Source organism: Neltuma alba, unplaced genomic scaffold, assembly GCF_004799145.2.
Source record: "Neltuma alba isolate B1F8T4 unplaced genomic scaffold, ASM479914v2 tig00010230_pilon, whole genome shotgun sequence".
NCBI lineage: Eukaryota > Viridiplantae > Streptophyta > Magnoliopsida > Fabales > Fabaceae > Neltuma > Neltuma alba.
In genome coordinates this window covers 1-63,061 of record NW_021635162.1, presented here as the reverse complement: position 1 = coordinate 63,061, position 63,061 = coordinate 1, and the positions used below count along the sequence as shown (strand labels likewise).

Below are 63,061 nucleotides of genomic sequence, written 5' to 3'. Positions count from 1 at the left end.
CAAGTTTGATTTCTCTTATTATCTTATGCTGACAGGGGCCAGCCCCCTAATTTTAAAATTATTATTCATATTCAAATTTTATATAATGTATGGATTTTTTTTAAAAAAAATCACGCTAAATCTCAAAGAAAATCAAATTTAAAGAGAAAATAATAATAATAGTAGTATAATTCCAATATTTATTAAATTGGAAGAAACAAAAGACTTAGCTAACTACTCAGGAAGCATATTCAATGGAACTAGATTTGTGGGTTCATTAAATAGCAAGCAGACTTGTGTGTGATCCTAGATTCCTAGTCTAAGCATAAAGTTCCCAGTTCATGATAATTGAAATTGAAATTTTGGCAAAAGCTGTTTTGCTCTTTTTCTTTTCTTTTTCCCTCCCACCGTGGGCCCTAATAAAATACAAGTTGCACATGGGTATACATGAGCTGAGAATCGTATTTGTTTATATACAGAGACACACATACATATATTACCTGACAGAATTGTATTTGTTTTAGTGGCTTCACATGCAAAATTTAGCCCTTCGGATAGTAACTACAATGAACCCAAATTCCATAGAGAGCTTCTAGGAACCTTCTTGTGATAAATGATAATACGAGCTCACATGCAGTGCCTCACAGGTCATCAGTCATCACTTATTCCTCTTTCTTCTTTCCATTTTTAGGTAAGTTCCTCTTCCTTGGTTGCATTAACCAATCCACAAATCTGGGCGCTATTAAATGTCTCTGTAGGCGCCTCTCTATATAGATATCAATAAATTAGGCCAACTCATTTGCTTGAATATATTGCTGCCATGGCCACACGTGAATCTTCTCTGCAGTATAGGGTTTAGACGCCTCCCTCTATAAAATACAATGAAACATTTTAGAGTTGCTTTTTTTAACCTTGTGTTAATCCTGAATCAGAGGAATCTAGTCACATCTTGGCCCCAGGCTGATCAGTTTGTGATAAACATAAATTGCATCTCATGTATTGCCATGAGAAGTCAGCAATCTCTCATTTTAACTGTAAGATTTTCGGGCTTGGTTCCATTCTTGATGGGTCAAACTATTTGATTAGATATTAAGAGAATATTTCAATCAAATATCCAAATAAGATTATGATATTTTGACTCGGTCAAACATCTTGAATCAAATCCAGTCAGTTACAATATAAGTTAAATTAATTTATATTGTACAGATTAAATATATATTAGAGATATATATATTGAGAATTAATTAAGGTTGATTTTGGATTTAAATTTAAATTCATAATTGTATCAGTTAAGAAATATTTGAATATTCGAATTCAAATTTAAACTAATGGACTTAGTGGATATTTTGCCTTCTCAAAATACCCCTAGCTAAAGCTATAAATAGAGGCCTCCATCCATCAGTGCAACTCACCCCAATAGTTGAGTTTTCTCTCTTGTGTGGTGCTCTGGCATCTAATATTCTCTCTTGTGTGTTGCTCTGCTGTGCCACTCAAGTTTAGATTCCTGTAGTTTAAACTCTGCATACGCATCGGTAGATCAACTTGTGGAGTTTTGGAGGAATAACCCGGATCCGAACATGGATCCAACCTGGTATGCGTTTTGTTTTCGTTTATATTTAACATTTCTAACATCATCTAGTAACATGAAAAATCTCCTAAGAATGAAAAGTCATGGGTTCAATCCACTTATAATTTCGAACCTTTAGATGAAGTTCATCATTAGCCCATCCAAACGCATAAACATGCCACGGGACACAGATGACTGCAAAAAGGGAAGGAAACCTTCGAAATATTCAAAACAGAATAGTAATTTATATTCAACTTGTTGATTATAGGGAAAACAATAGGAATGTTGAATACACTGCATCTGTAATTGGAAGTGAAACTATTCCTACATGGATCCAACCCAACCAAATATGTGATTTAGAAATAATATTTGAAAAGAAAAGAAGAAGCCAAAATTGAGCAAAAGGAATTACTATCTACTCTAGCATGTCGATCAATTCAATCCTCTTCATCAATCACCTTAGTGCCCAAACCTTTCCATTCTTCTCGAGGAACATCTGCAACAGTGACTAATGAATAAAACTCCTCCTTTGCATCTTCTTCATGGTTTCTTTTGCGAGCTATGCGAACACGCATTCTTCTTCGGACACTTCGAATTCCTTGGCTCCACACAAGTTTGTTAAGCTTGACATCCACCCTCACATCACTTGTTTCCATTGCTTTCTGGGCAAACTTCCTAATTTCCTTGATTGCCTTTGGAGCCTTCTTTTGAATGTGCTGCATAAAGTTTAGCCATAATAAAATCCATTAAGATGACACAGAGGTACATAAGATCCACAGGCAAAGTAACCAGACAAAATCCTCATCCCGAAGCATATCAAATACTGTTACTAAAAACTTATAGCAGAAACTTGACAATCAATAAATTTTCCAGAGCTGATGCCCTTGCTTCTAGTGCAACATAACCAACAAAAGGCATGTCTTTACTCATAATTTGATTAGAAAATAACCGCAGAATGCAAATACCGGAATACTGCAACAGCATTCTCATACACAACCAGCTTGAAATCTCGTACTGAAGTCCATTATGCTATATTTTTCCAATCTCCCATAGTAACAAAGTAAACTGATCACTGAAATCAATACAACAGCGATACCAAAAACTGAAACAGAGATGAAAGCTGTCAAATGCACTCGAATGGAACAATAAGGATAAAGTGTAGATGTCAATATTAGCTCTGAATATGTCACCATCAAACAAGTCGCTGAATCCTTCCTGCCAATGCTTTCTACAAGGTATAAATTGGCTCATTTTCTAATTTTAAGTCAGAAAGCAATACAGATATCAGCCATGTCAAATAATGGATCACTTATGAAGCCGAAAAGTGACCTAGGAACGTCCTTGTTTGAGTTTCAGTTTAACATCTCAGAATTGCTAGAAACAGGGCACCCTGCAGGTGAACACACCCAACTTCATCCCGCATTGCCAATTATTAAGGTCGATCACATAACCAGACAAACGTTGTCTATGACTACCATGATCAGGGCGGCTCATTAAATGTGTAATGAAAATTGTTGCTTAAGAAGATTTTGATGCCAAACCTTGGGAAATGGGAATCTAAAACCAGCAAAGCTATAAGCAACATCGAACAATTGAAATGGAAAATTGAAAATTCTATCTCAAACCTATTCACCAAATTTCTGAGTCACAACTCACAGACTCCAGATAACTATTCACAAGCAAAAACTCATACAGACAAATCGAATTGGATAACAAGAAAGATAGAAATGGCCAAGTCAACTAACCATCCATGCAAGCGCTTGTGAAGGTTGACCGTGTACTCTCTAGTTAGCGCCTCCTCCTTTCTTCTGTTGGCCACCTTCTCCACCATTTTTAGTAGCTTCACTAATCCCAGGCCTCACTGTCTGTGGTGGCGGCAACACCCGCAGAAAACTGTTAGTCCGAGTCACGTCCTACAAACGCTGTCCTTAAGAACTATTCGGCAACCACTGACAAGTGAGGAAGCGGCACTTCCTAGGATTACACGGACTCCTCCTGCAAGAACAAGGTGAACAGAACAACAGAAGGAAAACATAAACTCAGGCAGGCAGAGGAAATTTCAGAGGAGGAGAGAGGTGCACGAAAACTCAAGTGCGAGATGCCTAAGCTTCCGCCCTGAAGCACCTTATATAGGCCTCAACCCATTGTTTCGTTAAACACAGATTAATCACGTTTAAATGTGATTAATATCACCGTTTCAGACGTTGCAGCAATGAAGGTGCTTAATGCAGCGGTTTCTGAATGTTGGATGATTAAGGCATGTTAAGATCAGTTTAAACAAAACCGTTTCTGCAATTAAAGGATAATCCGTTCAGATGGAGACCTTTACGTTTTTGAAGATTTCAAAAATTCAAAAGGCAATAAATCATGTTTTCATGTAAGCTTCAAAATTATTAAAATTAATTTTAGATTTTGTAAAAATGTCTAATTAAAAAGGTGCCTTATCCTTCTTTAACTTGTGCGCAGGGTGGAATCGTCAGATTTTCACTGCGTTTGCCTCCGGTGGCCCATGCTTATGGGCATGAGATTCTCCTTCTCCTCTAGGCCCATTCACTAGCCCAAGAACACAAGCTTGTATTTATGGACTTGTGTCTTCACTCTCTTAAGCAATGTGGGACTTTTCCTTTTGACACACCGAAGAATTCCTAGAACTCGATGTGGTATCAACGTATCGCTATATTGGGCTTGGGCAACCGCTCAAAAACTCTCATGTTTTCTTCGTATCCTTTCTCCTTCTCTTTTTTATTTAATCATTACATTAATATTTTAATGGTTTATATTTAAATCTTTTTAAAATTGTTACTAAGACATTAAATTCTAAAAATAAATAAATAATAAATTAAAAACTATATTAAAATATAATTCTGATGGTTGGCAAATGTACTGCATGTTTTTAAAATTTTTTATAAATAGTTTATAAAATATTAAAATCTGAACCGTTAAAATATGTTAATCTAATTATTAGAAAAAGAAGAGGAGCGAAGATGATGGGAAGAGAAATTGAGAGGTTCCAAATTGATTTTGCAAACCCCTCAACATTTGGAAGAATTACTGAAATGCCATTCCTCAGAATTGGCAATGGGTCGAATTGGCCCAGTATAAATTTCTTGTTAGGCCAGGCCCATTAGTAACTAACTTGGCTTAAATAATTTTTTTTAAATAAAAAAAAAAAGCATGTTGAAGATTAGCTTGAGTTGAGTGTAGCAAAAGAGGTTAATCTCTCAAAAGTTAATGTATCAATAAAAAATGGTATTACCTTCGGTTTTTAAGATAAAAACTAGTTGACTAATTTGAGTAGATTAAGAAAATTAGTTAAGTTAGTTATTTGTAATAAATATGTGTCATTTTTCTTAAAATATCTTTACTAATTAAGTATATTGGCTAAAACTACCATTATTCTAAGGACCACTTTGAGAAAAAAATTAGAGATCAAGTAAATTGAATTCTTATACTTATGACTAAAATAAAAATCAAATAAACTCTTATATTAAGGACTATTAATAACTAAGGACCTTGTAAGAAATTTAATGTAAAATAAGGATATGTTTACATTCAAAATTTCAAAATTGATGACTCAAATTTTTATATTCATGGCTTGAAAATCCTTATTTTATATTGATATTTTTACAAGGTTTTTAATTATCTTTTTTTAAAAAAAATATACATTCCGTCATGAGAATCAGCACCCAAAAATAATTGTATACAGACGATTTAGTTTAGAAAATCCGTCTCCTATTTCTACCCACTAATAAGATATTTGTGTATATCTATGACTTTTTTCAAGGATTAAGGGAAATTCAAAGGGGGAAAAAATGAAAGAGTAATTTGATAGTTCAACAAGATCCAATGGAATCGTGGTACCCTTTTTCCTCCACCCACTCCACCTCCAGAATAACTAATAATTAAAGAATGCCAACTTGACCTTGTAATAGCACAATCATTATGTAAAGAATCTTAAAAAGTGGCAAAGCTTCTTTTGCCAAAAGAGGCAAGCTCTATGATTAGGGCTTATGAATTGTGATACTATAAAGAATGCTTGCTAATACTTTGTTAGATAGTTAATATAAGAGTTAAATAATTAATTTATGAATATTAAAAACATTATTTTTTACCAAATTATGAAAATTATTTAAGCTACTCACTGTAACAAATATGTATTGACTTATTTAGAATGATTTTTTTAATCATGTACGTTAGAACTATTTTTTAACATAAACTTACCATGCACAATCAATACTGATGTTTTGAAAAATAAATATGAATTTGTAGGACAAGTTGAAGTTTTTTTATTTAAAACTAAAATCAATCTCATGTCTAACTCAAATATCTAAGATTAGAAATAGCAACGCCATTGTATCAAACTTAGAGCTGGTAATATGGGCCAACTCACTAGTTATGGGTTGGCCCATGGCGGGCTCAAGAACCGATGGGCCGGTTTTAAAAAGACTGACTTTTGGCGGGTTGATATTTTTCTAACCCAGATTTTTTTTGTGCCTTTTGTTTTCTTTTAACAAAATTTATTTTAGTTCTTAAACACATAAAATAAAATATTCATATAGAAATTATAATAAATAAAATATGAAATCTAAAGTTCCAAACATTCCAAAATAGTACTATAAACATACATGATACATAATCCTAAATGATTAAATATACATCCCAAATTAAAACATAACAAATCTAAATTAATAATAACATAAATACAATGTTACAAATCACTATTAAGTGTTCAACCACGAGCCACCATTTAATGTTGATATAGCTCAAAGAATGGTATGAAGATGTGAAATTATTTGGTTAAGTTTTATAAGTAGAATCACCTTTTTTTTTACTCAACTAAATTTGCCACAAGTAAAATTCATAATACAAAATAAAAGATATATTATATTTTGATAATTTTAAATAATAAGAATGAAATAAAGGACAAAAGGAGTAAAACGTAATTATATTTGAAAGAGGAAAAAATTTTAAAAAATAAAATAAAATAAAACGGGCCAAGCCTGACTGAGCTGCCAACCCTGTGGATTAGCCCACCATGGATTTAGTCTTGACTGTTACGAATTCAAAAGATTTGTTTTAAAATGTACCTAATTTTCATCAACCTAACCTCCACTTCTTGGCGAGTTGAGCTTATATTATCGGCTCTAGTACTAATAATAGTGGTGTGGAATGACTAACTATAAAATATTAAATATTTGTCGGGAGAGTTTAGTAACAGAAGCTAGCTATTCAAAATGTGACAAATAATGTTCAATTTTTATTAAAAGATGTGCTAGTATTTCTTATATGAAAGCAACGTTAATTTCGGACTAATTGGAACGGAATTGAAAAGAGCTATAAAGTCGATAAACGCTCCAAACAAATATTTAATATTACTTTCAGTTTTAATTATAATCTGTAAATAAAATCTTATAAGCAGGATAAAGGTAATATTTTATAGTTAGTCATTCCGCCATCGTGTACCGCAATCATGCATGGTTTTTTTCATATAGAAATACATTAATGCTGATGTCCTAATAACTTGACATTTTAATAATCATCACTAGCAAACATATAAAAAATTATGAAATTTACAATTTTTTTATTGAGGATAACAACCAACTAACCGAAGACTTTATTTTTCCTATAACTTACTTTTAGTTATCTCATAAAGATTAAGAAAAATAAATGAAAATGATTTTTTGGTGCAAAATAAAAATGACTTATATCTTACATGTTTTTCAAAAAAAAAAAATCATTGCCTTTAGTTTTTTTTATGAGAGAGAATCTAATTGTTAGTGGGGTTGGTGAAATTACGATTATTATTGAGACTGAAACACCCCACAATTAGCTGCATCTCGGCATGTCTTGTCACTAATTACTGTAATTAACGATGCTTTTATTAACCAAATCCTGTGATTAATTAAAATACTAAAAGCAAACCCCCCCCCCCAAAAAAAGGTTGAAATCAAGAGACAAGAGAATCATAAATCAATTAATCAGCACCTAATTGTTCGATCTATGTTTTTTTATGTTCCAGAATCCTATGGTTATTTTAATTAATTCTCAATGTGTTTTTTTTTTCTGGTTATTCAAAATGTCACGTCTTTATTCTAGAAGCAGAGGATTTATGATGATAAATATTACTCCTCCGGTCCTTAATATAAGACCCATTTAACTAATTTGATTATATTAAAGAAGTTAGGTAAGTTAGTTAATTATGAGAAAAGTGACACATTTTTCCTAAAACACCATAATCATCTTTCTTAATACCCCATTTCTCTCTTCCACTTGATTATGGTTGAGATAGTATTTATAGGGGTAATTTAGAAAAAATTAATAAATATGAAAAATGGGTATTATATTAAGGACCAAAATCAACTCAAAAATTGGGTCCTATATTAAGAACTGGAGGAGTAGCATTTAATTCTTTTTGATGTTTCATTATTTGGTCTAATTAGTAATTAAATTACGGTTTGTCGCCTTTCCTTTGGCTCAAGAGTAATTAGCATTCCTTAATTTATAGTTGGCAGATTTGGCTAATTCTAATTTTTTTTATCACAGAAAAAAGTAAGTCAAGAATTGTTTTGCCTATTGACCAGCAACCAATATATAAATTAATACACAATAAAATAAAAGCATTTATCTATTTTGTATGTTCTTCATGAAACAGTAATACGTTCATAATGATATATGACTTTTTAAGCAAAAATAATTATATATGAAATCAAAAATTAATTATATATGACGGAGAAAATATTTTTAGAAAAGTTATTTTCAATTAGATAAAATAATATTACCTCTAGTTCTAAATATAAAACTTTGTTTGACTTTGATTTCGATTCTAAATATAAGATCCCAATCCACTTTGTCTCTCATATTTACATATTTTTTTAAAATAATCCTTTTAATAATAGTAGTTCTAACAAATACATTTCATTAGTAAGGATATTTTAGACAATACAATATCTATTTATTACAAATAACTAACTTAACTTAATTTTTTTTAATCTCCTCAAATTAGTCAACTAGCTCTTATAATTAAGACCAGAGGTAGTACTTAAATACTATCTCTGGTTCTTTATATAAGACTTCTTTTGAATTTTATTTTGATATTAAATATAAGATCCCAATACACTTTGTCTATAATATTTGTACTTTTTTTTTCAAGATAGTCCGTCTAACAATAGTAGTTCTAGCCAACATACTTGATTAACAAGGATGTTTTAGAAAGGACAATATTTATTTATTACAAATAACTAACTTAATTTATTTTTTTAATATCCTCAAATTAATTAATTAGTTTTTATAATTAGAAAAGAAAGTAGTATTAAATATAACAGTTTTTTTTCTCAAAGAATTAAAAAAGATGGAACACTGAGCGTGCGATTGACGCATGAGCTGGGCAGAGAGGCGACAAACGACACAAGCTCGCAGCCTTCTTTTACTTCTTTCCGGCTCTGTGCCTTGCGGGTTGCGCCTTTGACGTGGAAAGACGACATTAAAGAATATCACAAAAAATATCTTAAAAATAAAAAAATGAAAATAAGTTATAATATTAATATTGATTTTAACAACAATTAATAAACAGGTGGTAATAATTTTACAAATAGGTCCTTATATGTAATTTATTAATTTTGAAGATTTTTGTTTGCAATTTTATCTTTTCCTTTTTTTAAAAAAAAAGATCCAATTCGCATGTTTTGTTTTTTTTTATTTCTGTTATATATTATTTTCATTACGGGGGTGTTTGGATAACCTCAAATCATGGTTTGGAGAATAGCTTCTGGAGAATAGATTTTGGAGAGAATAGATTTTGAAAAAATAGCTTTTCTGAAGAAGTGATTCTGATAAAGTGATAGTGTTTGGATAGTTGTTGTCAGAAGTGCTTTTTTATATGTAGAAATTAGTAAGAAGGACGTAAGTTTAAATGATAATTACATATAAGATATATTTCATAATATATGTTTATTTGAAGTAAATAAAAAATATTAATAAAAAAATTAATACGTATATATATTAATAAAATAAATAAATATGTTTTTTTTGCAAAATAATTTAAGAAATCATGATAAATATTTCGAGTGAGTTTTAACACAAGATGTTTTTGAGCTTTTCAACTTTTCTCTTTCCTTTTTGTCCACTCTCCTACTTTTTTTAGTTATCTTTTTATATTTCTATAGAAAAAAAAAGGAAAAATTACATTCAGATTTCAAAAAGAGATTTAATTATTATAAATTCCATCAATGAATGAAGAGTAAGTAATGACAAATTTTAAAATAAAAAATAATAATATATTCAGGCTGATCACTTGTCATTGAGATTTTTTTATAATTAAATTTTTTTTGAGACTTCTGAAAAATTCTCCTTAAAAAAATTCGTTTAATTTTGAGAAGCTGTTGCATTCATTTTTATTGTGTCGCGGAATAACTTTAAAGAATTGTATCCTCGTAGCCGGACTTGAGCCAAATATTTTTGGGTAACTCCAGCAAATTTTAATTGTACAAACAGATAGATCTATTTTTAAATTAAACATATTGTTAATGGCGTGCCGGAGAAATCATTAGAGCCCCTGCTAAAATCCCAGACCATAAAACCTCGAACCTAAATTAAGAAATAGGGAAATGTGAAGAAGTGAGAAAATATAAGAAGATCAAGGGAGAAAGATCAAGTAATTAATTTCTTATTCACTTGAGATTAAAATGTGAAGCTTGGGTCATAGGCCTCCAACCACTCCTCCAACTACAGACCAATAACATTGTAAGACACTGAAAGCATATTCCCCCAAGAATTGACTTTAATTTTTTCAAATACTAATAGGATATTTGAATGGAAACCAAACTATAATTTTAAAAATATTTTTATAATTTATGAAGTAAATATATGAAGATAGTAGAAAAGTTTATCTCATTTTATAAAAAAATATTTTTGAGAAATACTTTTTAAAGTTACCAAACATTTTTTTAAAATAACTTATTAAGCTGTTATATCATATGCATAAAAAGTTAGAATTCCAGCATCCGTACGTCTCTGGTCCCATCAAGGTAAGGAAAAAAAAGTTTTTTTAATCTTATTTAAAAGTCAAGTTATTAAATTTTTAACATGTAATATAATAATTAGGAATAAAATTATATATTAAATTTATTTAGAAGTTAACAAGATTTTAATTTTTTTTATTTCAATAGAACATGTTAAAAATAACTTATGAATAGACTGGGAGAAATCTTCAATGTTTGCAAATTATCATAATGTTCACAATGTTTCTCAACGCAAAAAAAACCAATATTAATTTATTTATTCAGTTCTTAGTATAAGATCTATTTATTTAATTAATTTTAATCCTAAATGTAAAATATATTTATAATATTTATTAATTTTTTTAAATTATCTCTGTGGATATTTTATCAATCATAATTAAATAGGAGAGAGAAAAATGATATTAAAAAAATGAATATAGTGTTTAAGAAAAATGTCATATTTTTTTATAATTAATTAATTAATTTAATAATTTTTTTAAAAAAATCACAATTAAAAACCCTAGAATTTGGAAGAGAAAAAAAACCCTTGACACAAATAGTAAAATTAAAGTAGTTTTTTTATCTGTGTTTTCCAAATTTCAGGATTTTTTTTGGATTTCTCCTTTTTTTAATGTAATTAAAGTAGTTAAATAAATATTATATTAATAGGAATTAGATGAGCATTAAATTATTGTCCATTGGGAGGCCATGGGCTCATGCGCCCAACGGAGAAACCTCACCCAACTACAGTCGTTGGATAGCGATATCCCTTGAGATTCCCACTAACGATAATTTTATTTAATAATTTTTTATCTAATAATTTATTCAATAAAAAAAGAAAAGAAAGAACCCAAAGGCCAATCCACGTACGTTTCCCACTTGTGGGAACTTCCACTCTCAAGTTTTACGTCATTTTGGCTTCATGTTGCCCACACCTGGCGCAACATCATTGGTCCCCGAAAGCGACCACAAAACGATATATCGCAGACCAACTCGCCATATCGTGAATATATCGGGATATCATCGTCGCATGTCATTATCCGTGGGCCCACCCAACTTTCTATCATCACCATTATCGAAAATTCCATTTTCAAAGTACAAGCCGAATGACAATTGTGCCCTCACACCCTCATCGAATTTACTCGTCGATGCCCCTCCATCCGGCGTCGAATTTCCCAGAAGCAGCATCAGAAATTATGGGGGAAAATATAATTTAAAAAAAAGCCAGAACGGAGACAAAGAATATCGTAAATAGCAATAATTTATCATTTCCAAACCATGGAGGAAAAAAATAAAAACATTTAGAAAAAAAAATCGAAGTTTCATCGGAAACAGGATCACAGAATTAATTCATCTTGGTTACAATTCCTCCGTCCCACACACGTACAAACTTTTTTTTTTCTGCTAACAATTTTCTAAATCTCTGAGCAAGAGAGATTGGAGGACCAGAACTCGATCGCTTAGAAACGGATCTTGGTTGTGTTCGTTCAATATTCCCTTGGAGATACTTAATTTCCTTTACCGGTTTTCAAACTTTCACGATCTTTGCGGCTTTGACCACCGGATTCTCCCTTGCGATCGCCTCACGTCCGGCGGCTTTGTAGTCGTAGCTGCAATCATGACGATCGGAGTACCTATGCTCAGCACAGAACAACTCCCCGCACCGGCACCGGAACCCCGTCAACCCGACCTTCCTCCGGCATCCGGAGCACCGATTCACCACCCGCTTCGCTTCAGACGGCGCCACCTCGTCCGTCTTCACCCGATCTGTTGTTTGCGTAGGCTCATCGGAAGGATAGGATCTCTTAGGAGACCGAGACAAGGTAGATCTAGAAGCCTTGTCATCGGCAAATTTAGAAGGCGCTGAAACGCCGGCGGCAGAGGAAGAGGAAGACGAGGAGGAGGACGCAGCGGCGGAGGTGGTGGCGTTGAAGCACTTCTGACACATGTTATTGGTGGCCGGATTGCCGGTAACACCGCAGTTGTTGACGCAAGGGATTATGGTTTCAGGGACCTTAAAATCGGTTTCTTCCTTTTCAGTTCTCTGAGCCATAATAACAAAAATAGTAATTCAATGCTCCGACGAAGGGAATCAAGGACGTGGAATCAGAGGGAGGGGGGGGAGGCAGAGGGGCTTCAGAGGATGAGAGAATGGCGGATTGGTGGCGTTGGTGGGGGGGATATGAAGAGATTGTAAGGTGGGTAATGGCGATGGAATATGAGCCTCATAGAGACGCGTATCCAACAACTTAACATCTTTATGGCGGCTGTAATGACCAATTTGTCCAACTGGTTTTGTTGATATTGTCAGACTTTTTTCTCCTTTTCTTTTCACGTCCCTGTCGCCCAACCCCTTTCCTCTCTCTCTCTCTCTGCCCTTTTTTTTCCCCAAAAAAAATATTCCTCCAATCATTTCCCTCCTCTGTTCTGCGCATAAATTTATGGGCCCTACGATGCGACGACGTTTTGTTTAACTAATGCCTTTTACAGAATAAAAAAACCGGACCGGATGGCTGGTTCAACCAGAAAACCGATAAACCGGTCAGTAATCCAATTTGGTTCATGGATTAAACCGGAGATTAGTGCGAACAGGATTGAACGGGTAAAAATTGGTGTGAATTGGTAATGAAACGGTTTAAATGATTATATTACTATTTGTCATGTTTCTCTTATTCAACTCCTAATATTTTAGTTATTATAAATTTAAATAAATTTTAATAATAATTTTGGTATCAATAACTATTAATTTTAGTTATTGAGGAATCATAAAGATCAAAATTCTCAATATTGTTGAACTTTATTATTATTACAATCAAACTATTATTGTATTTTCTTATATTTTGTTATTAGTGATTATTAGTATTGTTATATTTTATTATTTTCAATCAAATTATATTATTTTAATAAGATTGGTTTGATCCCGGGATAGTCCCGATCTGACTCATTGACTCTTAAACTATTATTTCAACCGGTTTAATGTTCGGATTGATTTTTTGTTCCTTGGCCTTTTACAGTTTTTTTTTGTTTGGATGAAGCAGTAACTAATCATTTTGTACCATAAATTTTTTGAAAGAACTTTAGTACTGGCTACGAGACTTTCTACATGCACATCCTCAGTGACTGAACCCCTAATTATATGCTTAAGAAACCCAACAAAATGTTTTCTACTTTAAAATAAGCTAGATTTGTCAATAAAATAGTGGGCAAATTGTCTAGTGTTCTGTGGCTAGTGCAGTTTTATTATTATATTCTATGATTACTTCGTTAATTGTTTGTATAATCGCTTCCTATCATATCCAAGTTGTGACAAAATCAGCGTTTTCTGACCACATGTGATCCTCATTTGTTAATTTGCTTGCCCATAATTTTTTATTAATATATTTGTTAAGAATCTCTTGCCCTGTTGGTGCTTTTTTTAAGGAGAAAATATCTACCATTAATATAAAAACACAATATAAAGTCTGATAACAAACATAATTCAACTTGAAAAATAGACAAAAGCAACCAAAAAAGAAAAGAAGAAAATGGGTTAACTATTGGTGCTTGTTTTGAGCTGCATAATTTTCGAAGGCAGGTTGACAATTAACATCAAGTACATTACATTTTTCAATAATAGTGTCGAGTGTCCCCAGAGAGAGCAGGTATTATTAGTATGGCCTGGCACCTAACTTCATAAATGAAAAAGGCTGTCTCATTAATTTCAAAACTTAAAAACATTATATTTTCATTTTGAAAGTAAAATACTTACATATAGTGGACTTGTGCCGATCTGAATATGAAAATACAAAATTTACAACAGATAAAAAGTATGCTGTTGTTAACAAATGAATACTTGAATGGGAATAGCACAATTTACCCTAAACTTTGTATAATAGGCACCATCTATAGTACTTGCTTTGGCTTAAAAAAAAAAAAAGAATTAGTTGAGTAACTTGTTTTTATTTTAAAGAACAATACTTAGGTTAGTTTATTATTTTTAGTATGGAACGTTTTTTAATCATATATGACTATGTGTCTTATTTTGTACGTGTGTGTTTATAGTTAAATCATAATATTTCAAAAAACAAGACATGTAACTATGTGTGACTAAAGAATTTGACATAATAAATATAAACAACTTGATATAAGTATAATTTGATTCTAAATATAAGATTTCAATTCACTTCATATTATAAATTTATATATCAAATAATCTGCATACATATTATAGAGTTTTCATCAATGAGGGTAGTTTTCAATACAAATGATTAAAAAATTATTTTAAAAAACAATATATATTTATTACAAATAACTAACTTACCTAATTTTTTTAATTTTTATAGTTAAGACTATATGGTTTTTTTTTTCTGTCTAGCATCTACTATATTTTTTTCTCTCTCTTTATCTTTTATCTTTTCCCAACATGATATTATCATGCTGATGAGATCCAAAATTTTTGTGCACTATTTTAAATTAGAAGTTGCAGACTTGCATGGGTTTTTTCTCAGAGTAGCATTGCCCCATGCAGGAATAGTTAAATGCTTTAGAGTTTCGCAAGCATCTCCTTTTTCCAGGCCAGCAGCGCATTAAGATGAGAAAATGAGCTAACCCTTGTATGATGCACTGATCACTATATATATACTCTTTGGGTCGTTAATATAAAACCCATTTAACTAATTTGATTAGATTAAAGAAATTAAGTAAGTTAGTTAATTATAAAAAATGTGACACATTTTTCTTAAAACACCATAATCATCTTTCTTAATACCATTTCTCCTTCTTCTACTTGATTATAGTTGATGGAGTATCCATAAGGGTAATTTAGAAAAAATTAATAAATATGATAAACGGGTTTTTTATTTAGGACCAAAAGCAACTCAACAATTAGGTCATATATTAAGGACCGGAATAGTATATATATTAATGAATATATTACATCAAAAATGAGATTTTTAAGATGTTTATTTCAGTAAGCGTGTATACATGGGATACTGACTAATTGGCCTGGTTTAAATAAAATATAAAAAAAATGTAAAATGTGGGTGATATATAAGGAAAGAATAATGTTTTTTTTAAAAAGTATTTAAATGATAAATGGATGCAAGTGGAGGGGGTTGGGATCTGATTGAAGTGCAAATTGGGAGCAAATGGAGGGTGCGTGTGGGTGTGGGGCGTGCCTTTGACGTTGGAGAAAGAAACTGTCCCTGCAAAAAGTGGGAAGAGAGAGGCAGTAGTGGGGGGCAGATTTGGAAATACAAAAAGTCGCCACGGTTTTGTGATTTGAGCCGCCCCATCTGACCCCCATCCTTTTCTCATACGTCCTTCCCTCCGCTACCGTGTCCCCCACGCGCTTACGACTCCCTCCCCTTCCAAGCTTCATCCCTTTCTTTGTCCTTTTCCATTCCCCCCCTATTTTGTAATATTTGTTTTACAAATATTTTTTTTAGTATTAATATAATTTTTTATCTTTTAAGTTTATCTTAGTTTTTATTTTACTCTCTTAAATTTTAAATTATAGATTTTGATGTCTCAAGTTTTTTATTTAAAATATTGATCCCTATAATTAAAATAAAAAGACTATTTTGCTCTTTGAGAGACCAAAACATAGAGTTTGAAACTTGATGGACCAGAACCATAATTTAAGGTAAACTTGAGAGACGAAACATTATATTAACTCATTTTTTATTATTGCCAATCTTATCTTATTCTTAATACTGGTAATTAGTCTTCTAGCCTTAAATTCCTTATAATTTATTACTTTCGTCAATCCTGTTAAGGAAAATCGTTAAAAAAAAAAGATTTTGAAATTAAAAAATTATGTATAAGAACCTGTTTATAAATATTATTATCAAAATCAATGCTAATATTGTAACGAATCCCTATTTACACTCTTTATTTTTAAGATTTTTTTTGTGATTTTCCATCCTATTATAAGATATATTTAAAAAATGTATGACATTTTAGCTAATTTATTACAATTTATATCCTCATTTATTCTTATATCATATCATTGCATTGATTTACAATTCTTTTATCTCTCTTTTCATACATAAGAGTACTTTTAGGAAATAACTAAAAGCTTCTCCCCGTGAGATGCACCAAGTAATGTCTAATTACATATTGTTAGGTTTCAAATAAATAAAATATCTTTATAAGATGTATTACAAGATATTTGATTCAATTAGGATATGTTTTTCTTAAAAATTGATAATTTTTTACGTATTTTTAAAGACATAGCGTTTCTTTTATAAAATAAAAAAAATAAGGCTTATGCATATGAAGTGTCCTCATGGCCCCTCTTATTTCACGAAAATCTCATTTCTCCCACCCCGAAATATTCATTTTTTGCTGTGTATTTTTAAAAATATAACGTTTTTTTTATGTAAAATGAAATAATAAAAATAAGAGAAAATTGCAAATAAAAGCCCCTTAATATGTAAAATTATAATTTGAGACTTTGAATTTGAAAAATAACAAACAAGGACTGGGTCCACTTTTACAAATATAAAATGTGGATAAAATATCTAAAATACCTCTTAACCAAATTGTGATTTGGTCTATTAAAATTGTTATTCGCTAAAATAAACTTGTTATTTCTCATAATCAACTCGTTATTTAGCATGCTCTTAGCTAAGTTGTGATTTAATCTATTGAAACTGTCATTCGGTAAAGTAAACTTGTTGTTGTTTTTCAAATTTAGAGTCTCAAATCATAATTTTACATATTAGGATGTCTTTATTTGTAATTTTTCCTACAAATAAAGCACACATATATAGAGAGAGCATATGTACGTATAAACTGATACAGGAGAGAGAAAGAGACGCAGGAATTTAAGCATTCGATTTCATGTTTGCAAACTGATGGAAGCTAAAATAAATTACAATCAAAGTACGGGTCTACGAACCAACAAGTGTTGTTTGAAGTAGAAGAGACTCGAACATTTTAAACATCATATCTTGGGTTCGACTCTTGAGATGATATGCATAGAAAAAATACTATTAAGAGGAGTCCTTACCACGGTGTCTGACAATACTCTAAGAGATTAGTTTTTTAACATTCGGGTGGGAAGATACTTTAGGCAACTAAAAAAAACATGGATCTACGATATTTCATAAGTATTAGTGGGTATTACATCGTTTCATAAGCATACTAAAAATATTATTACATATTTATTTTTTGGCCTGATATTTGATATTTATTTATGTAGAAATAATAAAATAAAAAAGACAACTTCACGATCACTTTGTTGACCGCTGGACACTATAGTAATATAACAATATGGCCGTATTTTTTGTTATTCGGGACCATACGATCGATTTCTGCGGATAAAAATAAATAAAAGAAGGGGTCGAATAAATGAACTCGGCTAGGAGCTGAAACAAACTAAATTTTTCTTGATAACGAATATTCTAAATTATCTTTTTTCTCGAACACAAAACATGGCACCCAAGGATCGATAATATTCTAGACACTGGACTTATTGCATGATTGAAAAATTGATTCCTATATTTGTACTCCTCCGGTCCTAATTATAAGACCCAATTGACTTATTTGAGGAGATTAAGGAAGTAAGTTAAGTTGGTTATTTATAATAAATAAGTGTTGTCATTCCTAAAATATCCTTGCTAATTAAGTATATTGGCTAAAACTATCATTATTAGAAGGATTATCTTGAAAAAAAATGCATAACTATAAGAGACAAAATGGATTGGGTCTTATAATTAGGACCAAATAAAAAGTCAAATTGGGTCTTATAATAAGGACCGGAGAAGTATTATTAATCTCGCAATTAGCCAATTACTCAACAAATCTATGGCCCTCATAGCGAGTCAAAGTTGTTTTTTTTAGGCACTAGTGATTTTTTATTAGAGGTGATTTTGTTCGATACGATGTCGAGTAAGATTTGTTTGATTTTCACGTAAATAAAATAAAATTATTCTTATATACTCATTTTATATATAGTAAAATTACTTTTAAAATTATAGTTTGATGTTCACCTAAACATTCTCTAAATATAAACACATTTCCTAATAAAAATTCAAATTTTGATTCACGATCCTTCCACCTAGTTCCAACCCCTAATAGTATCCAAGCTTAATGTTTTGGTCGAATCAATCTTGCAACATCTACTGAGAACAAACTTCGTTACTGAGTAGTCAGTGATGAAAATGGGAAACAATACTCACCCGAGATACAATGATTTTAGGAAAAATTCCTAAAAAAAACTGAATATATGAAATTTTAATTTAGGCAGCTAATAATTGAAAGTGACGGGATAGGAAGTAAGGTATCAACTGACATTTTGAAAAATATTATGAAATTACATATATGCCCTTATGCGATGAAAGATTATAAAAATTGCAATTTTAAGTTCAATACTTATCATTACTAGTGTAATACTTGTCGTTTATAGTTCACAACTTATTAACTAACTAGCTGGTTAAAATAACAGAGAATAAAAAAAAAAAAAGGTTACAAGACTTGTTATTGCTAATTCAACATTCGTCATTCCCAGTTCTATTAATATCATTTATGTCATTGAAAGGCATATGGATGATTTCATAGCATTTTCAAAATGTCAGTTTCTGGTCTCACTTCCTTTTATATCATATTCAACTGTTATTTGATTGAATTATAATTTCATATATTCAGATTTTTTTTAGGATTTTCCCCATATCTTACCGTCATTACGAGAACATAATTTTTTTTTTTTCGTAATTCAATTTCACACTAACATTTCTGTGTTCTTTTCATGTGATGTAATTTAATATACAAATATATATAATCATCATCATTTTTTTTGCTAAAATATATCTCAGCGGAAGTTTGAATCTTGATTCGTCACATATTGAGGAACTAGTTTTTTTGGCTAGACCTATCTTGTTGGTTATAACCATCATCATCATATGACTTAAATGTTATGGTACCAATTTATGGGCACTAGGCTGGGATGAAGACAAAATTTTCCTCGTAATACAAGCCCAACTTGGCTACTTGCACGACCCACTTAGGCTGGTCTCTCAGGGGCATGCGTGGTTTGTGTCAGTGTGTGTTTCTCTATCTTTCTTTATTTTTTTTGGGGAAAAAATATTCACAGGCTTGAAGAGGGGAAAAATTAAATACATCATAATTTTATTTAATAATAAGTCTCAAAGAATTCACTGTTTAAAAATTGAGCTTTTATATTGAGTTGCGTCCTTCACATGTTAAATCTTATTTATGTATAAATCTTACGTATACATGTATTGAATTTTCTTACTTCAGCTGCATGAATAATTTTTGGCTTTTTGGTGCAATTTTTTTTAAAAATAATGTGTGCTCATCATTATTTTTTTGGCATGAATGGGCCAAAATATACTATTAGCTCTATAAACAGTAACATGTGATTAACTTGAACTCGTGGGGCGATAAACACATTAACTTGGACTCGAGTTTCTGTTGGGCTCAAGCCCTAAATACATATATAAATATAGGGCCTGTGTAGCTATGATCAAGTATAGCCCAACTTTTTCTAGCTGGACTGACGCATGTAGGGGACTCTGCGTATATGCCATGTGTTTTGAACACAACAGGGCGAATCATTATCAACCTTGTTACCACGGACGGGAAGTTGGGTCTAACAGAAAGAAAGTAACGAATTAAGATTCAAATTCCCGTTGAGAGAGGTATCCACTTTAGTACCCGACAGTGTCTTGAATATGATTACTTCCAATAGGAGGATGCCCATGATTTAAAAAAAAAAAACCTTTTACCTATGGCTCACAATATGGGGAATTAAGATTCAAACCATTGTAGAGAAATATGTTCTTATTTAGTACCTGACAGTATCTCAAACATAGTTACTTTCAATGGAAAGATACCTACTCCTTGCAAAAAAAAAATTGTTACTTACAAAACAAAACAGTCAAATTCTCATTGAATGAGATGCCTACATTTAGTATCGGCAATGTTTAAATATAATTGCTTTGTTAGGAGAGATATCTGCATGTAATACCCGGCACTGTATAGTGTGCGTGCGTGCATGGTGCACATGTATGTGTTTTATGGGGAAATATAGGTACAATTTGGCATGAAACATTGAAAATGATGATACAAATTAGGATTGAGATTGAAAAAATATATTAAAAAGTCTTTAATATGAATGATTGCTTATTATTTGGGATTAGACAAATTTATATATGTCGGATTAAGAAATATTATGGGGGGATGTAGTATTTTCCAAATCCACTTACGTAGGATTCTCTAATCCCATGTAACAAGAAATTGTTTATACTAAATACTTTTTTTTTAATGGTTTTTCTCACTTCCAATCCCAATTTTGATATTTTATTTTCAATACTTCATTCCAAACAAAACCATACTGGGTGTTGCTGGACAATTGGCCCTATATGCGTAGAAAGGCTTATTTTCCCAGTGGGGAGGATTGTTTGCCTGAGAAAATGGTGCGCTAATAAAGAGTCAGGTAATTTCAAAATAAGACTAAAATGTATATAACTCTCCTCAACTTTGAGTGAGTTGCATACAACTTCTCCCATTTTTAAAAATTTAAAACCAACACCCTAAGCTCTTATATTTTGACGGCTGACCCTTGCGGTTAAAAACATTGTTAAATTTAACAGAATGTATACTATATTAAATTAGTTAGTATGACTTGGCAAATGAGGTGGAATTTTTTACACTTCATCAATTAAATACTCAAGGTTCATTTGGCTATTCTACTAAAAGTAAACCCTAGTTTTCTTTTCTTGGCCTTCTCTTCCCTCGACATCTTCCTTTTTTCCCTCTGCATTATTTGTTTATTATAGACATTCAAAAAAATGCCTTGGCTTCAAGGTATGGGCTCACAACGGTGATTCCTAATTGTTCACGGTTTATACTGATTTGTATGTGTAAGTAATATGAAGATTGAAAGATTTTTCTTAATTGATTCTCTACATAATAAGAGGGGAATGACCATTAAAAAAAAAAGCCATTATCAGATTCTTCGAAGGAAGAAGATGATAGAAATAGAACTAACATTATGATAATCTGCATTCCAGAAGTTGAAACAAACAGTAGAAATAAATCAGCGTCGTGGGAGGGAGATGATTGAATCGGGGAAGGGGATTTAGGGACTGATATTCACAGAATGACAAAATTATCCTTTAAGCAAAACTGTGTATTCAATCAATGAATTCATGAAATATTAAAAATTCCATGTGATTTTCTAAGTCATCCTGACTAATACGATGTGGCACATATTCTGTTAGATCTAATAGTTTAGTCGACGACAAGGGCTTAGTGATTAAAATATGAAAGGATTAGGGTGTTGGTTTAAAACTTTTAAATATGAGAGGAGTTAGGTGCAGCTGATGTAAAGTTGAGGGAGGTTATACATATTTTAGCCTCAAACTAATAATAATAAAAAAAAAAAACCACCTTCAATCAATGGGGATTAGATATAGTAAAAAAAAAGAGTTTTTCACAATGTGATGAACCGATATTCAAATTACCATTGAGAAATGTGCCAATATTTAATGCTTGACAGTATTTTAAACATGATTGCTTTTGATAAGAGGATAGCTGTGATTACCCAAAAAAAAACCACATTCAACGATGGGGAGAGGATAGCTGCGATTACCCAAAAAAAACCACATTCAACGATGGGGAGAGGATAGCTGCAATATAATTTTTTTTAAAATTTTTATCATGAAAATTTCAAAAACCGAATTTTTGTTGTTTATTTTTTTTTTGGAACACATTGTTTATCCGAACTTTAATATCTACGTTTATGTACCCATAGCCTATAAAACCAAGACTTTTTGTTTTTGTTTTGTTTTCTTGAAGCCATAGTTTGCAGCCCAGGATAATGCGCTCATCTGTTTTTGGTCAAATTATTAATATTTTAATCATGCGGTGATTAATGTTGAGGATGCACTTTCTTTATACGAGGGAGTCAAAGATGCACTTGAAATGACGAAAATAGTTATTAGGACGTTGAAATGATGAAAATAAAAAGTTTTAAGGTTGGCAGGGGAAAAAAACTTTAAAAAGTTTTATGAGAAACATTTAAAGTTAAGGAGCCAGAGTACATAAAATTTTAAATTTTGCAAATTTCAAAAATCAAAAGATCCAGATCGATGTCAACACAACAAAAATACTGCTTGAACTTTAAAATGGTTTTTCTCTTTTTTGTCACCAATCAATTATTTATGTTAATTTATTTTGTTTAGGTTAATCCTCTAGTCTGTGTGAATGGTGATAGGGTCAAACTTCAACAAAAGGATTCCCTCTCAAATCCTCATACCTGTGAAGATAAGAACTGGAGGGAAAGGAGGAGTAATTCTTATTTACTTAAACCATCTAATTGTGTATTATGTTAGTCTTCTATTTGGAGACCTCCAAAGTGAAGCCAAAGGTATATAAAATAATTAATGAAATTAATTCTCATAGATGCATAATATGTAGCTTCTGAGCCGCGGAATAACAACTCCTGAAACTATTCATTAAAGATGTGGGAGAATAACTTTTATTCACTTTAATAACATAAAAAATTGTTTAGAAGTACTTATATTACGTATATGTAAATACGTTTATATATGTTGAGACAAAACTGTCATTATCATTATATATTTATTTTGTATTTCGTATGTTATTTTTTGAAATATCTTACAACGTTCCAAACAAGTACTAAATGTATTATATAATTTTCTATTTATAAGCCTCAAACATCAAGAAAAATTGCATAAAATAAACAATAAAATTAATTCTCATGAGTGCATAACATGTAATCTTGGAGCTAGGAAATACGAACTCCTAAAAATTTATTCATTAAAAAGTTGTGTAAATTCATAGACATTCAAATAAGCTAATATTCGCAACAATACTCTAATCTCACAATTTCTTTGGGCTGTGAATGTGGATAAGGGCTAAGAGATTTTTGTTTTTATTTTTAATTTTTAATTTTTTTGCCCCAGTGCCCTAATTTTATATGTATAATTTTTAATCAGACTTGGATTTGTATAATTTTTTAATCAGAGTTGGATAAAGGGGAAGAAAAAGAGATTAGGGGAAACCTTGCATGATTCTGTAGTTTCCTATATCTAGAGCCCTATATTGCAAATCATATATATGCGCCTGTATGTATGTCTGCATATTAAGTTAACACCATCGTGATGGTATTGATAGGGTACACAAACCGACTATATTAGCTTCAAATTTCCTTTTTTGGCTTGCCGATTCTCTTCACTCCCCTCCCCCGGCTTCGCGGAGAACTCTGAAAGGGGTTTTCTCCCATGAGTGCCCACAGTCTTCTTCCCTCCGCAGCAAATTCCCATCTTCCCATTAATCCTCCCATCGGCGGAGTGTTCGACAGTTTTTGTCTTTTCGTAGAAGGTTTTGAGCAACCTTCGCGGGTTCATTAGGGTTTGGAGAACATCGCGATTTTAGTTGAGTTTGTTTTTGTTTTCTTTGGGGTTTTTTTATTATTGTAGATATAGGGGTTGGTTAGGGTTTTGTTAATCGGAGATGGGGAGCGTGGATCGGGTCGGTGATCGGACATTCAAGCCTAACTTCACGGTTGATGGTGCGTTGAAGCTGAGGGAAAAAGTGAACGAGAAGCTGAAGGAATTCATGGGGGATTACACTGATGACACTCTTGTGGTACGAGCTTATTGTCACGCTTGTCGATTTTGTGTACTTGTTTACTTTATCAATCTGGGAGGAAAAAACTAGGCTGTTTACGGGGGTTGTCTCGTTGTTCTTCTACAATGTATTATATGTGGTATGATTAAAAGAAGCCTTCATCTATATTTTATGTAGTATGGTTAAGAGAAGCCTGCCTCCTGTGCCATGAAGGGAATGCCACTCCTTGTCTAAGTAGGACCTCTTAAAGGTCTCAAATAATGAAACTAACTTCTTATTCCCCCTTTCTAACTCTAATGTAATTTCACGAAATTGAACATGGCAAACATCATTGCCTGACTATCCCTACAAGCATTTTTGGATTCAAGTGGAATCGAATGCTCTTGTGAATTATTATTGCTGATACGCATGCCGCACAAATTGCGGATGAAAAGTAGTTATTTTCTTAACAAATAAAGAGTTACAGTTTCTGCGTATTCTTTATGATAATGATATGAGCTTACGTAGGAACTACGACTGAATGATGTGAGAAGGACTTATGTGGAAGTATCCCCATATGTGTAACTGGAATGTTAAGGAGTTCTACATATTAAGGAATCTTATAAGGTTCAAATAAATATAAAGTGGAGATGTGTTGGTTGCTGTGAAAGTGAAACGGAGGTTCAAATAGCTCAGATTTTTTTTTCCCCGGTTCACAAGTCTTCTTTACAACGATTTATGCCTTTATGATAACCCTTACGTATCTCTTTTCCATCTCAGTTGTAAACAAGAAGGCGACTTAGCACATAAATAGGGAGGCTTTTAGTCTATATTCAGGTTACAAGGGAGCTTGATGATGGGTATTGTATGAAAGAGCAGTGCCAGTTTCTTGCAATCATGCTGTAAATCATGTATATGACATGAAACACACACATTAACATGCCCATTATGAAACTCGTAACTTTTGTATGGCTGATTTATCTTAGATATAGCCTAATGGGAAAATACAGATCGATGAGTATATAATTTATCCTACAACATATTTATGAGGAAGACAGAGATTTGGTGCATGTACCAAGACTGCAGTTATGATCAACTAAATCAGAAAATTTCTGTTGATGGTTCAAATTTATGAGACACAGTTAAAAGTACTAGTTTGTGCTTTGCTTTCAGTAGATATTAATAATGTTCACAGAAAATGAGTGGCTTTGGCCTTTCCTTGTGTCAGCGCAGTGCTGATACTTTTTTCTTTCTTTCATTTTTAAAATTTTTTAGATAGTAGAAAAATAGCAGCAAAATGATGCTTGATTCTTGAACACTCCCCCACAAACACAAAAGGATGCTCAATTGTAGCCTAGTCGGAAACTGTAATGGTCATACATGGGGCGAACAAGTTGGATTCAACTTGTTTTGGACCATGATAAGGATTAGAGTACATATCTTTGGATTTGCACTGTTGCTGCATCTAATTGGGTTAGGCGTCTTCGAAGATAGATGTTACCAGTATATGGGAATTTGGGTTCCAGATTCAAGTGTTAGAATGCTTGCCTTTTATTGGGGCCTCAAGTTGTATGGTATTGATTTTGGATGCTAGCATGATTGGTAATGGTTGTAAGTGACGACTGAAATATCTGTTAGTTTGTCTTTAAGTGGAAAAGCACATATGGTAATGATGAATATATGATGAAGGATTCCTGCCTTTTCAATTGTCATATTGACATTGTTTTTCAGCTACATATGTTGATCTTATAACGTTGTCTTCTATGTCTGATTTGGGTTTTGGAGATTTCAAATTAGCCACTCCAAATTTAATTTGAAATTCACTCTGCTGTGGCAGGATTATGTTATTGTTTTATTGAGGAATGGCAGGCAAAAAGAACAAGCAAAGAATGAATTGAATGTTTTCCTGGGGGATGATAGCGATTCTTTTGTATCCTGGTAATTTTTGTATCATAGCTTACTGACAAATTTGGTGTTATTATCATTGCAATCAATATAGTAGATAGACCCATAATGATATGTACTAATTCATGTGTGTATATTGCTAACAGGCTTTGGGATCATCTGACTCTGAATATAGATTTGTATGTACAACCTAAAGAAGGGCAGGATGGGGCTCCCAAAAAAATCATATCGGAGGTCCAAGCTAGTGTTGATGACGCTCAGCATTTAAATTCAGAGTCCGACAGAGGAAAGTCTCATAAGTTATCTAGAAGACGGCACAACAAAGATTGGAAAGGATTAGGGAGGGAGGAAACTGAGCCACCTACCCTACGCAGCTCTGTGGTTGACAATTCTCATTCGGATGAAAAAACCCGAACAGAAGCTGACCATCATCCAAAGTCACCACCTTCACCTCTAGTTCGGAGGAAGAGAGGCCATCCAGATGAGCAAAAGACAAAGGTTTGAATTGGTGAAATATTTATATTGATGATTGTGTGATGTTTATGATGGACTTCTGTAAACTGAATTTTGTTTAACAATGCGTCAACACTAATAAGTAGGTCAGTATCAAAGGGGAATACAAACGACTTCATTCATACAACAGAGAAAAGGTGTAATAGTTGCTCTAATGGTGTAGTTAGTTGATGGCAATTATATAGTGAGCATTTGGGATATTGCTTATTTTGATTAAAAATGTTAAGCTGATGTTTTCATAACTTTCTCCAACTCTTTTTATTAGTATTACTTATGAAATCTGTAGATGCTCTTCCGTGTCCTTTTCCCTGCTATCTTTTTCCTGTCCATTTTATGACTAATTTTGTAGTAAACAAGAGAATGCCCTTTTTTGGGCTTTCATTGTAACTTCTAACCTTCAAGGAATTTTGACAGAGGGATGCAATATCACAAGCAACCATCAATGCACCTCGGCGGCTACTTCAGTTTGCTGTACGAGATGCTGTGGCTACTTCAAGGCCATCTAATTCTGGCCCATCTGTGGAGCCCTCCTTGAAGCGTCTTCGTTCTGTAGTCTCTACATCCTCTGCTGATTCATCTTTAGCTGAACGTCCTCAAAGGTTACAGCCTATTCCTAGGGTGTCAAATCCCATGTCCACGGTGATTAAAGCTGTGGCAGAAGCTGCTGAAGATGTGATGAAATTTAAATCCTCAGGCAGTGTGTTTGATCGACTTGGCCGTGGTACGGATCCATCAGATGGTAGCTGCCAACTTGAAGATGATTATCAAATTCAGGAGCAAAACCAAGCAATTTATCTTCAAAGAACTGACTACAGTGGTCAGTATGCCACAAGTAATACTATGTTGGAAGATGAAGCTGATTTTCCTTTTGATCATACTTCAGATAACGAAGAGTATAATGATGTGAATGCCATGGGTCATAGGGGGGTTGGTGCTTTGCAGCTTGCCTCCTCTGGTGGAAACACGGGTGATAATTCATCCATGGTGCAGTATGGTGTTGCTAAAAACACTGATCATAATATGTATCTTAAGCAGAATAGAGGTCATGAGCAACCTGCTGCACCTAACACGTCCCATGAGATAGTGAATATTTCTGTAAATGTAAATACTTGGAAGTCACCACAATATCAGGAACCAAGAGAGGTTGCAGAAATAGATGGTCTTAAAACTAGAGACTCTGAGGCAGGGACTCCCAGATCTTGCCATCAACTGATGAAGGCCAAGGCCAGCACTCTGAAAGTTAGTAATGGGAACGTGAGTTATTCATTTGACACAAGTATTCTGATTAAATTTGAAATTTGAATATCTAGGAAAACTATGTTCTTGGGCTTTTAGTTATTGCTCACTGTTTTTAATACATATGAAATTTAATTAAATATTTAGGAGAACAATGTTCTTGAGCTTTTAGTTGTTGCTCATTGTTTTTAATGCGGAATTATGACGTTCAACAGGCCAACACTGCTTTCAATGTTCAAAAAGAATCTCAGAAGACGCACGTATCTGCTTCTGGTGAGTGCTAGATGTTATTCAAGAATTCTTCTTCCTGCCTCCAAGAAAATAATGCGAATGTTATATTTCGGGCTTATTACTTACTATAATTTTTATGCTTTGTATTTTTAACATTTTGGTTGTGTCCATGCTTTGTCAATCTCACATCTGAGTTGAAGATTTATAATTTTACTTTTCACCTTTTGGGTTCTTAGGTTCGGGTGCTGCTGGTCGTCCTTTGGAGGATGCTGATTCCCGAACCATTTTTGTTGGCAATGTAATGACTCGTGCTCCTTTGATTTGGGTGGGGGAGATTAATCCCCTTGGATATGTTGAATCTGCTCATTTTCTGAAGTTTCCAATATTTACTTTTCTCAGGTTCATTTTGCTGCCACCAAAGACAGCTTATCTCGCCATTTTAATAAATTTGGGGACGTGCTAAAAGTGGTCATACTTGTTGATGCCGCAACAGGGCAACCCAAAGGGTAAGATGTTTCATATTCTCTTACTCATCACACGTCCAATGCATTCTGTAGCAACTCGATGCTGATCCATGTTTCTTGAGCAGGTCAGCTTATGTGGAGTTCATGCGAAAAGAATCAGCAGAGAATGCATTATCTCTGGATGGCACATCTTTCATGTCACGGATTCTTAAGGTATCACATCACATTTAAGAGGATTTTCAGGGGGTGCATGATGTGCGAAGTGTTGTGATTTAAAACTCCTTAAGCTCTATCATTCTGAAATTCTCCTTTGCCCATTACCATACTTGCTTTATCTAATGCAGGTTGTGAAGAAAGGTGCTGCGCCACAAGAATCCACTCCAACAATAGCATGGCCACGTGGAGTTCGGGGATCTTCATTTCCCACTGCTAGGTTTTCAAGAGCTCCCTTTCCGAGAGGCAGTCCTGGTGCATTCTGGTCTCGGCCTCCAATGAGAATTGGGGCCAGGAGCATGCAATGGAAGCGAGATGCTCAGGGCCCTAATCAGCCTGACAATGGTGCTTCTTTCAATACCAGCAGCACTGCTGTGCCTGCTGCGCTGCGCGTGGTCTTACCTATGTAAGAACAGAGTCGAAGCCAGAAAGTGGCTAGGGTAGAATGTAAGATCAACTTTGGGGTGATGTTGCCTTGGAGGGAATGAATGCTGGGCAAAATTTTTTGCAGAGGAAAGGAGTTTTCATCCACCAACATATGGAGTCATCTGGCTTACTTTATGGAACATTCTCGTAAATGCACTTTAATGATGCGTATAAATATCGCTGGTTGATAAAATTATTCATTGCAGGGGCGTGACTTTTTGATGGAATGAAGATGAGAAGAATGTAATGGAAATAGTTAGGATCTTGATATCCATTTTTCCTCCCAATATTGTCCATAGAGTTGAATTAAAATTTGTGGATAGGATGGCCTTAAATGGTCCGTTTTGGGACAATCTGTTTTGGTTTTCCACTTGGGATTAATTTTGATTTATAAATAAAGAAGGTAGAAAATGATGGAAAAAAAGGTAAAAGATGAATTGCACGCGCACTGTCCCATACTCTGCCCATAGATTTATTTACATGTTTACATATTTGGTAAATTCTTTGTGCAAAGTTTCTTTTGCTGCTATGAATTGGTTTTGTATATGATAAGTTTATAATAGATCTCTCTTGTAGTTTTGAGGGCTCGGATATTTAAGTTCGAGATGGTTGCAATTATGGTGAAAGATAAATGTGCTGACCAAAAAGGAGAAATATTCCCTCGGTCCTTTTTCAGTGAGTAGGTCAGAATGAGAAAAAAAGATGACAATATATGGAAAAAAGATAGAGTGAAAGTATATTAATTAAGGATAAAATGGGTGAAAATGCATTTAATGTTAAAGCAAACTCAACAGGACAGATCAATACAAAATTTGAATATTATATAATAAGATTTGAATATTATAATGAGAAACATAGAGGAAGTAACATGGTTGCGCTTAGTAAAGCAATGTTTCTTTCTTGTGAAGAGACATGGACAATTATCCTTTGGATTTTTTTTAATTAATTCATGGAGTGAACATGGAGGAGGTATTTTCAGAAAGAGAGAGATGCCGGGATGTAGAGTTGTATGTAGGATTGATATCTCATTCATTTTTTTGTACGCAGAAGGTTTAAACTGAAGCAAGTTTATCTATATCTATTTTCATAAATATGTGAATATAAAATGTAAAATTCTTAGTAATTTGCACACTTATAGTTTATGGTGTGATATGGTGTCACTCACTTCTAGGTCCTATATTTATAGTATATTTAATTCTTTCAACTTGCTTATTATTTTCTTGAAATTTAAGACGCATTTGTATAATTTGATTCAAAAGCACAAATTTATGTACTTGAAAAATATATGATTTTTACATCACTTGTATCACTAAACTCATGGCGTAGTGGCTCCCAGCATAAAACCAAACATAATATCTGATTTTAAATATCACTATCAATTTATGTGCACTAAACATTCACTAAAACAAGCATACAAGACAGAGAAAGAATTCAGCACAAACTTCTATTTCTTTGCAAAATAAGAGATACCATGTGATTTGAATCTTCTAACTAAAGTGATCAAGCACCAACTTCATTGACGGTGAAAGGTTTAAAAGGAAAAAAATAACTAATACCAATTCTCAAAATGGTTGAATCAGCATGACCCTAAGTTAGACCTAAAACAAGTATGTTGTGATGAGTTCTGTCATCTATAAATTCAAATAGCCTCACTCTAATTACTCCCAATACAACAAGAAATTAAAAAAGAAGAAAAAGGAAGAAAAAGTTGAAAGGATGAAGCAGTTTGGATCAAAGGCGTCTTCAATTTTGTTGGTTTTGTTGATAGTGAGGGCTCTGGTGGTACAAGGCCAAACCACTCAATGCACAAGCACTTTCTTCTCTGCTCTTGTGCAGCTCATACCTTGCAGGTTATCAGTTGCCCCATTCAGTCCCATTCCTCCAAGTGATGCCTGCTGCAGTGCCATTAAGGCTCTAGGGCAGCCCTGCTTGTGTGTCCTTGTCAATGGCCCTCCGATCTCCGGCGTAGACCGGAATATGGCCTTGCAGCTCCCAGAGAAATGCACCACCAACTTTGAGCCATGTAAGTATATTCATCTCTTCCCTATCTCTGGTTTTTTTTTTTTTTTCCTTTTGGTTTATAACAAGCAAATCTACAAGATTGTAGGAGTTGGCTATTGTTTATAACTTCCAAACAGTAATGAAGGTATAGAGTATCTCATAATCTCAACATGCAAGTGAACGAAGGATTACTAATTTTCTTTTTCTCTCCTCCTGTTCGCAGGTGATATCATGAAGTGAAGGGAAGTTTCTATTACCAATATGTATTTTTCTCCTTCTTTGGACACTTACGTAGGAATTCTCCAATAAAAAGATGTTGCCTGGGATTATGAACTGAACTTTTGCAGTCTATTTCGTACTTTTGTAATTTCGTTCGATTATGATATTACTCAATTATAATTATGATATTACATAGGGAGAAATGGGACACGGTTACTTTGTTGTGGTTCTCTAAGCAAATACTCCATACCAATAGGTAAAATTACTCTTCAATTAAAAAATAATAATTTGCCAACAAAAATTAAATCAATTGATAAAAATTTAAGTCAGTCCACAACATAGATCTTGTTTTTGAAGTAAATCTTATTGGTAAGTGATTTGTAAATATTTATGCAAGTGTTTTGATTCTAAAGATATGTCTAAGTCACTACAACTTGTCCCCCAGGGCAAAAAAAAGAAAAGAAAAAAAGCTAATTCATAATTTAATTCATAAATTATTAGATTTATGAGCTGACAAAGACAAAGACTAACGCTGATTACAAATAAAAGAAATATAATTTGAAAACATTCTTACAGGATATTAATGTCCAGCTGCAAAAGGTAATAATGAAAGAGGATGCCGTAGCAGTAAAGGGCAAAAAAAGATAATTACAATGAGATCATGAGATCAGGCAAAGAACAAAATTACCAGAAAATCTTAATAACAAAATAAAATTATTATTTTTTACTTTAAACTAGTAATTAAAAAACTGTTCAATTATTATTGCAACTTTCTAGTAATTATATTTTTATTTGGGATTTTTTGTAATTCTCCCAAAGAAAATTAGGAAGGTGATGACAATATACAAAAATTAACATTTTTTATTAAGTATAGTTTTTTTCACTTATGTTACTTTACTAGACCCTTGCAATAAAATGAAAAAAAAAGCTTGAAACACACAACAAAAGTTAAATAACTTAGTTGGAAATAAAAGTTAAATCATTTAATATTCACTTTCAATTTATACATGTTATATTAAATGATCAAAAACATTTCTTAAACTAGATGTTTTTACACCATCATAATTCTGTGACATTCTCATTTTGGCAAACGGGAGCAATTCTTTCCCCATTTCATACTAAATATAATTTAAATCATAATATTACATTCTATTCTGGTTCTAATCCAATCTAGCGACTAGCAAGAGCACCTTACACTGGGGGGGGGGGGGGGGAAGAACAGCCTGCTGGCTAAAACTTGAACCCTTCCTTCTACCTCCAATACACGTGATAATCAAAAGGAAAATATGTACACATCCCTGAGTTAAGGAACTGCCTTCTCAACCTTGTCAAATTAGATTGTAAACCATCATTTATGAAAAATACACTCAAGGGGCAGCACAAAATTACCGATCCTACAAAATTTCTACCCTGGGCGGTTCCCTGCCTAGATTGATTGAAATTAGTGCAGTAACCCCTTTTTTTCCTTCTTTTGTTGATCACAGTATAATAATAATAAATGAACCGGAGAAACTGTCGTAGGGTTTTCATCTTCATCCAGATCCTGAAGCAGCTCTCTGTTTAACATCTTCTCCTTGCTCTTCCTTGGCAAACTCCTCGATCAATTGACGCCGTCTTTGTGTCAGGTTTCTGCAACACATCGAAAAAGAGCCAAACCATTATGTTCTAAGCTTTCATCAAACATAAGTTTCTTCACAGAAGAAGAAATGGCAAGGGGGGGAGGGGGAAAAAAAAGCCTAGAATATCTCTATATTGTGTGTGAGGGCGTTGGTAGCTCATTAACCCTCCAGAACATGATCTCAATGGCACTTACGTTGGGATGCTGACGTTAAAGTGAACATATTGATCCCCAAATGTCCACGAATTTTTGGTTTTGATCCCTGTCAGAAAAACAGAAAGTGACGGCAAAAGAGATTCAGACTTGCAAATCCACGAACCATATTTCTCGAAGAAGTTATAATAATACAATAATAATTTTACAGAGGATGCCATGAATTTCCCCACCTTTCTTTTTCAACACCACCTTCTGACCAGGTTGGGTGCCAGGGCGAACCTGCCAAACAGGGCCTGTCATTCACACTTCAACAATCACGAAATTTTCAGAATATAGAACATATTTCCACACAAACCTTGAGAACAACATCTCCTGTAAGAGTGGGGACCTGAATGGTTCCCCCTAAAATTGCCTGAAAAAGAAAATCAAATATTTCATTATTTAGACTCATCTCAATTATTATTCCAAATAGACCTTGACTCCTGGAATATGAATAGCATCGAATGTGAATTTCAAAGCATACAAGCGCACTGAAATAAAGAGAAAAATACAAGTAGCATAAACTTTTTTTCTTCTATCTATGGATCCATTCAATGTACTTTGCCCCAAATTTATATGTTTAGGACCAAAAGGGAGAACCATGTAGATTGAACCTGAAGCCATTGCTGATAAACATAATAGCCCACTGCTCAAATAGTGCACAGTTTGGGAATGTTACCTGGGTGATGCTTAAAACAGCATCCACGTGAATATCAGATCCTTCTCTTCGGAAAACGGGGTCTTCTCTAACCTGGGGAAAAAAAGAGGTTGAAAGGAAAGATTCAACTATGAGATGCAAAAGGAAAAGAAAGACGAACCCTTAGCCATTAAAGAGATAAAAAGTCATACCCTAACAATCACGTAAAGATCACCTGGGTGATCTCCATCAGGGTCTGCTCCACCACTTCTATAAACTTTTATAGTCTCATTGTTGTCTATCCCTGTAAATATGAAAAGGAAAAAGATAAAACAATCAACATTTTTTACAAATGTAAGGGGAAAAAATAGCTAATAGACATGCATCACTAGCAGCAAATATTTATGATCCTTGCCCTTAAGCCTTCTCAAACGAGTGGAAGTATTTTGTTAACCAAAGATAGCTCCAAACTTAGGATTTTTAATAGGCTAAAGTTATTCAAAAGTTCGATTCCTCTCCAATCAAGAGATTTTTGAATTCTTCCTTTTCATTTGCTGTAACTGTTAAGTATAGTATATAGTAAATTAGTGGATCAATATGACAGGAACATTCATGAGGAAATTGCTCATTAATTTAGCATATGTATATGCAACCTTGACGAGGGCTACATAACATAATGCATCCAGAAATATCAAAAAATGTTTACCAGGCACGAAATCCAACTTGACTGACTTTGTTCCTTTGATAACCTTTGCACCCCTGCAAGACTTGCAGAAGCTCTGGTACCAAGAAAAAGAAAATTATAAAAATTGTAAAGAGGTTATATGCAAGATGTTACCAAAAAAGAAATAGCTATAACTAAGCAACATGAGTTGTTCATCATATGATTTTCATAAAAATGAACAGGGAATGCAACAGAAACAACGAACCATAAAGTCAATAAATGTTTAAAAAAAAAAAAAGTGAGTAGAATAACGAATCTTGTGCTCTGCACTCAACCTTTTAAAAAATGGGAGATATTGATTTTTAGGGGAAAAAAATAGACATTCACACAAACAAAAATGTACCCAAATTCCTCATTGCCAAAAAGGGTACCCAAATTCCTCATAGGAAAGAATATTTTATAATCAAGAACAATAAAATCATAGAAAAGAGATAGATGGATTATATCCACACCAAAAAAAATTGAGAATGTGCATCATACCGATACAATTTTTCCAGTTCCCTTGCATGTGGTGCAGGTACTCTCCATCCTGAATATTCCAGCTTGTACATAATTCTGAAATATATCAAAGAATATCAATTTGACAACTAAAACTAAAGCCTGCCACAAATTAAAAAAAAAAAAAAAGCTTCACATCAAGAAATTACTCACCACCCCAGACCCTTTACAGCGTTTGCAAGTTTCAGGTCTTGTTCCAGGAGGAACACCACTACCACCTGCAATAGCTCAGCAGAATAAATAATGAGGCTGAAAATTTCACCTCTACTGCATTGCCTCTACTAACAAAACTGAACAACAAAGAAAAAGTTGGACAAATAATAGGATCAGCGGACCAGAAACGTATAACAATAGTTAAAATGATGGGCATACCACAAGCATTACAAAGCACATCAGTTTGAAATGACACAGTTTTGGTGCATCCTTGAACAGCTTCCATAAATGATAGTTCAACAAAGGTCTGTACAAAATATAATACCGTGAGATGCTTTATATTAAACAACTTAATAGCACACCTAAGGTCGTCCAAGTGTTAAGAAAGACAGAACCTTGACATCCTCTCCACCAACACCTTGATGAAAAAAGTTCTTGACAAAATCCTGCTCATAATTGAGGGCAATGCCAAATCATAAAAGATCAACGCATTAGAATTCTAGAGATACTTCTATAACTTACAGAGCATATGATTCCTAGAAACTACAGCAGCAAGAGTGAGGACAGAAGAACGAGTAACTAAGCTGATCCAAAATGCCATGGTGCCCAACATTAAATCTTGGATACATTTACAAAGCAATTACAACATGTAACTAAACATGAGTAAAATCAAATGTAGAAGAGGACCACCGAAGTTCATTTAGATTCAAGTCTGAACTAATAATCCCGGTGATTGTATATTTACTCAAGGTCTCCTACTTGGGTATTTGGAAATCATATAGAAAAGATTCAAAAATAAAATTTAAGAATCACCACATATTGGTTTTATTATACATCTATATTTTCTAAAACAATACATATTGACTTACATAACAAAAAATGAAAGTTACAGGCGGACAAGAGTAAGAGATGGAATGAGGCAAGTCATTACATGATCACGGAATATCTGCTCAAATGGATTAAAGCCAGCATCTCCTCCAAAACCATTGCTTTGTTGATTTACGTAGGCATCATGGCCAACCTGCAGATTCACGTTCAATAGATACGATAGAATTGACTCAACAAATTAGCAAAGCAATTCACATTAACAGCCAATAAATAATAAGACGAGTTATACACACAAGCACATCATACACATCTATGATCTACAAGCTCACTAACATCAAGAAAACGAGTTCTAAAAAATTATCGTGTCTAGTATATCATCCACCTTCCAAATCTGCCCTCTATGAGGTTTCTTCACTCCTCTAAAAAGAAGGGGAAAAGGCATGTCAAATAATTCTGGGTTGAACAACAAAAAGCGTAGAAGGAAAAATTTCTGGGCAGTGATATCTCAGCAACCATAAATACACTAATTTTTAGTAATCATATGCAGCGCCTCCCCCCACCCCCTTTTTCAACACACACACACAAAAAAAGGGGGGGGGGCAAAAAAATAAGTCTTCTAGTTTAACAAAAAGCATTAGCAAAATGCAATACATGAAACTGATCACATTTCAAATTCTGAATAATAGGAGGGAGGAGGAGGAGTCAGATCATCATCATCATCATAATAATAATATCATCTTCACTTCATTAGCAAACATGAGGGAGTAAAGATGTCCTCATTTTATCGTCATGCAAGAAAATGTTCCCTATTCTCTCAGGCCTTTCAATTCCTTGACCTCTTTCAACAAATACCATCTTTATAGAATAGAAGTCTATCGTGAGGGTTATTACACTTAATACAGCCATTTGCGGTCACCTCCTTTTTAATAAACTATAACTCGCTATCATTCTCCCATTTGATAACTTTTCAAGCACAATTCTACAATTTACCCTAATGTTTCAGAATAGCATATAGCAACAGCAATAAAATGATAGATAAGGGAACCAAGAAATTTCCGGGGAGGCATGAGACCTGATCATATTGTTGCCGCTTTTCCTCATCCTTCAATACCTACATCAGAGGAGTTGGCCAAAGAAAAAAAAAAAAAAAAATAACAAGTAATAGATTATATAAGCTACCAGAGTTCAGGGTGATAACAAGAACAACAAAATTATACCTCATATGCCATCGAAACTTCTTGAAACTTCTTTTCAGCCTCAGGATCATCTTTGTTTGTGTCTGGATGGAGCTTCTTTGCAAGCTACAAAATGTAGACAATAACTGAGATAGCAGGAAAAGTAAAATAAAAATTCAGGCAGCTATTGATATCATAGCCAAGATTGCCAGAAGAATTCATGTGAAAAGAGAAAGAAGGGCAGGGAGGCATAATATATTTCATAACAGCAAAGCAAAATACACTTCAATAGTGTAGACATCAATACATTTTTGAGCGGAAGTATTCTGCCACAGATTTACTCATGCAGTAGACAGTATAAAAATCGAACACATGAATAAATAAAAATACAGATAGAGGATTCCAAATCAAACCGTGGGTAAAATTAACAAGACAAAAATAAACTGCACGTCATGCCACTAAACCGAATACAAGTCGGTTATTTGCAAATGGACCAATTTCTCTTGTAAAAGAAAACTTTTTAATGGTCCGCTAGTACTGTGAGGATGCAGAGATGGAAAATGAAAACGTCATACCCTGTGTCCAGGGTATGGACAAGGCATTGTACGATTGACCAGGAAACAGCTGGGAAAAACTTACCCCATAGTATGCTTTCTTTATTTCAGATGCGCTTGCATTCTTACTCACACCAAGAACATCATAATAATCTCTCGCCAATGAAGCTGTGAAGGAGTTTTGGGCAGAATAAGTCATTTACGCACCAGGGCCAGTGAATACGCATAGAAAGGGTCACTCATAAAAATGGGAAAAATTGAATGACAAGTTGAACATGGAATAAGTAAAATCTCATCCTGTTTCATCGGAGACATAACGAGAAAAGGATCAGCTAAGCAGAGGATGACAGTATTATCCCCAGTCCAATCCACAAAGATAAACAGGGAGACAAAATGCAAGATATAAAGAGCAGAGCCTTTATTCAAATGCTTTCCTTAGAAATGTAGGGCAAAAAGAAGAGAAGCAGAGGATAACAGTATTATCACCAGTCCTAACCACAAAGATAAACAGGGAGACAAAATGCAAGACATAAAGAGCAGAGCCTTTATTCAAATGCTTTTCTCAGAAATATAGGACAGAGAGAGGAAAAAAGAAGAGAGGGAATAAAGGGATAGAGAACAGGGAACAAGAGATAGAGGAAAGGAACTCAATTCATCATCCAAGCGTTCAAGCCCAATTACAACAAACCGCAGCCACCCATCGATAGACAAGGGTCATTAACAACACTAACGGCTAACGAATTCCAATCCCAGCCACCCTCGACGAACTCTTGTGGCACTTACTACTGCGTAAGAATTGGTTCCAGAAAAAACAGAAACGAAGTTTGCACAGGTGCAAAGAGATGATTCATACCCGTGCCATGAATGGATCTAGTTGTGCCCCAATATGTATTCACTGCTCCCAATAGCAACCGATTCTGCATAGTAAAAGCATCTCCAACTGAAAATATGTAGGGTGCAACAGAGTCAGCACTCAATAATAATGCAAATCAATTTCCCAAGGAAAACTGTCGCACCATGCAACGAATTCTCATTTGTCTAAGAAGTATAATTAAAACAAAACACCACAATTCAAAAACAGAAAATTTTTTTTGGGGGGGGGGGTGTTCAACGCTTTCCTTATCATTGAGGAAGCTATACAATGAGTTTGCAAAAGATGTGATTTTAGCAAATACCGTTTGAAGCGTAACTTCCCGTAATTCTAGACGGCTTGCAAATCCCTGAATGCAATGTCTTGTAACCTCTTTGGGACACAGCCTCGTGTATCTGCAATTCGCACCAAAAGAAGAACTCCCACATTACCAGATCACAATCACTAAAAAAGTCTGTAACAAGCCCTAAAACAATAAAAAGAGGTCAAAAGAGGAGGCCGCGTACGTCGTTCGCAGCGTCACGAAGGTAGTTTGACGCAAGAGATCGACGAGCAGCCCATCGAATCAGTCTGACGCCATTGGAGCGAACCATATTGGAGCCTAAGGACGTGTTAATCAATGATCAAAGGTGGAGTTTTGGAAAGATGATGGATATGGGTGGTGGCAATTGAGAGAGAGTTAAACCCCGGAAAAACCCTAATCAGAAGTATTGAACTGGAAGGTTCTAGTAGGGACTGAAGGGAGGGCCGGGGACAGGGGAAGAGAGAGAAAGAAAGGCTGAATTCTTTATTTGTATGAGAGAGAGAGTATTGATGGCCCAATCTTGCGGGAGAGACGATTCACAACGGCGCGAAGTACAGTTAGCATGTGTGGTGAGCATTTTTCTCTGCGACTCGGCTGGGGGTTTCCCCTGGGTCTGGGGCTTTCTCAAACCGGTGATGGGTTTCGGGTCGAAAAAACCGGTTGTGCCCTTTCCCAAACCAGGGGCACTCAACATATTTTGGATTTTTAATATAAAAACTATTTAATTATTTTTGAAATAAATTTCTTAATTCTAACAAATAAAACCTGATTTCTGCAGAATATCCCCATATAACAGTTAGATAAATCAGTTTAAAAAAAATAAATATAAAAGATAAAATAAATTAAAATTTTAGTTTTATTAAAACCAATTACTTTTTGTCAGAATTTTGGGCTGTTAATGTAATAATGTTATTCCGGCAAGAAAAATGTAATTAAGTTATGATATCATATGATTTGTTTAAAAAAATTAAAAAAATGAGTGAGTAGAAATTTTTAAATCAAAATTCCTGTAATATATATAAATTTTAATCATTAAATAAAAATGTCAACATATATCAAGCAAAATTTATTTGATATTTGAAAAATTATAGCATAAATACTAAGGGTGTTCACGGACGGGATGAGACTGGGACATGTCCGTCCCGATGAACAGGTACAGGACAGGGCTTTTGTCCTATGTCTGTCTCGTTCAATGCCGGTCTCGTCAGGACTGGGACAGAACAGGGACGAGACTGGGACTTCCCGCTTCCCTTTTTAAAAAAAACTATAATTTTTTATCTAAAATTTTTTTATATTATAGTGCTTATTTTTATTGGGTTTCTAAAGATAAAAACATTATAAGAAAATATTATGTAAAAAACTCAATTATATAATATAAAAACAATACTATAAAAAAAAACGGTAACAGAAACACTATATGATGACTTTATAAATTATTTTATTGAGAAAAAATATTTTATTGAGATAATATTACAACTTAAGAGCTAAAAATCACTATAAAAATAATAATAATTATTATTATTAATAAGTAAATTAAATAATCTAATAATTATTATTAATAAATAATTTTTAAAAGAAAAAAATTTCGAGACGGGACGGGACAATCCCGTCCTGCATCCCATCCCATTCCATCCCGTCCCGAACTCACCAGTACCAGGACAGGATGATTGGGACAAGACAAATTAAACACCCCTAATAAATACTAGAACAAAACTGCCCTTTACTATTATTGTTGTCATTAATTGTCGATTAAGTGTGCTCGTGTTCATTGTTTTGTATTCAATAAGATCTCTATTCTTGCGTCACACAAACTCATATAATTTGGTCTCAATTTCACCTATTGCTTTTCTATCTTTTCTTTAATGTTTTGGTCCTAAAAATTAATCAATTCTCTCTCTTTCTTAAAAAAAATCTAAGTATCATAATATTTATATAAAATTGGAAAAATTGGAGTAAAGAACCTGGTCAACAAATAATGGGAGGGAAAGATCTAAAAGAGTGTTTGGATGGAAACTAAACTATAATTTTAAAAGTGATTTTATGATATACAAAATAAATATGTGGAGGAGTTTATTTCAATTTGTAAAAAAATAATTTTAAAAAACACTTATCATGACATCCAAACACCTTTAAATTACAGAATATGAAAGAAAAAGTGCGGAATCAGCAGAAAAAAATGCACATTGTGAAAGAAAAATTGTAAATTCTAAATCTGGTCCTTTTTCCTAATTAATTTGTTAATTAGTCAGGTCATTTCCCCCAAATTTACAAAATATGGACTTAACAGTAAGCTACAAACAATCAAGTTATGAATAGTGCAACCCATCTAAAACTTCGCACAATGCACAAAAGAAGCATTAAGTTTAAAAATACTAAAGAAAATAAAATTTTTATATACCAAACACTTTTTAGGGTATTATAAGTCACAAGCTCTTGCGATTTAAAATATTGACAAACCAAACGTCCCAGGAAGGAATAAAGCACAGGGAAAGCAGCGTTGGCTAAGTTCAAAAACTCTGAAGCTTCTACTGTGCCTTTCAACCTCTGTTTCCCTCACTTTTCTTCACTTTTGCATTGCTCAACATAGAAGAAAGAACTGATCCCCATGCACATATATACAAATAAAAAACCATACTTTTTTTTCCTTTCCCCCTTCGATTCAGCTAATCCCGTTTGGGTCTTGAGGCAACTCCTACGTTGTAAACAGAGAGCTAGAACAGCTCGTTCATATCCTATTTTAAAAATCCGAAGGCATTTCGTACCAAAAGAATGGGTCAGCTTTACGTTAGACCAATGTGAAGCTTTCCTCAAGCAGCTTCTCCATCAAATTATTCTTTGCTTAACCAAAGTGGCAGTATCAGTGTGTGAAAACTGAGAACTGAACTGTTCTTTCTGCCATCTTTTGCCTTCTTATGCTGAACATACTTTCTTGTTTCAAATAATATTTCGGTTCAGGTTCACTTGTGAAAGGTCATTTAGCTTTAGCTTCTTGTGACAGTGAGGGTAACAAGACAAGGAAATGAAGCTGGTGGTGGAGGTCATTGATGCTCACGATCTTATGCCTAAGGATGGAGAAGGATCAGCGAGTCCATTTGTGGAGGTAGAGTTTGAAAATCAGTTGAGCAGAACCAGAGCTGTTCCAAAGAATCTCAACCCCACTTGGAATCACAAGTTGATTTTTCATTTAGATCAAACCAAACCTTACAATCGCCAAACTATCGAAGTGTCGGTCTACAACGAGAGGAGGCCCATAAGTGGGAGGAACTTCCTTGGAAGGGTGAGAATTCCTTGCTCCAATATTGTGAAGGAAGGTGAGGAAGTCTATCAAGTTTTCCCGTTAGAAAAGAAATGGATTTTCTCACCTGTGAAGGGTGAGATTGGCCTGAAACTATACTTTGCATCAGAATCCAAACACAAGAAAGCTCTTTCTCCATCATTTACCGCACAAGTAGAAGAAATCTCATCTTCTCTACCACAGGTACAAGATTCCACTGCTGCTACTACATCTACTGATAATTTTCTGGAAAATAGAGGCTTCACTGAGAAAGAAATAGCAGAAGGTCCTGACATGGATGCTCCAGAAGTTGCCAAAGAGGGAGTAAACTTTGATTGTGCTGTAAATTCCTCAGTTGAAGCAGAGGCTAAGTCCAGCGGGATTGACGAAACGGTTGATGTGCCAAAGGAGGAAAGCAGAGAACCTGTGGAAGAGACAGCTCAACAGCTACACAAACACCAAGCTATGCAGCAGCCAGTTATTTCCATAAAGAAACGGCCGAGAGTTACTTCATTAACAAATGTTCACCCAGTGAGTTCTCAAGTCCATTCTCGTCAAAATGATGAGGACTTCAAAGTGAAGGACACCAATCCACAGCTCGGAAAGAGGTGGTCGTACGGTGGAATAGCAAGAGGGTGGACGCGTGGTGGTGCAAAGGGTGAGAAGTTCACAAGCACGTATGATCTAGTTGAGCAGATGTCCTATTTGTATGTTCGAGTTGTGAAAGCAAAAGAAATTACTCCTAGCTTCATGACGGGAAGCCGTGATGCTTACGTTGAAGTGAAGCTTGGAAATTACAGAGGAAGAACAAAGTGCGTTGAGAAGAAGTTGAACCCAGAGTGGGACCAAGTCTTCGCTTTCTCGAAAGAGCGGATTCAGTCCTCTGTGCTGGAAGTTTTCGTGAAGGATAAGGAAATGGTGAGGAAAGATGATTATCTTGGGAGGGTGGTTTTCGACCTTAACGAGGTACCAACCAGAGTCCCACCAGAGAGCCCATTGGCTCCTCAATGGTACAGACTTGAGGATTGGAGAGGAGAAGGGAAAATCATGGGTGACATTATGCTTGCAGTGTGGATGGGAACTCAAGCTGATGAAGCTTTTTCAGATGCCTGGCATTCAGATGCAGCCACAGTTTATGGAGAAGGTATATTCAATGTCAGGCCAAAGGTTTATGTCTCACCAAAACTGTGGTATCTTAGGGTCAACATCATCGAAGCTCAAGATGTGATTCCCAGCGACAGAAACCGCCTGCCAGAGGTTTTCGTGAAAGCCCAAGTTGGAAACCAAGTACTTAGGACCAAGATATGTTCACATCCGACAACCACTCCACTTTGGAATGAAGATTTGATTTTTGTTGTTGCGGAACCTTTTGAGGAGCACCTAGTGATTACTGTGGAGGATCATGTCCGCCCTGAGGTTCTAGGGGAGATAAACTTGCCATTGTTGCATTTTGACAAACGGCTAGACCACAGGCCGGTTCATTCTCGCTGGTTTCCTCTTGAGAAACATGGTTTTAGACTGATGGAAGGCGATAGAAGGAATGAGCTCAAGTTTGCAAGTAGAATTCACATGAGAGTTTGTCTTGAAGGCGGATATCATGTGCTAGATGAATCAGCTTTTTACACAAGCGATCAAAGACCAACATCAAGACAGCTATGGAAGCCTCCCATTGGGATTCTTGAAGTGGGTGTATTAGGAGCACAAAGCCTTCTTCCAATGAAGATGAAGGATGGACATGGCAGCACTGATGCTTATTGTGTCGCTAAGTACGGCCAGAAATGGGTCCGCACGAGGACAATTCTCAATACTTTCAATCCTAGATGGAATGAGCAATACACATGGGAGGTTTATGATCCTTGCACTGTGATAACACTGGGAGTTTTTGATAATTGCCACTTGAAAGATGGAAATTCAACCCCTGACTCACAAATCGGGAAGGTAAGAGTTCGGCTTTCAATGCTAGAAGGTAATAGGACCCACATCCATTCTTACCCACTTCTTGTCTTGCATCCACTTGGGGTTAAGAAGATGGGTGAGCTTGAACTTGCAATCAGGTTCACTACTTTCTCACTTGTCAATATGATTCAAATTTATGGCCATCCTTTGCTACCCAAGATGCATTATTTACACCCATTTACAGTGAACCAGTTAGAGAATTTAAGATACCAAGCCATGAATATAGTAGCTATGAGGCTTGGCCGAGCTGAACCCCCTTTGAGAAAGGAAGTGGTGGAGTATATGTTGGATGTGGATTCTCATTTGTGGAGCATAAGAAGAAGCAAAGCAAACTTCTTTCGAATCATGTCACTCTTATCCAGATTGATCTCAATCCAAAGATGGTTCAACGATGTTTGCCAGTGGAAGAACCCTATCACATCCATTCTGGTTCATGTTCTGTTTCTGATACTAATCTTCCACCCAGACTTGATACTTCCAACCATGTTTTTATATATATTCTTCGTTGGAATATTGAACTATAGGTCCCGTCCCAGACACCCTTCTCATATGGATCCTCAGCTATCTAGTGCAGATACTGTACAGCCAGATGAACTTGATGAGGAGTTTGATACATTCCCAACTTCAAGATCCAATGATGTGGTGAGGATGAGGTATGACAGGCTTCGAAGTATTGCAGGGAGAATTCAGACTCTGGTTGGGGACATAGCTGCACAAGGTGAGAGGATTCAGTCTTTGTGGAGCTGGAGAGACCCCAGAGCAACCACCATCTTCATCTTCTTCAGCCTTTCTGTGGCCATAGTTCTCTATGCAACACCGTTTAGATTGGTGGCTATGGCCACCGGTGTGTATTGCTTGCGCCACCCGAGGTTTAGGAGCAAGCTACCTTCTGTTCCCAGCAATTTCTTCAAGAGGCTGCCTTCGAAGACAGATAGTTTGCTGTAATGTTTATAATTCTGTCTGTAATTTGAACATAATATGTTGAGTTCCGCGTCCCTGTGAGCTAAATCGATATAATTACCCTCCAAAGTACATATTTACAGAAAGTGAGATACATAGATTTTAAGACGCCACGTGATAACTTAGCACGAACGAAATTATCTATTGTAATTTGTTTCGTCACATTACAAACCCTGAAATGGGTATCTATGTTTCGACGGATCCGTAAGCTCATAACACACGTTTCGTTTGTGATGTCACCTTTTAAAGGTGCCCAGCCAAATGAAAACAACCATTCGGCAAACTCACCAAGACTGGAAATATATAACAAATTTGTAGATTTAGTTAAGAGTTCACAAAAGCAAAATTGAAAGGAGGGAAAATCCTGGACCAGCAGGTAACCTAAAATGACAATCATATCCTTTTGAAGTCTATAGCCAAGAAAGAAAGAGTACAACTACAAGAGCAAACTTCAAGATCAAATAGGAAAATCAAAGCTAAGACTCGTATTCTCTTAGAAGACTAGCTCATGAGGCTTCATGCCAGCCTTGAGAGAAAACCTTGCCCCCAAATAAGCCTTCAAGTCTGGGACGCTCTCAATGGCTTTCAATAAGGCAGAATCCACGGTTTTCTGGTCATCCTTTTTCTCTTGGGGGATGACATTTTTCTCCTGCATTTGGAAAGAATAAAAGAAAACACAATGAAAAACGAATAAAGTGGAATGAAGTAGTAAGCTAGATCAGAAGACCAACTTAAAAAAACAATAACAAAGAATAATAAATTTAATGAACCAACCTCTTTTTCCGCCTCAAAAAACTCTCCTTCTCCCTTCTTCTTCTTCTTCTCAGCCTTCTTGGCAAAGTACTTGTCATCAAATTTCTCGACATTAACTCCAGAAATATCAACCTTTGTGGAGGTGCCGATCACATATGATTGGCTAACACGTCTCAAAGGAACTCCATTAATCTTAAATGGGCCTGAAGCAGGAAGGGCAAAAGATTAAAAACAGGCCATAGCCAGGCATAAGAATATAACTAAGAGTACCCAACCCAGAGAGTGCGAAATAGCAAGGATTGGCACAAAGAAACTACCATTAACAAAACCATAGAGAAGCTCAATTGAATTCAACACACTCATAATACACACCAATATAAATATCATTGTTTGTACACAATGGTCACTAATATAAAAGAGGCAGTGACTGAGAATGATTAGTAATACAAGATAACACAGAGAGAGAGAACATTTGAAAAACTCAAAAGAAATTTCACAAGAATAGTGTAAAAATATAAACCAAGCTCACGAAAGGATCATAGAAAATGAAGCAATGGCTACTACAGAAGCTTATCATTCAACGACTCTTCTCACAGATGGCATCAGATCATTTACCAGTAACAAGGAGCAACCCAGAAGGAAGCTGCTTCAGAAAAACGACCCTCTTTCCCTTGAATCTCCCAGCAAGAAGAATAAGCACAGTACCGGGAGTAATGCTAGCCCTACAGAGTAAAAGCAAAAGCAGACAAATATTATCATTATCATGATCAGCAAACCTATATGCCGAAAAAGCCCATACAATGCAAAAACTTGAACTTGTTAATTAAGAGATTGAAGCATATAAAATTGTTTTTGATACTGGAAAAGAAGTGACAGATAAGAGGACATGTCATCATTTATCAGCCACAGCTCACTACACGCCTCGTTCAAAGCCCGCTATACTCCATATGCCAACATACGAAAACTCTCACATTCAATATTACTCACCTGCCATTACATTTCCTAAGCTCTAAATAAACAACAACAATCACAATAACAACCATAGAAAACAAATCCACATAGAATATGAAAGGAGGAAAAAGGGGCCGAATTTTAGCCTTCATCTCAATATTAATCATCCACAACTGACATGGATAATCCTAATCCACAGCCTATATATCCCAAATCAAGAGAAAAACACCACTTAGAAACCCACATTTCTCACATTAATATTTTTTTGACAAAAGCAATAACACAAAGGATATCAAATCAAACCAAAATATCGAAACCACCGCCACAATCAAACACAGACAAATCAATGATCCTAAGAGATAATACAAGGGGTGCGAAAAGCACCTGAGTTTAGTAGGCTTCGGCTTGTGCTTGTTGACCAAGGGCTTCTTGACATCTTCGGCAGGGTAAAACTTGGGAGGTTTCTCCACAGGAGCTTCAGGCTTGGGCTTGGGATCGTGACGAGGGAAAACGCCACCATTTTTGGCCTTGATAGCCCAGAGGCCTCTCTTATGGTACATCTTCGACCTCGAGTACTTACCAATCCCTCTAATCAATTCGGGATTTCGGCTCACCTTTGGTGTTCTCTGCTTGGGAGCCATTGCAACTGCTTCAGCCGCTTCCTTCTTCTTCCACCTGCAATAACCTTCAGCACTGCGGGAATGGGAGTCGCTTTAGTTGTCGTGTCAAGGATATATATCGCCTTTGCATCGCTAGGGTTTTGTGCGAGCGGACTCGACCGGGTTGGGCTTTTTGAAACACAACCACATACATTTTTAGATCCGGCCCAATTTTTCCCGGGTCATATGTTACTCCTAAACTGTTCATCACTCTGAGCCCAGCCCAATTGTTCTTGGTCCCTTGACTGTTGATAATATGTTAATGAATTTTGGATGAAACGACCAATATTTTATATATATATATATATATATATTACATTTTAGATTAGATTTTGTAAATAATTACTAATAATTGATTTTTTTTGGCTGAGATGAAAGTGAAAAATATTTTTCATCCTTTTGTATTAATATATTTGATATTTTTAAAGTTTATAATTCTTAATTTTTATTTTTTGATAAAAGATATGGCATTTTATAACCGAATCTTTATTTTGTTCTCAAAATAGATAAGGATAATATATTTTATAGGCAATGACGAAATGCTATAACCCAGATTAACACAATTTGCATAGCATAATTGGAAATTGAATTTGAAATTTGAAATTTGAAGTGGTCATTGTCATTATCAGGTTTTGCTGTATGTTTAGTTTAGCTTATTTTAAGTAATTTTATGTTTTATGCAGTAAATATGTTTAAGAAATTTTTTCTCATAAAGTACAAAATCATATTGTGAGGAATGTTAAAACCATCATTCGCTTCAAACCATTCTTGGCTTTACCATTTCGAACAAATGCATTTTATGGATTGAATTTTGTTTTTTTTTTTTTTGGTTCTTACAACCTCGAAAACTCTCTTGTATAGCTCTTTGATTTGTGTCTTATCAAAACGAGGTCCAAGAATGTCTGTTATATTGTTTGTGTGTTTTACAGTATCTGGACCCAAATGCAAACAAAGAAAAGCTACTTGATGATCTTTGAAGAAACAGAATTTCTGTATTGCTTAATAGTCAAAGCATATTGCTTTTCTTTATTCATCTACTTAGAAGAAGAAGGAGGAGGAGAAGAAGAAAAGGATATGAAATGAGTTTTATAAAGAAAAGAACACGAGAATCAACGAAATGAATATCAAAGCAAGCCATCAGATTTTGCAGGCATCCTCCTCAGGAAATTCTGTGGCACAGCTGGTATGTCAAACCGAAACCTCGGAGGTCTCAACAAGTAAGTCACCTGAACAAAGAAGATAACCTTAAAAGTAAAGAACCAACACAGAATCCCACCAGACAAACAGAAAATCATAAACAGAGCTGTCGCTCTCGGGTCTCTCCAACTCAACAGTGATTGAATCCTCTCTCCCTGAGTCGCCAAATCACCCATCACAGCAAGCAACCTCCCAGCAATCCCTCTCAGCCGATCATACCTGTTTCTCAGGTGTTCACCGCTGAATTTCGATGGCAATGGATCAAACTCTTCTTCTAGTTCTTCAGCCGTCGCTGTGTCAGCATGAGACAGCTTAATATCCATATGGGTCGGAAGTCTCGGCCGTTTTGGATATCGCCAGATTCCTATTCCGACAAGCAAGGAAAACATCAGGGGAAGGATTGTTCCTGGGATGAAGATGACTAAAAGGAAGATGAAGTAAGCAGTGATTGTCTTCACTGAGCTTTTCCAGGTACGAATCTCATGTAATTGTTTGCAGACATAAACTATACCACTCAGAAGGCTAAATAGTCTCTGAATTTGAGCTCTTCCTTTTCTCATACTCCAAAAGTTTGCTCTCACATCAAGCATGTATTCCACAACCTCTCTCTTCAAAGGTGGTTCAGCTCTGCTTAGTCTCAATGAGGTAATAACAGCAGCTTGGTTTCTTAAACTATCAAGCTGAAATACTGATAATGGGTTGACGTAATGCATTTTTGGAAGCAGAGGTTGTGTATAGGTTTGCAGAACATTAAGTAAAGATGGGCAAGAGAATCTCACAGCCAACTGAATTTCTCCCATTTTTATGGCTCCTTGAGGCTGCAAGTTTATGAGTGGGTAAAAGTGGGTGTACACTCTATCTGTCTCAAGTGTTGAGAGTCTAATTCTCACCTTTCCAATTTTCTTATCCACTGGTGCTTCCCCATTCTTTTCTGTTCGCAGATGGCCATTGTCAAATACTGCTATTGTTATGACTGTGCAAGGATCAAAAACTTCCCAAGTATATTGCTCATTCCACTTGGGAGAGAGACTATCAACTATAGTCCTTGTTCTAACCCATTTGGGCCCATACTTCGCAACACAATAAGCATCAGTTTTGTTGTCCTTTTTATTGGTGATAGCCCAATAGCATTTAGAATGCCCAATTCTAAAACTCCAATCCCTGGTTTGCTCAGTTTCTTAGATGCTGGCCTGAGATCACTACTATATTGTGTGGCCTCATCAAGAACATGGTACCCACCATCCAAGGAGACCCTCATGTTAAGCTTAGTTGAAAACTTAACTTGCTCTTTTTGTTCTTGTTGACATTCATTAACCTTATTAGTTTTCTCACACCCCTCATGAACCTTCTTGGGCTGTTCAAGGTTGTACCATTTGCTAGAAGGTGGTGCAGCATCTATTCTTTGCTCTACATTCTTCAATGGAACCACGCAAATTCCCAATTTTTCATGCTTGCAAGAGCTCGAATTCCCCTGCTCTAAGCTCAGAACCAAAGACTCATCAAAAGGTTCTACTGCAACAAACATTAGATCCTCGTTCCAAACGGGGTTAGGACTAATCTTCAATGGACGGCTTCTGAGAGCAAGATTCCCAAGAATAGCTTGAATGAAGATTTCTGAGTTATCATTCTTTTTGGTTACTAGCAAATCCTGAGCTTGAATCACATTCACTCTTAAATACCATAGCCGAGGAGAAATATACACTTTTGATCGAGTATAAGCAATATTATCACAGATAGTGGATGTTGCTACATCTGAGTGATAAGCATCGGGAAAAGCTTCATCTGCTTGAGTTCCCATCCAAATAGATAGCATTAATTCTTCTTTAAGCTTCACTCCTTTTTTATCTTCAAGTCTATACCATTGTGGGGCTAATGGACTATCTGGTGGAACTCTCATAGGAATATCAGATACACTGAATAAAACTCGACCCAGAGTTTCATTGGTACCATTTACTTTATCATTCACCATAATTTCTAGAACTGGTTCCTGAATTCGATCTTTTGCAAAAGCAAAGACTTGGTTCCATTCTGGATTTGAAGTTTTTTGAAAAATTCGAGTTGTTCCTATGAAACTTCCAAGCTTCACTTCAACATAGGGATTGGAAGTGTTAGATTTAGTGGCACTTGGCAAGTTTCTAGCTTTAACCACTCTCACAAAGAGAAAGTGCATTTGCTCTACGAGGTCAAAGGCAGTGGGAAGCCTGTCTCCACTCATGACCCTTCCGGCAGCAATGTTTGGGGTTGTTTCTTTAAGGGAGTAATCCTCATGTGGCTTCTTTTGATTTTGATTAGCCATTGTTTGTACTGCAATAATAGGCTGAAAATGTAATAGATATTCTCTTAGATTGTTCCAAAAACGTTCTGGCATATCATAGACATGAATAAGAGATTCATCGGGACATAATATTTCAACATTCAACATGTTGAAGCATACTTCTAACAAATCACAGATATTGAAATAAGCCATTATAATAAGTCAAATACTGACATTCTCTTAATCCCCTCAAACAGCAAATAAGGAGAGATCAAGTGTTTGACTAAAATCAGCAAAAAGTAAACATATCAATCGAGGAGAAATAACATAAATAACCATGTATGATAACTACAGATACTCGAAACAAAATTCACATGACGAAGTTTATTGTCTTTTCTTTTATTTTTCTTCCTTTTTGTCCCTGTAAAATATGATTCATTATCTCTGTAATGCAACAAAAACCAACTAATTAGATGTGCAAAATTCATTATAATTATAGTAACTGTGAAAGCAGGGTTCATGCAAATTTTGAAGTGGCTACAATACATGCACGTATCTGGAGATTATCCCATTCCAATCATCACTAAGCTTCAAGGTTTACAGACAGAGATGAAAACTCAGGCAATAGCTTCATTTCATTTCGTGAAATTTCATGGACAACAGAGTAGAAATTTAAAAAAAAAAAAAAATAGCAGCATTAGTCACTACGTGAAAGATTTCTAGAAGAGGGGTTCAACCTGAGGGACGAGACGCGATAGACGCAATGTGAATAGTAAGAAGAAGCCTGAAACAGGGGAAACAGAGCAACCTTAAGAGAGCACTTGAGACAGAGATTTTCTTTAATGCCTATTTCAATGGGAAATAAGTATTGGGTCTGCACATGATCTTCAATTAAAAATCCATTCCTTGTGGCAATCAATGTGGAAAATTGAGGAGGGTTCTTCTGTGTGTATCATAACAGGTAACAGAGAGAGAGAGAGAGAGAGAGAGGATGATACGAGAAGTTAACTTCTGTGGCCCGCGTCTCCTTTACCGTTTGCCTTTAAAATTTCTCAGACGTAACTGTCGTCGTAAATGCGCATGAAATGAAAACTTCATTTTGGTTAACTGATTTTTTCTTGGGTTTTGTGTTGTATGAACGATGATGAATTTCATGACTTGAAAATTAATGCCATGTTTGGGTTGAGAGAAAATCAACCTAGGAGATGAGACGAGAGAATTTTAAATTTTAAGACGAACATCAATGTTTAATAACCGATATGATCATAAGCTTTTATGAGGGATTATTCTGCTTTTTGGATATATAATAACTGACAAGCATGCGCTGGTATGCATCATGATTGGATTGAGATAAAGTAAGTGTGGTAACGCTTCTCCTAATTAAGTTAAAAGCAGAGATTATTGTCGATTTTGTACCAAGAATTTATCTTACGTTAATTTCACCGGATGTCCCTGGAGGGACATTATGTTTTGTCCAAACTCCAAACTTTCTACTTGTTCAAATATAGTAACATTATCAATTAAATTAATTGAAACTAATGACATGTCTCATGAGCTAAATCAGTTTCAGTGTGAAGAGAAAGAGAGGGAAAAAAACAGTTTTAGTGATTGCTTTTCTTAATAATCATTTTCTTCCTTGCCTATAGTTTGTATACTTAATTTTCTTGTTAATCTTCTTTCTACATTCGGCATATTAGTTGTCAGAGCTCATTTAAATTAAATTAACCTCTTATGAAGTCTGGACTGTAAACTATACCAATGTTCTTCATGTCCTTTGTAATGTTGGTGAGCTCTGAAAAAAATTACTCAAGTACCTTCCCCCCCCCCCCCCCACAGGGCGAAAACAACTTGGTGGTTGTTGCGAATGTCACAGAGTCACACCAAAAAAACAAAAACATAGTTAAAGGCCGATGTTTTTGACATCGTAGCATCTCACTTTGCATATATGCTCATACGTTGGCTTCTTTCTTTGTTTTGATGCTAAATTATTATTACATGCCTTCTCTGGTGGAAGCAAGCCAGATAAAGAAAGTGACAAACTTTTTGAAAGCTTTTTCCATGGATGAATTGCTGGGAAGATAAAACGCCATAAATAGTGGATCTTCATTCTGAAGTGAGCTACACCAGCAATCATTTCAGGCAACAAGAGCTTCAATCTTGTCTTCAATGTAGGCTTCATTGTCCTCCAGACGACCTTTGATTGTGTCTTTCTCCCAACGGATCAATGTCGGTACGGATGTGAGCTTGAACCTTGAATCCTCCCTCCATGGATTCTGAGGGTTCTTCCATGCTGGTATGTCTCCTACATAAGTCCTCAACAGTGCAATATCATCCGATGCAGATTCCAGCTTTTTGTAGATCACAGGCTCAGCCCTGGAGCAGTCTGTGAACCAAAACAAAAAAAGAGCCAAACAGAAACAAGTCATTTTTGGGTTTTGCTAAATGAGTTCTAACTAGTTTAGGACTGGTTTGGGAGGATGGAGACAAATCAGACAATAACTAAAAACTATTTTTGGATGATTGCAGGTAACAGGTAATGAAGGGGGTGGGTTGAGATGGATTCTCAAGCCACTGATTTACTTTTCAATTCCACACTCGAATTTCAAAACTTCAGTTTCAATTACTAGTTTTTCCTTTATCAGTTATCACACACAATCCATTCTCATTTTCTTCTATGAGTAAAAGTTTATAAATCTTCGCCAACGAAGGAAGACAATTATGAACCAGCTAGGTCTGCAGACCAATGATCAGAAACATAATAGTACAACAGCCGGTCCTGCTACCATCTCCTTCGAACCTCAATTCTCCACCAATCTCTTCCCAGGTTGGGTAACTTCATGAAGAGTTTCACCTCTCTAAGTGGAGTTTTCCCACAATAAGATATATTTCACAATTCTCGCTTCAGATTTTTGTTTACGGATACGAAAATCTCAAAGTGGTCATTGAATTGTTCATCAAAAGATGAGTTAGGCTACTCAAAACATTTCATTAAATGCGCGCCGTAATGCTCTAAACAAACAGATACACTATCACTACAATAACGCAGAATTCCATATTTCTTCCAGAAAATTCACCAGATCTGAGAATAACGGGTGAACTTCTACAAAAAAACTCAACAAAATGGGAAACGATAACACAGAGAAACATGTATGATCTACGGAGATTCGAAAGCAGTTCAAGAACCACAATAATACCAGGGCAAATGCTAAGGGAGGTAGCAGGGTCTTTGTCGACCAGGAAGAGGATTAGATTGAGCTTGTTCTTCGGCGCATCTGAACGAAACTCCTCGAAGACTTCAGCGAAGCTTGCAATCGTGGCATCGGAAATCTTCAGCGGCATTTTCCCGCTTATCTGCGACTCTGCAACCAAGAGTAGGATAACTTTCTGGCGGCGACAACGATAATTCGGTCGCCATTATATATGCAAGATTCGGGCAGCTTGGGCGCAGCATTATGCCACCAAACTCATTTTGAATAATATAATGAACCACTCAATGCGTATGAGTTGGGTGTGTCCAAGTTCATCTTCGAAAATATATTTTAATGGAAATCAGGGCCAACATGTTTATGCAGCCCCTTTCCAAGACGGGAGTAAAGCTAACTCTGACCCGTAACTTAGCCAATTGCCAGATTCTAATAACATATTCAAATATATAGAAATCTCACAGCTCAAAGACGTAGCGAGAGACTCTGAAGTACTTCTCACCATTTCAAGATGTTTTGGAGCAAAGATCCACAAGATTCATGATCTAACTTGGGGGGGAAACAACTAAAAACAGAAAACACGTTAAGAAGAAAACATGTTAAGAAATCTTATTATCAGTGTGTAAACACAATGATAACAATTGGAATGACCTTCGCGCTCTCACTTAAAAGATATGGATATTAGTACAAAGGAAAGAGGCACCTACCTTCCCTCTAGGAACTAAGAAACAGACTACTCACAAGAAAAAACTACATTCCGGGTCTTTTTCTTCCTAAGTCAGACGCATCGGTATCGTTTGATGCGGAGTATTGAAACCGAGGGTAAGAATTGTGATTGTGATTGAAAAAATATATTTAAAAAGTGTCTAGTATGAGCAACAACGAATTAGACAAATCCATATACGTGGGATTAGAGAATACCATAGAAGAATGTGATATTTTCCAATCTCACTTATATGAGATTGTCTAATCCCATATAATAAGAAATTATTCGTACTAAACATTTTTAATTTTTTTTTAATCTTAATCTCAATCTTTATTCCTTGTTTTTAATGCTCTGTACCAAATGTAAGAATCGTTCCTCTTGCATTGTGTTTAATTAATAGCTTTAGAGATAATTAAGAGGTAAGAGAGTGTCCTCTATGTCAGCCACCATGTTCTGCTACTTCGAGCCTAACAGCTTCATCTTCTTTTCATCGAAGAAGATGAAACCAATAAGGGGCATGCAGTGGAAGCGGGTTCTTTAACGCTGAGAACACAGAGGCTCGGAAATATGAAGCCTCCATTGATGTTTCTTACTTCCCTGTTCATTCTCAGCCTTCTCGCCTGTAGCTGCTATATATGTGTGCGCGCATGTTTCTTGAGTTAATTTCATTGGATGTCCCTGGAGGGGCATTATGTCTTGTCCAAACCTTATACGTACGTGGTCCAAAATACTAATAATATCAATTAAATTAATTAAAACTAATGACGCGTCACATGAGCTAAACCAGTTGTAGTGGATGCAAAAAAAAAAAAAGAACAACGAAAGTTTGATTGCTTTTGTTAATAGTCGTTTTTGTCCTTGCCTCTCTGTTCATATAGTCAAGTTTCTTTCTTCATTCGAGAATATTAGTTGTACGAGCTCATTTGAATTAACCTCGTGTGAAGCACTACTTCTCATTCTTAATATAAAAATTAAATATCTAATTTAAAGATATTACAAAAATTAGTTAAGTTAATTATTTGTAACAAATATATATTAACTTTTCTAACTAACCTCTTTAATTATGTGTATTAAAATTACCTTCTAATAAAAACACTATATAATCAATAGGAATATTTTAAAAAACAATTATAAATTAAAAAGATAAAGTAAATTAAAATCTTATATTTATGATTAAATCTATTCTACCCGCAATTTAGTTATCAACGGTATAAATTTCTTCCTCATGAAATTTTCATATTATGCATTCAAATTAACTATTAATTTGTATTTTTCTTAATACTTGAAATTAGACTAAAGTATGAGTATAACCATTTTCCTTAAAAAAGTATGTGTATGTTTTCCCACCTAGAACCAACTCAAGTGGCAAGGATAATGGCTCAAAATCTCTTGTAAAACCCAAGACAAAGAAATAAATCAATGCATATTTTAAATTATACAAAAGATATAATTTACTCAAAATATTAATTATCATCCAGTAAATCCAAGGGAAGACTTCACAATGCATCTGAACATATCATATACTCATGTCAAGCTGTGTCTTAGTACACGTCCTTCTTAGACGAAGCTACAAGGATGCAGGGGGTTCATTCACTAGCATTTAACATCTTATTTTTATTCTATGATCTGCAGGCGAAGCTCTAGACGTAGGATAATAGGACGGATGAATTGCTGGGAAGATAGCGCCACAACTAGTAGTTCTTACATACTGAATCGAGCTACCCTTGCGATCATTTCAGGCAAGAAGAGCTTCAATCTTGTCTTCAATGTGGGCTTCATTGTCCTCCAGACGACCTTTGATTGTGTCATTCTCCCAACGGATCAAAGTCGGCACGTCAGCGATCTTGAACCTTGAGTCCACCCTCCATGGATGCTGAGGGTTACTCCATGTTGGTCTGTCTCCTACATAAGCCCTCAACAGTGCAATATCATCTGTTGCAGCTTCCAGCTTTTTGTAGATCACAGGCTCAGCCGTCACACAGTCTGTGAACGAAAAAAGAGCCAAACAGAAACAAGTCATTTTTGGGTTTCGTTAAAAGAGTTCTAACTAGTTTAGGACTGGTTTGTGAGGATAGGGACAATAACTCAAAACTATTGTTGGGTGATTGCAGGTGACGAGTAATGCAGTGGATGGGTTCTCAAGCCACTCCTACATTTCAATTTCATACTTCAATTTGAAAACTTCAATTTCAATTACTAGTTCTTCTCTTCTCACCCATGATTCACTCTCCTTTTCTTTCATGACTAAAAGTTTGTGAATATCCACCAACGTAGAAAGAAAATTATGAATCAGCCAGGTCTGCAGAGCAAAGATCAGAAACATAGTAGTATAATAGCCAGTCTTACCACCCTCTTCTTCAAACCTCAATTCGCCAACAAGCGCTTCCCACTATTTAATGAAGGTTGGGTAATTTCACCTCTGTGGAGCTTTCCCACAGTAAGATGTATTTCACAATTCGCGCCCAGTTTTTTGTTTACTAATAAGAAATCTAAAAGTTCTCATCGAATTATCCCTCAACAGCTTTCAGATAGGCTACCGAAAACATTTCATTAAATGTGCCCTACTGCTCCAAACAAACAGGTACAATATGAATATAATCTTGCAGAATTCCAGAAGTCCCCCAAAAAGTCGCCATATCTGGGAACTAGGGGCAAGCTTCCACGGAAAACTGAAAAATGGGAAAAGATAACACAGAGAAGCAAGCATGATCTACGGAGATTCGAAAGCAGTTCAAGAACCACAACAATACCAGGGCACCAGCTGAGAGAGGTAGCAGGGTCTTTGTCGGCCAGGAAGACGATTAGATTGGCCTTGTTCTTCGGCGCCTCTGATCGAAACTGCTCGAAGACTCCATCGAAGCTCGAAACCGTGGCATCAAAGAGCTTCAGCGGCATTTTTCCTATTGTCTTCCGCAACTTCACAACCAGGAATAGGGAACCTTTCTGGCGGGGACGAGGATCATTTACGCGCCATTATATGCAAGGATTCTCTTGGATTGGAAAACGGGTCGGATCATCATGAGATTACCGGGGCTCAGTTTGATTCCTTTTCCAATTTTTCTTTGTAGAAGTTAATGTTATCTTTGCTTCTAAAATTTAATTTAATTTTTTATTTTATATTTTAGTTTCTAAAATTTGAAATTAAGAATTTTGGTCTTTTAGATTTAACTTCATTTTCGTTTTGGTCAGTGAAATTTTACCTCTAACTTACAAATCAAAACTAAAATAAGGTTAAATTTTAAGAATTAAAAATAATATTAATAATTATGGTATTAATAAAAATTATTTTTTAAAAATTATTAGGGCCACACAACTCTAAATCATGAACCAATGATTATTTTACCAACAAACTTATTTTTTTTTTTGCCAGAAATACCAACAGACTGGTAGTTGAATGACATAGAAGGTCCTTGATAAATAAAAGTCTGGTTGATATTATTTCTTATCAATATAAAAATCACGTCAATAATGCGAGGGTCCGCTCCAATTAAATGTGATTCATGTGATACCTTCATCTGATGTGATAGTAATATACCACAATTTTTGCTGGTTAAAAAAAACCACAATTATGAAATAGTTTACAAATAATTTTTTAATTATAATTTACGAAATACAAGATAAATACGTGAGAGGAGTTTTATCTCAACTGATATGAAATATGCTTATAAGTATTTTCATTGCTATCCCAAACAAGCCCTTAATCATAATATCAATCATTAATATAAGAGTTAGATAACTAATCTAAGAAGATAAGAAAATTAGTTAAGTTGGTTATTTGTTATAAGTTTGTATTGGTCTTTCTAAACCATCATATTTAATCATAAATCATCCTTTTCAATCATATACATTGAATGATTCGAATTATTTCTTGGTATGAAACCCTTACAATTAAAAAAATGAAAACTAAAACAGATTGAGATCTTATGTTTAAAGCAAATCCCACCTAATTTTTATAATACCTTTGATTCTAATTATAAGAACCAGTTAACTAATTGAGAAAATTAAAGAATAAGTTAAGTTAGTTATTTGAATTAAATAGGTGTTGTTTTTGTTAAAATATTCTTATAATAAAATGTATTAGCTAGAATTACTATTGTTAGAAAGACTAATTTAAAAAAAATACATAAATATGAAAAAAATGAATTGAGATCTTATATTTAGAATCAAAATAAAAATTAAATAAGATTTTATATTAAGTAACGGACTAGCATTAAGAATCAATACAAAAGGATTGATAGATGATTGGATGAGTCGTCCATAAACTTGAGGAGAGAACTTTTACACATTCGCAGTAGGGGATCTAAACACATCAGCACTTTCTCCGGCGAAAAAACCGAGCGAAAAAACACAGCAGCATTTTGACTTCAATATTATCTTAATTATTAATAAATTAATACTAGTAAAATTGAAATTAAGATGAGCTAGAACCAAAAAGTGTATATAAGCTTACTATACGGTATTTTTTAAAATTCTTTTTTTAAGTTCATATCGAGTGACGAGTAGATCGTAATTTAAAAAGGGTAGGATATGAAAATTAACACTGATTATGATTTTAAACGCGGCTTCTGCTTTTCTCTTATGCTCAAAATTAACTACTCTTTTAATTTTAAATATAAGATTTTTGTTGTGGTGTGTATATAGGTTTTATATTTAAGACCGGAGAAATAGAAAATATCTCAAGGTGTTAACTATCACATATTGAGTATTATTGAGAAAATATTTTAAAATATTGCAATTAATTTAGAATATTAGATCACACTGAAAAAAGTATTCTGGGGTGCTGGATTTTTTTTTTTTTTGGGGAAAAAATGGCAAAGCATTAACCTGTGTCTTGTTTTCACCCTCCATTCATCCCTCGTCGCATTTTCGGGTGCTCACCGTTGAAACGACAATGTTTGGGTTAGTGGCAACCTGCCCCTTCTCTGCCCTTTCACTTGAACCCTCTCCTTGTCTTCTTCCCCAGATTTACGGCATCCTCGACTCCCACCCTTGCGCCTATCTCCAACGAATTCATGAGAGTGGATGTCCTCAGCGAACAATGAAAATTGAAAACAACCGACGGAGTTAAAAAAGGTGCACGTGGAAGCTCCGGGCAGGTTGGCCCCCCGTGTTGACTTTTACGATTTTAAACTAATATTATTTCTAAGATCTATTTAATTAATTTAATTAAATTAAAAAAATTAGATAAATTAATTAATTATAAGAAGTATAACATGTTTTTTTTAAAATATCATGATCATCTTTTTTAATATCCTCCCTCTATTTTCTCCTTAATTATGATTGGGATAGTATCAATAGAAGTAATTTAGAAAAAATTAATAAATATGAAAAAATATGTCTTATATTTAAGATTAAAATCAACTTAATAATTAGGTCGTATATTAAAAACTGGATGAATACTTTATTTGAATGAGGGCAAAAACAAAGGATAGAAAGAGAAAAATTAAAAAATATATTTTTTATTTGGCCAAAAAAATCTTTTCCCCACCTCGTATTTGGATTAGTAAAGGGGGAAAAACACATAAAAATTGACTATTTTTGTATCATATATATTTGTGATTGCATGCAATAGAGGGTGAGTCTCAGAACAACTGTAAGCTTGCTGAAACAAGGGGTTACGAATTTAGATGTTAAAAACAGTTTCTTCTTTGTGAGGATAAGGATGTCGCTTATTAGATTCCATGTGAGGGAGCCTTAACAAGAGGTCACGAATTTAAATTTTAAAAGCAGGTTCTTTAACGCTGAGACACAGAGAGATTCAGAAATCTGAAGCTCCCATTGTTGTTTCTTACGTTCCTGTCCATTCTCAGCCTTCTCGCTTGTAGCTGCCATATATGCATCTCGTGTGGATTTCATCCGATGTCCCTAGAGGGACATTATGTCCTGTCCAAACCTTCTACATGGTCCAAAATACTAACAATATCAGTTAAATTAATTAAAATTAATGACACCTCACATGAGCTAAACCAGTTTTAGTAGGAGGCAAAAGGGGGGAAAAAAAGTTTTAGTGATTGCTTCTGTTAGTAAGAGTCATTTTTGTCCTTGCCTCTTTGTTCATAGCACCCAAGAAACCGAAGTGTTGAGCTTGTGGTTTTTTTAATATTCCTGATAGCTCTAAGGGCATATGCTCATGCATTGGCTTCTATGCTTTGATGCTCAGTTATTTTATATGCCTTCTCTGGTCGAGGAATCCTGATAAAGACAGTGACAACTTTTTTGAAAGCTTTTTCCTTTTGAGGGCATCCCATCTTATTTATTCATCATTCCGTCCTAGTTAATGTCCCTTAATGTCCTTACCTGCAATTTAGCTATCTACGTTATATAGTTCTTCCCCATGAAACTGTTATATTATGCGCTCAAATTAACCATTGATTTTTGTTTTATTTTCATACATACTTGAAATTAGACTGAAATGTGAGTATATCTTTTTTCCTTAAAAAAAGTGAATGTATGTTTTACCACAATTAACTCAAGTGGCAATGATAATGGCTCAAAATCTCTTGTAAAACCCAAAAAAAAAAAATGAATGCACATTTTTAAAATATGAGAAGGACATATAATTTACTCAAGATAATAATTATCATCTAATAAACCCAATAGTGAATTTCACATTGCATCCCAACATATCCTATCCTCATATTCATATGAAGCTACTCGGATGTTGGGGGTTCACTCACCAGTACTCAACATCTTATTCTATGATCTGCAGACAAAGCTAACACAACTAGTAGCTCTCACATACTGAAGCAAGCTACATCAGCAATCATTTCAGGCAACAAGAGCTTCGATCTTGTGTTCAATGTGGGCTTCATTGTCCTCCAGACGACCTTTGATTGTGTCATTCTCCCAACGGACCAACGTCGGCACCCCAGTGAGCTTGAACCTTGAGTCCACCCTCCATGGATGCTGAGGGTTCCTCCATGTTGGTCTGTCTCCTACATAAGCCCTCAATAGCGCAATATCATCCGATGCAGCTTCCAGCTTTTTGTAGATCACAGGCTCTGCCCTCACACAGTCTATAAACAAAAAAAGAGCCGAACAGAAACAAGTCATTTTGGTTTACTAAATGAGTTCTAACTAGTTTAGGATATGGACAATAACTCAAACTATTGTTGGGCCATTGCAAGTGACAAGAAATGCAGTGGATGGGTTAAGATGGGTTCTCACGCCATTACTACATTTCAATTTCATACTCCAATTTGAAAACTTCAATTTCAATCACTAGTTCTTCTCTTATCAACCATGATTCACTCTCCTTTTCTTTCGTGACTGAAAGTTTTTGAATATTCACCAACGCAGAAAGAAAATTACGAATCAGCCAGGTCTGCAGACCAAAGATCAGAAACATAGTAGTACAATAGCCAATCTTACTACCCTCTTCTTCAAACTTCAATTCTCCAACAAGCTCTTCCCACGTTTTGGTTTGAATGGTGATGAAGGTTGGGTAATTTAATGAAGAGTTTCACCTCTCTAAGTGGAGCTTTCCCACAGTAAGAAATATTTCACAATTCTCGCCCAGTCTTTTGTTTACCGATGCGAAAATCTCAAAGTGCTAACCGAATTATCCCTCAAAAGTTTTTCATTTAGGCTACCCAACCCTAATGCTCCAAACAAACAGGTATATTATGAATACAATCTTGCAGAATTTCACATTTCCTCAAAAAATTCACCATATCTGAGAATAACGGGTCAGCATCTACGAAAAACTTAAAATTGGGAAAAGATAACACAGAGAAGCAAGCATGATCTATGGAGATTCGAAAGCAGTTCAAGAACCACAACAATACCAGGGCACCAGCTGAGAGAGGTAGCAGGGTCTTTGTCGGCCAGGAAGACGATTAGATTGGCCTTGTTCTTCGGCGCCTCTGATCGAAACTGCTCGAAGACTCCATCGAAGCTCGAAACCGTGGCATCAAAGAGCTTCAGCGGCATTTTTCCAATTATCTGCGACTCCACAGCCAAGAAGAGGGAACCTTTCTGGCGGAGCCGGGGATAAATTGCACGCCATCATATGCGAGGATTCTCTTGGATTGGAAACGGGTCGGATCATCATGAGATTACCGGGTTCAGTTTGATGTTGGTTCCAAATTTAAAAAAGTATTTTTAAAATCCTAAAAGGCCACACAACTTTAATGTGACGAGTCAAGTATTATTTTGACAATGAAAACTTCTCAGCCGCTGGATAAAAATCTAGTAGATATTGTTGCTTGTCCAATATATAACCGTAAAAACACAAAAAAGCTGGGGGCGCTAATTTTAG

General features: G+C 34.8%; 9 protein-coding genes and 2 pseudogenes across 10 annotated transcripts; 3 read left to right on the top strand and 8 right to left on the bottom strand.

Annotated features, from left to right (window-relative positions):
- Nucleotides 1–1,983: 1,983 nt before the first annotated feature.
- LOC114755073 (60S ribosomal protein L31-like) lies at nt 1,984–3,377 on the bottom strand (annotated as a pseudogene).
- Nucleotides 3,378–11,785: 8,408 nt separating this feature from the next.
- Nucleotides 11,786–12,723, bottom strand: LOC114755074 (zinc finger A20 and AN1 domain-containing stress-associated protein 5). The gene has a single exon (XM_028943942.1). The coding sequence runs from the start codon at nt 12,593–12,595 to the stop codon at nt 12,071–12,073; it is 525 nt and encodes a 174-aa protein (XP_028799775.1). The 5' UTR covers nt 12,596–12,723; the 3' UTR covers nt 11,786–12,070.
- Nucleotides 12,724–23,584: 10,861 nt separating this feature from the next.
- LOC114755080 (uncharacterized) lies at nt 23,585–29,611 on the top strand. Of its 2 annotated transcripts, none has more exons than XM_028943948.1 (9): nt 23,585–24,162; nt 25,961–26,061; nt 26,175–26,526; nt 26,956–27,780; nt 27,993–28,050; nt 28,245–28,306; nt 28,408–28,514; nt 28,598–28,685; nt 28,817–29,611. In XM_028943948.1, exons 1-9 carry the CDS (start codon nt 24,028–24,030, stop codon nt 29,093–29,095), a joined length of 2,007 nt encoding a protein of 668 aa, XP_028799781.1. In that variant the 5' UTR covers nt 23,585–24,027; the 3' UTR covers nt 29,096–29,611. The 2 variants fall into 2 exon arrangements, with proteins under 2 accessions (XP_028799781.1, XP_028799780.1); XM_028943947.1 differs by having other exon boundaries at nt 26,956–27,795.
- A 1,216-nt stretch (nt 29,612–30,827) lies between these two features.
- LOC114755079 (protein LIM1-like) lies at nt 30,828–31,352 on the top strand. Its single transcript, XM_028943946.1, has 2 exons — nt 30,828–31,134; nt 31,336–31,352. The coding sequence occupies exons 1-2, from the start codon at nt 30,828–30,830 to the stop codon at nt 31,350–31,352; spliced, it is 324 nt and encodes a 107-aa protein (XP_028799779.1).
- A 1,060-nt stretch (nt 31,353–32,412) lies between these two features.
- Nucleotides 32,413–39,366, bottom strand: LOC114755077 (chaperone protein dnaJ GFA2, mitochondrial). The gene is made up of 18 exons (XM_028943944.1): nt 39,091–39,366; nt 38,889–38,979; nt 38,567–38,653; nt 37,799–37,881; nt 37,202–37,285; nt 37,057–37,095; nt 36,088–36,177; nt 35,552–35,602; nt 35,376–35,463; nt 35,157–35,221; nt 34,986–35,060; nt 34,488–34,560; nt 33,994–34,085; nt 33,824–33,895; nt 33,461–33,517; nt 33,336–33,384; nt 33,145–33,211; nt 32,413–32,960 (listed from the first exon to the last, which is right to left on the bottom strand). The coding sequence occupies exons 1-18, from the start codon at nt 39,175–39,177 to the stop codon at nt 32,864–32,866; spliced, it is 1,347 nt and encodes a 448-aa protein (XP_028799777.1). The 5' UTR covers nt 39,178–39,366; the 3' UTR covers nt 32,413–32,863.
- A 2,498-nt stretch (nt 39,367–41,864) lies between these two features.
- LOC114755076 (FT-interacting protein 1-like) lies at nt 41,865–45,424 on the top strand. The gene has a single exon (XM_028943943.1). The coding sequence runs from the start codon at nt 41,908–41,910 to the stop codon at nt 45,061–45,063; it is 3,156 nt and encodes a 1,051-aa protein (XP_028799776.1). The 5' UTR covers nt 41,865–41,907; the 3' UTR covers nt 45,064–45,424.
- Nucleotides 45,379–47,492, bottom strand: LOC114755078 (60S ribosomal protein L6). Its single transcript, XM_028943945.1, has 4 exons — nt 47,167–47,492; nt 46,447–46,553; nt 45,853–46,034; nt 45,379–45,727 (listed from the first exon to the last, which is right to left on the bottom strand). Exons 1-4 carry the CDS (start codon nt 47,421–47,423, stop codon nt 45,572–45,574), a joined length of 702 nt encoding a protein of 233 aa, XP_028799778.1. The 5' UTR covers nt 47,424–47,492; the 3' UTR covers nt 45,379–45,571.
- A 1,073-nt stretch (nt 47,493–48,565) lies between these two features.
- On the bottom strand, nt 48,566–50,934 carry LOC114755075 (FT-interacting protein 3-like; annotated as a pseudogene).
- A 2,081-nt stretch (nt 50,935–53,015) lies between these two features.
- Nucleotides 53,016–54,333, bottom strand: LOC114755072 (thioredoxin-like protein Clot). Its single transcript, XM_028943940.1, has 2 exons — nt 54,087–54,333; nt 53,016–53,275 (listed from the first exon to the last, which is right to left on the bottom strand). Exons 1-2 carry the CDS (start codon nt 54,229–54,231, stop codon nt 53,028–53,030), a joined length of 393 nt encoding a protein of 130 aa, XP_028799773.1. The 5' UTR covers nt 54,232–54,333; the 3' UTR covers nt 53,016–53,027.
- Nucleotides 54,334–56,533: 2,200 nt separating this feature from the next.
- LOC114755083 (thioredoxin-like protein Clot) lies at nt 56,534–57,752 on the bottom strand. The gene is made up of 2 exons (XM_028943950.1): nt 57,552–57,752; nt 56,534–56,784 (listed from the first exon to the last, which is right to left on the bottom strand). Exons 1-2 carry the CDS (start codon nt 57,694–57,696, stop codon nt 56,537–56,539), a joined length of 393 nt encoding a protein of 130 aa, XP_028799783.1. The 5' UTR covers nt 57,697–57,752; the 3' UTR covers nt 56,534–56,536.
- A 3,609-nt stretch (nt 57,753–61,361) lies between these two features.
- On the bottom strand, nt 61,362–62,785 carry LOC114755082 (thioredoxin-like protein Clot). Its single transcript, XM_028943949.1, has 2 exons — nt 62,589–62,785; nt 61,362–61,817 (listed from the first exon to the last, which is right to left on the bottom strand). The coding sequence occupies exons 1-2, from the start codon at nt 62,731–62,733 to the stop codon at nt 61,570–61,572; spliced, it is 393 nt and encodes a 130-aa protein (XP_028799782.1). The 5' UTR covers nt 62,734–62,785; the 3' UTR covers nt 61,362–61,569.
- Nucleotides 62,786–63,061: the final 276 nt, after the last annotated feature.

Bases quoted from the DNA above. Each gene is read 5' to 3' on its own strand.
- LOC114755074 (XM_028943942.1), bottom strand. From the start codon at position 12,595: ATGGCTCAGAGAACTGAAAAGGAAGAAACCGATTTTAAGGTCCCTGAA.
- LOC114755080 (XM_028943947.1), top strand. From the start codon at position 24,028: ATGGGGAGCGTGGATCGGGTCGGTGATCGGACATTCAAGCCTAACTTC. The intron at 24,163-25,960 runs GTACGAGCTTAT...CTGCTGTGGCAG, and splicing joins ACACTGATGACACTCTTGTG to GATTATGTTATTGTTTTATT. The intron at 28,515-28,597 runs GTAAGATGTTTC...TTTCTTGAGCAG, and splicing joins GCAACAGGGCAACCCAAAGG to GTCAGCTTATGTGGAGTTCA.
- LOC114755079 (XM_028943946.1), top strand. From the start codon at position 30,828: ATGAAGCAGTTTGGATCAAAGGCGTCTTCAATTTTGTTGGTTTTGTTG.
- LOC114755077 (XM_028943944.1), bottom strand. From the start codon at position 39,177: ATGGTTCGCTCCAATGGCGTCAGACTGATTCGATGGGCTGCTCGTCGA. The intron at 35,061-35,156 runs GTGAGTAATTTC...GATATATTTCAG, and splicing joins GCTGTAAAGGGTCTGGGGTG to AATTATGTACAAGCTGGAAT. The intron at 33,385-33,460 runs GTTTGTGTGGAA...CCTGTTTGGCAG, and splicing joins CAGGAGATGTTGTTCTCAAG to GTTCGCCCTGGCACCCAACC.
- LOC114755076 (XM_028943943.1), top strand. From the start codon at position 41,908: ATGAAGCTGGTGGTGGAGGTCATTGATGCTCACGATCTTATGCCTAAG.
- LOC114755078 (XM_028943945.1), bottom strand. From the start codon at position 47,423: ATGGCTCCCAAGCAGAGAACACCAAAGGTGAGCCGAAATCCCGAATTG. The intron at 46,554-47,166 runs GTGCTTTTCGCA...TTTACTCTGTAG, and splicing joins CCGAAGCCTACTAAACTCAG to GGCTAGCATTACTCCCGGTA. The intron at 45,728-45,852 runs GTTGGTTCATTA...TTCCAAATGCAG, and splicing joins TTTTTGAGGCGGAAAAAGAG to GAGAAAAATGTCATCCCCCA.
- LOC114755072 (XM_028943940.1), bottom strand. From the start codon at position 54,231: ATGCCGCTGAAGATTTCCGATGCCACGATTGCAAGCTTCGCTGAAGTC. The intron at 53,276-54,086 runs GTATTATTGTGG...TTTGGTTCACAG, and splicing joins CTCCCTTAGCATTTGCCCTG to ACTGCTCCAGGGCTGAGCCT.
- LOC114755083 (XM_028943950.1), bottom strand. From the start codon at position 57,696: ATGCCGCTGAAGCTCTTTGATGCCACGGTTTCGAGCTTCGATGGAGTC. The intron at 56,785-57,551 runs GTATTGTTGTGG...TTTCGTTCACAG, and splicing joins CTCTCTCAGCTGGTGCCCTG to ACTGTGTGACGGCTGAGCCT.
- LOC114755082 (XM_028943949.1), bottom strand. From the start codon at position 62,733: ATGCCGCTGAAGCTCTTTGATGCCACGGTTTCGAGCTTCGATGGAGTC. The intron at 61,818-62,588 runs GTATTGTTGTGG...TTTTGTTTATAG, and splicing joins CTCTCTCAGCTGGTGCCCTG to ACTGTGTGAGGGCAGAGCCT.